The sequence below is a fragment of the Ursus maritimus genome, unplaced genomic scaffold (assembly GCF_017311325.1).
Source record: "Ursus maritimus isolate PB19 unplaced genomic scaffold, ASM1731132v1 scaffold_11, whole genome shotgun sequence".
NCBI lineage: Eukaryota > Metazoa > Chordata > Mammalia > Carnivora > Ursidae > Ursus > Ursus maritimus.
In genome coordinates, this window is record NW_024423453.1 from 72,419,492 (window position 1) to 72,483,918 (window position 64,427).

General features: G+C 41.4%; 1 non-coding gene across 1 annotated transcript; it reads left to right on the forward strand.

The window, feature by feature from the left end:
- Positions 1–20,040: 20,040 nt before the first annotated feature.
- LOC121101922 lies at positions 20,041–20,144 on the forward strand. The gene has a single exon (XR_005833961.1). It is a non-coding gene; the product is annotated as a U6 spliceosomal RNA (small nuclear RNA).
- The last annotated feature ends 44,283 nt before the right edge of the window (positions 20,145–64,427 follow it).

A 64,427-nucleotide genomic window follows, 5' to 3' on the forward strand; every position in this document is an offset into this window, starting at 1 on the left:
TTTTTTTTTTTTTTAATGATTTTTTATTATATTATCTTAGTCACCATACAGTACATCCCCGGTTTCCGATATAAAGTTCGATGATTCATTAGTTGGTATAACACCCAGTGCACCATGCAATACGTGCCCTCCTTACTACCCATCACCAGTCTATCCCATTCCCCCACCCCCTCCCCTCTGAAGCCCTCAGTTTGTTTCTCAGAGTCCATAGTCTCTCATGCTTCATTCCCCCTTCTGATTACCCCCCCTTTCTTTATCCCTTTCTTCCCCTACCGATCTTCCTAGTTCTTATGTTCCATGGATGACAGAAATCATATATTTGTCTTTCTCTGCTTGACTTATTTCACTTAGCATTATCTCCTCCAGTGCCGTCCATGTTGCAGCAAATGTTGAGAATTCGTTCTTTCTGATAGCTGAGTAATATTCCATTGTATATATGGACCACAATTTCTTAATCCAGTTATCTGTTGAAGGGCATCTCGGCTCCTTCCGCGATTTAGCTATTGTGGACAATGCTGCTATGAACATTGGGGTGCATATGGCCCTTCTCTTCACTACGTCTGTATCTTTGGGGTAAATACCCAGTAGTGCAATGGCTGGGTCATAGGGTAGCTCAATTTTTAACTTTTTTAGCCACCTCCACACTGTTTTCCAGAGTGGCTGTACCAACTTGCATTCCCACCGACAATGTAGGAGGCAGGGATCTGGTTTCTAACCTAACTCTTGGGATGTAAGGGATAATCACATATGGGGTGCATCTAAGGCTGTAACAAGTGCCTACACATACTCCAGAGCCAGAATTCAACCCACACCTGCTCTAGGCAGAGAGACAGAAGCAGGAATCTGAAGGCAGAAATAGGAGAGCTTGACAATGTGCCCTTTGGTATGTTTGTGTTTTAATAGCATTCAAAAGCTTTTACTGAATTTGGCCAAATTTCCTGAAAACTAAATCAAAATACACCTTAAATTGTATCTGCGACTCTGTCTTCTGTCTCCAAATAAAAGGTCAGATAATATTACTTTTCATACAGTGACACCTTCCACAATTTGAGTCACTGTCCATGTGAGTGAATAGGTTTGTCAAGGTTTACAAGAAATACTCAAACCAAAATGGAACGCTTGCCTCCAGATGCAAGGCAATTTTACTTGGCCATATAGAAAGGCATTGGCTAGTGGATTTTGTGGCAGTAACTGAGCTACTTTACTGAGCAACAGTATATTCACTTTTATCCATCATGGAATCTCCTTTCTTGATTAAAGTATGGAAAAATTTGGTGTGTTTTACCATCTATCCTTTTGATGTGTGGTATCCATGCAATTTTTGTGTTCACTTCTGTCATAATTTTGGGTGTTCACAGGAAACTTAGTGGCCAATATTTTGGGATGTCCCCTTTCAGATGACATATTCCCAATATTTATTTTTAGATACTATATATCATGACATAATGAGCCCACCTGCACATCTTTAATCATTTTTAATTTTATCAAAGTTTAATCAACATGCAATAAAGTGCACATATTTATTTATTTTTTTAAATAATTTTTTATTATGTTATGTTAGTCACCATACATAAACTGCACATATTTAAAGCATACAGTTTGGTAAGTTTTTACTTATCACTCATGCACCATTACCTCAATTAAGATAATAAAACTATCTATCACCTCCAAAAGCTTCCTTCTTCTGCTTTGTAATCCCTTCCTCACACAACTTCCCATTCCTTATGTCCCCAGGCAGCCACTGACCTACTTTCTTTCACTGTAGATTATTTTTCATTTCTACTACTTTATGTAAAAAAAATCAAATAGTGTATATTTTTGTGTGTCTGGCTTCTTTTACACTGTATATCACTTTGCAATTCATCTAAATTGTAACTTATATCCATACTGTCCTCCTTTTCATTGCTAAATAGTATTCTGTTAAATGAATATACCATAGTTTGTTGCATTCACTCACTCGTTGACGGATAGTTGGACTGTTTTCAGTTTTTAGCTATGACAAAATAAAGCTGCTATGAACATTTATGTACAAATCTTTGTATACACATATGTTTTCATTTCTCTTGAATAAATACCTGGGGTGGAATAGTTGGATCACATGACACATCTATAATTAACTCTTTAAAAAACAGCCAAACTGTTTTCCAAAGTGGTTGTGCTATTTTATATTCCCACCAGCAGAGAGCTCCGGTTCTCCCACATCCTTGCCGATGCTTACTATGGGCAGTCATTTTAATAGATAATATTCTAAAAGATGTGCAAGGCATCTCATTATGCTTTTAATTTGCGGTTTTCTAATGTCTAATGATGTTAAATATATATCTATGTGCTTATTTGCGAACAGTATATTCTTTGGTGAAGTACTGTTTAAATCCAACCTTTTTTAACTGGGTTATTTGCATTTTTATTATTGAGTTTTGAAATTCTCCATAAATTCTGAATATAAGTCCTTCATCAGATTTCTGGTGTGCAAATAAATTCTTCCAGTCCCTAGCTCACTTTTTTATTCTCTTAGCAGTATCTTTCAAAGAGCAGAAATTCTCAATTCCTATTTATCAGATTTGTCTTTTATGGATCATATTTTTTGTATTGTATCTAAGATATCATTCCCTGGGGCACCTGGGTGGCACAGCGGTTAAGCGTCTGCCTTTGGCTCAGGGCGTGATCCTGGCGTTATGGGATCGAGCCCCACATCCGGCTCTTCCGCTATGAGTCTGCTTCTTCCTCTCCCACTCCCCCTGCTTGTGTTCCCTCTTTCGCTGGCTGTCTCTATCTCTGTCGAATAAATAAATAAAATCTTAAAAAAAAAGATATCATTCCCTGGTCTTATATATATATATATATATATATATATTTTGCAAGAAATGAATAGAAGTTTTTTGTTGTTGTTTGGGGTTTTGTTTGCTTTTTGCCTATGGATATCCACTTATTCCAGCACAATTTGTTTAAAAGACTATCTTTTATCCACCAACAAAATTGTCTTTGTTGAAAATCAATTAACCATATATGTGCAGTTTATTTTCGGACTCCATTCTGTTTTACTGATATATTTGTCTATATGTATATCATATTGTCTTAATTAGTATAGCTATGTAAGTCCTAAAGTCAGGTCATGAAAAGTCCTCCAAATTTGCTTTTCTTTTTAAAAGTTGTTTTAGCCATTATAGTTCCTTTGGACTTTTCTACGAATTTATGAATAAACTTATCAATTATCACCAAAAAAAGTCGTCTGGAATTTAATTGGGATTGTGTTGAATCCATTGTTTAATTTGGGGAAAATTAACATCTTAACAATATTGAGTCTTCCTATTCAATGGCAGCGCCTTATCTCTCAATTTATCTAGTCTTTTTAAATATCCCTCAGCTCAGTTTTGTGCTTTTTAGTGCACAGGTCAATTTCCCCAGAATTATCCTTAAGTATTTCATATTTATGATGCTTTTTTAAGTAGTATTTTTTAAAATATTATTTCAAGTTCTTACTCTTTGTTCTAGTATATAAAAATAAGTTGAATTTTGTATACCAATCCTATATTGTGTAATTTTTTTTAGATTTTATTTATTTATTTGAGAGAGTATGAGTGGGGGTAGGGGCAGAGGGAGAGGGAGAGAATCTCAAGCCGACTGCACTGAATGGGGAGCCCAATGCGGGGTTTGATCCCACAACCTTGAGCTGAAACCAGTTTGGAGGCTTAACCGACTGAGTCACCCTGGTGCCCCAATCCTGCTTTTACTTCCTTAGATTTTTAGTAGATTTCATAAAATTTTCTTGGAAGATGATTATGTTGTCTAAGAAATAAGACAGGTTTACTTCTTCCTTTCTGATCTTGGTGCTTTGTATTTCTTTTTCTTGCCTTATTAGCTTGGCTGAATTTTCCAAGTACAATGCTGAATACAAGTGGTAAAAGTGCACCTCCTTGCTTTTTTATTGATCTTAGGAGGAAAGCATTCAGTTATTTGCCATTATATGTGATGTCTGAGGGTAGGTTTTTCATAGATGCCTTTCATCAGGTTGAGGAAATTCCTTGCTATACCTAGTTTGGTGGGGGTTTTTATCAAGATTAGATGCTGGATTTTTACATTTTTTTCTATGTTCAACAAAATGATCATGTGTTTTTCCTCTTTTAGTTAGTCAAATGGGTAGTTACACAGGTTGATTTTCAAATGTTAAACCAACCCTTCTTCTCATTATCAATTTCATTTACCTGTTTCTTTGTTTATCTTATAATTTTGTTTTTATTGGATACAAGACATTATGATATTTACTAAGTTGTTACTGGATATTTTTATATTCCTCTAAAAAATTCTTGAGCTTTGCACTGAAATGCAGTTAATTGGAAAGAATTTGAACCTTTGTATTTTTTGCTTTTAAGTTTTGTTAGATGAGACCACAGTAGCATTAGGTATAGGTTTAATTTTGCCCTACTGCTATATCAAAACTTTCTGACTACTCTACCCAGGGCCCTACGAATTATGAAGTTTTTCACTCTGATGCTGTGAATAACAATTCCCAGAGCTCTTTGCTTTCAGGTATATATTCCTCTAATCCTTTTGGATGGCTCTTTCCTTGTCCTTGATTACTTTTCTCACACTTACACACTGATCAGTACTCAGTAAAGCCTTCAGTGAAACCGTCTGCATATCTCTGGAGTCCTCACTCTGAGCTCTCTCCTCTCTGCACTCTGCTCTGCCTACTCTCTTCTCAGTCTCTTCACAATCCCAGCTCCAACCCCTCAACTCAAGATCTACCTGGATTCTCTTTCCCTGAGCTACCATCTGGCAAATCTCTCAAGCTAGAGCAATCATAGGGCTTACCTTGCTTTTGTCCATCTCTCAGTGATCACTCTCATTTGTTGTCTCATGCTCAATATGTTGTTTCATATATTTTGTCTAGTTTTTAGTTATTTCAGGAGGAAAAGAGTTAATAATAGGGCACTGACCACACAGAAAGTTACTATAGTCAGTTAGTGACACACGGGAAACAGAAATGGACAGAAGAGACAGAGACTATATAAATACTGATGGGGGAACCACAGATCTGACCAAAAAGGAGGAAAATAGCCAACACACTGGGCAATCACATGTATCCTTCTCCTTTTCCCCAACTCAATTCCAGTAAGTAGGTTGAGGGAAGATGGAGAGAATCACAGCTAGTGAGAACAGCAGATGACCCCTTCCACTCCAAATTCTGGAGTCACACCCTACCCACACAAGGAGAAGGGGATGATCTTTGAATCAAAACTTTAGGTATTTAAATAGACAAAACTGAACCTTAGCACCTAAAATGATACTATTTTGAATGACCAAAAATTATGGAATTGGATTCAGATATATTAAGGGAGCCCACTGCCCAGAGGGAAAAAAGGTTTTGGCAAAACACAACTTAGCAATTATTGAAGAAATGTAAGTGTTTTATGATTGAATCTCAACAAGTTAAGATGTCTCTATCAAACTATTTATCCATATGTTCGTTAAAATTCTTCAAAAAATAACATGGCAACCAATATAACAAAAGCTATAAACAAGTTTATACCCTTTTGTGAGTGTGTGTTAGCAAGCCAGCTCTCCAGAAACAAAAATAAAAATACAAAAACACAAAAAAGCCCTGATTTGCAGCCTTTGTCAATTTTTGTGATGCAAATACTCCTACCTAACACAGCTGATTTTAAGAGAGCTCCCTGAATGCAGAGTTGTGAAGAGATTTGCAAAATGTGCTCACACAAGTTGGTGTGACTCAGCTCCAGCACACCATTACCTTTGATCCTTCTCCTAAAAATTAACCCTAAAAAAAATAATTTAAGCAAGAAAAAAAAAGCTATGTATACAAAATTATCATTGAATGGTTGCTTCTGACAGCAAAAAATAATGTAAATAATCTAAGTAGCTTATCCACTTGATGGAATATTATAAAGCTATTAAAAATAGAAAAAGAATAGAATAATATAGAGAAACATTTAATGTAATGTGAAGTGAATAGAGAATAAAGCAAAATTTTATGTTCTCTATGATTACATTGATGTAAAATATGCATGATTATGGCCAAAGTTCCCAGAATACACAAAAACAGAACCTGTTTCATCACAGTCTTGTGATAGAAAGTAATTCTACCACAAGGATTTGCTGTTTGTTACTTTTCTTTCAAAAGGCCTTTAAAGTTGTTATAATAATATTCTTTTTGTATACACAACAAATTAGCAATAGTTTACTTAACCTATCTTTAAAGACATATTGGCACACTGGATTAGGCTAAGAACATCCAGGCAGTTGACTGAAGCACTCTTTTAAAGGGCATTTCTCCTAAGAAGACACACAAATGGCCAACAGACACATGAAAAAATGCTCAACATTACTCAGCATCAGGGAAATACAAATCAAAACCACAATGAGGGGTGCCTGGGTGGTTCAGTCGGTTAAGCATCTGCCTTTGGCTCAGGTCATGATCCCAGGGTCCTGTGATCAAGCTCTGCATCAGAATCCTTGCTCAGCAGGGAGTCTGCTTCTCCCTCTCCCTCCGCCCCTCCCCTCACTTGTGCTCACTCTCTCTCTTTCTCAAAATAAAATAAATAAAATCTTAAAAAAAAAAAAACCACAATGAGATACCACCTCATACAAGTCAGAATGGCTAAAATTAACAAATCAGGAAACAACAGATGTTGGTGAGGTTGCAGAGAAAGGGGAACCCTTTGAACCCTTTTACACTGAAGGTGGGAATGCAAGCTGGTACAGTCACTCTGGAAAACAGTGTGAAGGTTCCTCAAAAAGTTAAAAATAGAGCTACCCTATGACCCAGGAATTGCACTACTGGGTATTTACCCCAAAGATACAGATGCAGTGATCTGAAGGGTCCCTTGCACCCCAGTGTTTATAGCAGCAATGTCCACATAGCCAAACTATGCAAAGAACCCAGATGTCCATAGACAGATGAATGGATAAAGAAGATGTGGTGTATACATATATACGTATACACAATGGAATACTACGCAGCTATCAAAAAATGAAATCTTATCATTTGTAATGATGTGGATGGAACTAGAAGGTATTACACAAAGTGAAATAAGTCGGTCAGAGAAAGACAAATATCATATGATTTCACTCATATGTGGAATTTAAGAATCAAAACAGATGAACATGGGGAAGGGAAGGAAAAATAGAATAAGACAAAATCAGAGAGGGAGACAACCAAAAAAGACTCTTAACTATAGAAAATAAACTGAGAAAAAAAAAAAGAAATGAACTGAGAGTTACTGGAGGGGAGGTGGGTGGGAGAGATGGGGTAACTGGGTGCTGGGCATTAGGAAGGACACATGATGTAACGAGCACTGGGTATTATATGCAATTGATGAATCACAGAAATCTACCTCTGAAACTAATAATACACCAAATATTAATTAATTGAATTTTTGTAAATAAAAAATAAATAAATAAATGGCATTAAAACATCATTGGAAATCCAGTGACAAAAATATTTACCAGAACTCCTATGAAGGGAACCTCCATGTTGAGAACCTTCAAAGGCCAAGCTGAAGTAACAAGGGATTGCTCAAATCCCTCTAAGGTGGTTGAATCTGTTTAACTGGAGGTTTTTTGTTTATGTAAAGGGGTTAGAAAATGGGGGGGGGTTCTTCCTTAGAAGCTCTTTGCTCACTTAGTCTTCAACTTGACTAAATAATTGTTGAGAATATATTTGATAATATTATTTAAAGTAATGACAAATTGTTAGCTTTTCTGGGGCAGCCAGGTATCTCTGGCTGTAAACATAACTCTACCAATTTCTGTCAATTCCATTCAAATCATCAAAAGTTAAGTGAGTCCTCATTTACCACTAGTCCCTGGTTAAACTTTGGGGGCACAGTAAGGGATAAAGACTCAGTCCCTGCCTTTTTGAAGCCTGGTATTATATGCTAGTCACAGAACAAAATAACAGTATGTTGGTAGAAGCACTGCTACATATAGGAAGTTTACTAGTGCCTTTCTGGAACCTCTCCCAAAGAGTCTAGTGAAATAGGTTGAAGGGATCCCCTGGTGCTCATCAGTGAAGACTGCCCCAAGTCTATTAACCTCTCAAGCTTTCTTCTCCATCTGGGCTCCCTTTGCCTTTTGCCAAGATCTGGCCATTTCCTGTACCAACTTGTTCCAAGGCAAATTTAGCCTAAAAGATTACAGCTTGCTCAACCCGGCATCAGGTTGCCAGGTCAGACTGCCAACTGGCCGGGTCTTCCTTGCCCTCCCTCCTCTTATCTGTCTCCTCCAAGCAGAGCAGGTGGCAGGAATCTGGCAATGTGGAAAGCCCACATCATGATCAGACCCAAAGCTTGCCAGAAAGGCCCAGGTGCCTCTTGCCACCAGTGCAATGAGTAGGGAGAGACAGAGCTCCTGGAAGCCAGTGGGGCTCTCCAAATGAAACTTGCGAAAGAGAAGAATACAAGCACTGATTCCTAGTACTGGGGGATGGAGAAAGAAAAGGTACCCAGTGATGCTCTCATTTGAAGGTATTTGGTTTTCTGAGTTGTGAGGCTGAACTTCGACAGTCTTCCTGCCTCATCTGAACAGCCCAGCCTAAGTCATGCAGAAATCTTCCCAGCCCTCCAAGACCCAGAAAATGTAAGTTGAGGAGAGGATTCTTTTTCTGAGAATAGGAAATGATGAATATAATGGCTACCCAACACTAGAAAACTGGAGAGATTGAGTTAAGAGAGTCCCTCTACATTCTTTTCTGAAGAGAGAACAAAGAAAGCAAGAGCTCTGCAGGTACATGGGAGAAACATGGTGTTTGAGTGGATAGCAAGTCAATGCATTGAACAGTGTCATTCAAATGCAATGCAATTAAATGGCCAAATCAAAGTTTCTAAAATGTGCATGTTTCTCTAAGATACATGTGAAGAAATGTGGTCTATGTCACCATCTTGTAACTCCTCTTAGCTACTTCTTAGCTACTGAGGAACTGTGGTTCCTCAGTAAGATAACAGAATATAAGATACTATGAGCTGTATAGAGTGTTTGGTGGAAACTGATCCTTTCAAGACTGAAGAGCAAGTGAACCAAGTAAACGAAGAATCAATCCCAGCAAACTCAAGTGTGTGCTCACTTGACAGAAGCTGGCTGATATTGCAAATCGTAAGTTACCCATGCTTGCACTGAGCTTGGTAAACCGAAGGAAGAACTCATTAGATGGTACTTAAAAGACTTTCAGACTCCGGTAAATGGATTTCAATTAGATGGAAGAGAAAGCAAAACTAGTTCCCATGGAAACCAGCTTTTATCTGTTTAGATTATCTGAAGTCTGGGACACCAATTCTTACAATTTTGAATAGCCCTAAATGGTACTACAAATGTGGATATAGTTAATGTCCTAAACATAAATGGACTTATTTTTACATTTGGGCCATAAAACTAGTATTTTATAGCTGCTTTCAACAACAAGCAAGATGTAGCTGGCAGTATTTCAGATAAATCAAAAGAAGAGCGCTCCTGCTTCCCCACACTCCCTACAACAGTGGGATCACTAATCATTGTACCAATATAAGGTGTGTTCTCTCTTCAAGTGATCATTTATGTTGTTTTGTACATTTTAAGTAGAAAACATTCCATTTCTAGGCCCGGAGCTAAACACTGTAATAATAATACAACATTTATTGAATTCTTGCTATGTACTATCTGCTTTGCATGCATTCTCTCAATTTATCTTCCTAAATACCCCATGAGATAAATTCTATTATTATTCTCCATTTGACGTATAGAAAAACAGAGGTTCAATAATCTGCCCAATGTTTCACAGCTGATAAGCTGTGGAATTGCAAGTTGAACTTAGGATTTTGTGATTCTGTTTCCCTAGAACCCATAGATATTACCCATCTGCCCAAATGATTTCCCATATTTTTTTCACTGTTTCTCTTCAATTCTTACTCCACAGCTCAAAAGGTTGATTTAAGCCTTAATTTTTTTTATTAAACTGCATATTTATTCAACAATAATATGTTAAGTGCTTTCACTTTGCCTGGAACTAATTACATACAGAGAGAAGACATGGTTTGTGCCATTGGTATACTCACAGTTTAATAAGAAGACAATAAATAAAAAGTTTAATCTACTTTTCTTCCTTTGAAAATATTGGGCTACTGAGGTCAATTTACAGATGTCAATCATTTTCTGATGGGTAGCACCATACTATAGGTCAGTAATACTTATCAGTAGCCAAGGTGACGGGCACATATCCACAAGGACCTCTGCCATGGTACCTGAGTGATAGATAATAATGTCCAGAACCACAGATATTAGTCTTCCTGGCTTTCTAATCCTGCTTTCTTACGCCTTCCTTTGGAAATAGGCTGGATCCAAGATTCCCATTATGTAATTATTACTGGTCTCTATCAGTTTTCATTTTAACTTTGACCACCACCCCATCATACCTTACTGCACCAAATTCCCACCCCATGTATTTTGAACCTGCCTTATCACTGTAACCATCTTTCCTTTCATTCAGTCATGTAGTTCTCATTTATTATGGTTCGATTATATGATTAAATTAATGGCCCAGTTCCTACTTTCAAAGAGTAAACATAAGTGAATGCAAAAATAAAAATACCTAATTATGATAGAAAGGATTCAGGTAAGGTGAGTACAAAAACATATTTACCAGTGTTTTGTAGTTTCCAGCGCACAAGTTTTTCACCTCCTTGTTTAAGTTTATTCCTAAATATTGTATTATTTTTGATGCTATTGTAAATGGAATAGTTTTCTTAATTTTCTTTTTGAATAGATTTTTGTTGGTATACAAACATGCAACTGATTTTCTATATGCTTAGTTTTGTATCCTGCAATTTTATTGAATTTGTTTGTTCCTTCTAATAGTTTTTTTGTGTGAAGTCTTTAGGCTTTTCTACATATAAGATTATGTTACTTGACAATAGATTAACTTACCTCTTTCTTTTCTGATTTTGATGCCTTTTATTTCTTTCTCTTGCCTAGTTTCTCTAGATAGGACCTCCAGTACTATATTGAATAAAAGTAGTATTCCTTGCCTTGTTCTGGATCTTATGTTTTTATCACAAATAATAGTAATAACAAATAAGGAGGCTGGAGATGGGGTGGAAAAAACTAAAAATGATAATAAAAAATAAGGAGGGCAGAAGAAAATTTTGGAGGTGATCGATACGTTTATGGCATAGGAGATGATGGTTTCATGGATATACTATTATCTCCAAACTCATCAAGTTGTTCAATATATATTTACAGCTTTTTGAATGTCAGTCATACAGCAATATTTTTTTTAGTTTTTAAATGGCATTTTTTTATTTAAATTCAACTAGCCAACATCATTAGTTTCAGATGTAATGTTCAATAATTCATCAGTTGAGTTTAACACCCAGTGCTCATCACATCACCTGCCCTTCTTAATGTCCATCACCGAGTTATCCCAATAAATTGGCTTAAAAACACACACACTAGCATTTAGGTTTAAGTAACTAAATAGTATTAATTCTGGGAGCATTTGCTTTTTAAAAGAAGACTGTGGAAAGAAAACCATCTTTAACCCAAGAGGAAGAATTATCAGTAGCATAATAACTAGGTGTGGAGCTGTGGACATGATTTGGAAGACCCTTGGAGAGAGCAACCTTCCCAATAATAGCCAGCTTAGACAAGGTAAACGACTACACTCTTTAGCAGTTAGTCTACTCCTAACAATCACAAATATTTCATTCTCTTTCTTCCTCTCCGCCGGCCTGAGAAGTGTTCAACATCCAGTTGAGGAACAAGGGAAGCACTTTTCCCTGGGTCAAATGAAAATGCCTCTTTTGCCCCAAAGACTTTAAGCACCAGCTTCATTGCAGGCTACACTGCAGCATTTCCTCCACACTGGGTTGCTCTCAAACTCACTTCCACCTGGTGCACAACCTCTTTCCCCTGAACCTATTTCCAGGCCCACATGCTTGCTCTTTGGTCATCACAAATGACTTAAACTCAAGAAAGCAGCTTCAAAAATTGGCCTGAACAGAACACCACCTGTGGCCTGTATATTCTTTGGTCTCCATCCTGCATCCCCCCACTTTTCAGGCCTCTCATTTGAAATTGATATCTGAACCACCCCATAACCTGCTGCAAAGCCTAGAATTTGGAGGGGGCAGGGACCACAGGCAACAGTCGGCCCTTTTTCTCGTCTTCCCAGTCATATGCCTCTGCTCCTGCCTTCTTTCCCTGCATTACTTCTGAAACTCCAAATGGGCTCTTGCTCAGCCCATACTCTCCCCACTTGCCAGCCTCACTGCCCTCCCCCACTCTATACTTCTTCCTCATTTATAAGCATTTCCATCTGAAACGGGGAGGGTTTTTTTTTTTCTTTAAAAAAAATCTGAATTGGGAACACTGCCGATTGTAACTATAGTGATGCATCAATCACGTCGCAATAATTGCACAGCACAGGGTTTCCTGTTAGGGCTGAGCTACCTGCCAGAAAATGGCAGCAATCAGGCTATTGGCAGCAGACAATCAGGCATCATTTGTAATTCTTTCTGGCTGCATGTTTCCCAGTCCAGGAGTTGGATGCTAATCAATCAGTTGTCATGGCAACCCAACATCACACAGCTATCAATACAGGAAAAGATGGGAGAAATTATGAGGGCAGTGAGCACCGTAATTCCTGGAAGGGAGTGCCAAGTGACCTTACCAGGTGCCAACCCATGAAAAGCAGTACCAAGAAAAAGCAGGAGACCCCAAGGGTAAATGATCATAGACGGTCCAGGGAGGAGCTGTTGTCTTAGCCACAAGAGTAGAAGCAGGTGGGTGATTTTTGGGTCACTTCATTGTCCTTGGATAGCAGCTGAGCTTCCAGGGTCAAGCAATATAGAAGCAATTTGAGAAAAAAAGACAAACACTAGTGATAGAGGAGAAAGAGAGATCAGTTATTCAATCAGCCAGCAAATGTTTATGGAGTACCCATTACAATTGAGGACCTTCATGTGGCTAATACTCACTGTCTGGTCTGGGCCACCCAACATGGACAGCAAACGCTAATCAGTACTCACAGCAGCATTTGAGGTGACAGAAGAGTGGCACAATCTTTCAGAAACACTTTAGAGGAGATCAAAATGGAAATGACCAGTGTGACCCAGCAAGGTGAAGGTAACGTATCAAAGCTGTATGCCAGGACTGGACCAAACATGCTCACTTACCTCATATTGAATTCTAACCACATGAGAAGTAGGTTTCACTATTTCTATCTTACCACTAGGAAACCTCAACATAGAATGTTGAGTAAGCTGTCCAATGTCACACAGCTGGAAGGGCTAGGACAAGACCAAATGAAAGCTCAGGCCTAGCCTTCACCCAAAACCATATGAACCGTGGCCACTCTGCAGCTGGGAGTCTGGGAAAGTCAGATTCATTCAGACTCTCAGGACCCCTAATGGCCACATGGTCCAAAGACAAGATTTAGTACAAGATAGATGTACAAGTGGCTTTGCTAGCAATTCAGAAACATCCCCCAGACATATCAGTTCATCTAAGTGTGACCCTAGAGAAGTCATTTTATTTCTCATGTCTTCAACTTCCCTTTCTGTAAAATGAAAATAAGAACTCCTATGAAGAATGGTGATATTTAAATGATTAGACAGTGTCATGAATGCTGTTAGGATAGTTCTCAGCCTGAGAAGCTCTTTCATTCCTTTTCTCCTTTCTCAACTCTAGGGTGATAGGTATCCTAAATCTTGTGGCACAGGTAAGCAGTCCCCTTGAGCAGGGTTAAGAGTTTGTTCTAAAAACCTTTCTAGGGACACCTGGGTGGCTCAGTCATTAAGCATCTGCTTTCGGCTTGGGGTGTGATCCCAGAGTCCTGGGATCAAACCCCACATCAGGCTTTTCTGCTGGGAGCCTGCTTCTTCCTCTCCCAGTCCCCCTGCCTGTGTTCCCTCTCTCACTGGCGGTCTCTCTCTGTCAAATAAATAAATAAATAAATAATCTTAAATAAATAAATAAATAAATAAATAAATAAATAAATAAATAATAAAAAGCTTTCTAAGCTTTCCAGAGAGCCACCAGAGCAAGCTGAGAATTTGTTGGCTTCTACATCCTTAGTCCCTGGCCTTGTATTAATTTCAGGGTTCTCCAGAGAAATAGAACCAATGGGAATATATATGAAGAGACTGATGACAAAGAATTAGCTCACACAGTTATGGAGACTGAGAAGTCCCATGATCTGCTATTTGTAAGTTGTAGACCCAGGAAAACCAGTGCTGTGATACAGTCTGAGTCAGAAGGCCTGAGAACCAGAGGGCCTGAGAACAGCATAAGATCAATGTTGCAGCTCAAGCAATCAAGCAGGAACGTAGAATTTCTCCTTCCTCCACCTTTCATTCTAAACCCAGGTCCTCAGCAAATTGGGTGATGCTCACCCACATTGGGGAGGGTGATCCACTTTACTGAATTCATCCATTCAAATGCTAATTTCATCTGGAAACACCCTCACAGGCATACCCAGAAATAACATTCAGACTGATATCCCAGCACCTTTTGATCCAGTCACATAAAGTTAACCATCACAGGCCTCTTCTACCTGCTCTATCTTAATCTTTTGGAAGGCCTGGAAAGAGAAAGTCAGATGGTCCCACACAACATAAGTCCCCCCCTACCCCCGCTGCCCAGGCCCCAGTGCCAACCCCCCCTCATTTCCTTTAGGACAATAATGTTGTGATGGGATTTTGTCTCATCAAATAATTCCTGGCATAACACTGTGGCTTTGCAAAAATGATGCTTAAAACACTCTGAGCACGAATGTAGTTACTAACCAATTAATTTACCAAACTGTTCTTATTAAAGTAATTGCATATTTCAAATGCATTTCTTTAAGCCAGATAATATTGATGCTTATTTTATGATGCACAACTTTCTTACTAACCTTTTTGAACCTTGGTGAAAATGTTTTACAGCCTGACAAGGGGCTTCCATAAGCAGAGTGGCAGAAAATGCTTAGATCTTGGGTTCTAATCCTGTTTCTTCTACTAATTGTTAGCTCTATAACCTTGTACAAATGATTCCCTGTCTCTGAGCCTCTGACCCATTATCTGTGGAGTGCAGAAGCAGCATTTCCAAGATGGCTTCCTCAGACCATTACAACATATTCATATAACATCAGTATATACTTATGTACAGATATAAATAAGTGATTTGGAAAGAATGTTTTCAGCAGTGAAATGGTCAAAAACAAGTTTGGAAACTGGGTGAGACCATGTTTTTCAGGTTTTCTTACTGGATGAGTTCCTAGAGCTTTTTATAAGCTATTGGAAGGGGAGATCTAAAGTGCAGTGCTAGAGTGCCTGGTTGGCTGATTAGTAGAGGGTGTGACTCTTGATCTCAGGGTCATGAGTTTGAGCCCCACACTGGGTGTAAAGGTTACTTTAAAAAATAAAATCTTGAGGGGAGGAGTTAAGACGGTAGATGAATAGGGAGACCAAGGTTTGCCTCATCTCAGGCACACAGCTAGATAGTTACCAAATCATTCTGAACACCCAAGATATCAATCTGAGGATTGAAAGAACAAAACTTCAAGTCTCCAAGTAGAAAAGCCACCACCTTCTGGAAAGTAGGGAGCATAGAGAATTGATTTGGAGGAGTTAAGAACTGTGGGTGCTGTAGAGGGGAGGAAGCCCTGCTTATGGAGGCTACTGTAAGGTATTATAAGCAGTGGAGTGCAAGATTTGAAGTTTTAGAAGTCTGCCACCACTGGGGTTGTGCCTAGCTTAGAGGTTCTCCAGCAGAGAATGAGGGTGGATACAGTGTGGGCAGTGTGCTCTGAGGATACCCTGGGTAGCAAGAACGGGTGGTGCCAGTGTGTTGCACTGTTCCCAGACATGGGAGCAGAGAGTCCAGCTGAGGGCAGCAAGCCTGAGTGCCAGCATTCTGCTTCTCCATGCCATAAACTCTGAACCATGTGCAGTTGAGCAACTGCTTTCCTGGCACCAGCCAGCAAATGGCAAAAGTGTAGATCCTCCCCCCAGAGGATCAGAATAGTCCATACTCCAAAAGTCCCTAAAATTTGAAGTTTTGAAACATTGCTGTGTGCCTGAGATAAAACACCTTGGACACAGGCAGGGTGAAAGCAGGGATCTGATGGAAGCCAGGGGCAGAAAAGGGGCAATTGTTTACTCTTCTGTGGTGGGCTCCAGGGCTAGAGAGTGGCCCAGCCATTTTCACCCTGCCCATCAGCACTGAAAGTCTCCAGGGAGCAAAACAGCAGCACTAATGGAAACCAGAGCCACTTACACCAAGCCCTGCCCCACACCCTGCACCCTGCATGTGCATCTTCAAGAGGTCAAGTCCACCTGAGAATCAGTGCAACAGGCCCCTCCCCCAGAAAACCAGCACATACCCCTTCACAAGCACCAAGTTTCCTGATCATAGAGTGTTGCAAAGCTTCAGCTCTGGGGGAAATAGAAGCTAGCCTCCTTTTTATTCTTATTTTTATTTTTTTATTATTCATATATTTTTATTTTTATACCATTTATTTATTTATTTGTAATTTTATTTTATATAAAAGTTTCTTAGTTTTCTTCTTTTTTATTTTTAGATCTAGCTTCTTTTAACAAGCAGACCAAGACACACCCAAGATCTAGTTTGTTGTTGTTGTTGTTGTTGTTATTTTGTTGTTGTTGTTTGTTGGGTTTCTCTCCAGACAAAATGGCAAGACAGGAATTCACCCCAAAAGAAAGAACAGGAAGTAGAACTAATGGCCAGGAATTTAATCAATACAGATATAAGTAAAATGTCTGAACTAGAATTTGAAATGATAATTATATGGATACTAGCTGGGCTTGATAAAAGGATATAAGGATACTAAGTGGGCCACCATAAAAGTATAGAAGATACAAGAGAATCCATTTCTGCAGAGATAAAAGAACTAAAATCTAGCCAGGCCAAAATTAAAAGTCCTAAAACCAAGATGCAAACCTAAATGGGGGATGTCATAGCAATAAAGATTCACAAAGCAGAGGAACAAGTCAGTGACGCAGAAGATAATATTATAGAAAATAATGAAGATGAAAAGAAGAGGGGAAAAAAGGTAATGGATCATGAAGGGAGACTTAGAGAACTCAGTGACTTATTGAAACGTAATAACATTCATATCATAGCATATCATAGGAGTCCCAGAAGACGAAAAGAAAGGAAAAGGGCAGAAGGTTTATTTAAGCAAATTATAGCTGAAAACTTCCCTAATCAGGGGAAGGACACAGATATCAAAATCCAAGAAGCACAGAGAACTTCCATTAAATTCAGCCAAGTCATATCATAGTCAAATTCACAAAATACACAAACAAGAATTCTGAAAGTGGCAAGGGGAAAAAAATCCTTAACCTACAAGATTTAGGTTCACAACAGATCTGTTCACAGAAACTTGGCAGACCAGAAGAGAGTGGCTTGAATTCCTCAACATGCTGTAAGGGAAAAATATGCAGCCAAGAATACTCTATCCAGCAAGGCTATCATTTAGAATAGAAAGAGAGAGAAAGAATTTCTCAGACAAACAAAAACAAGGAGTTTGAGACCACTAAACCAGTCCTGCAAGAAATATTAAGGGGGAATCTTTGAGTGGGGAAAAGACCAAAAGCAACAAAGACTAGAAAGAAACAGAACTACACCAGAAACACGAACTCTACACTGGCACTAAATTTATATCTTTCAATAATCACTGAGTGTAAATGGACTAAATGCTTCAAACAAAAGACATAAGGTATCAGAATGGATAAACACATACACATACACACACAAGATCCATCTATACACTGCCTATAAGAGACTCATTTTAGACCTAAAGACACCTGCAGATTGAAAGTGAGGGGCTAGAGAACCATCTATCATGCTAATGGACGTCAAAAGACAGCTGAAGTAGCCATACTTCAGACAAACATGAGTTTAAAACAAAGACTGTAACAAATGGGCAGAAGATATGAACAGACACTTTTCCAATGAAGACATACAAATGGCTAACAGACACATGAAAAAATGCTCAAAATCATTAGCCATCAGGGAAATTCAAATCAAAACCACCTTGAGATACCACCTTATGCCAGTTAGAATGGCAAAAATGGACAAGACAAGAAACAACAAATGTTGGAGAGGATGTGGAGAAAGGGGATCCCTCTTACACTGTTGGTGGGAATGCAAGTTGGTACAGCCACTTTGGAAAACAGTGTGGAGGTCCCTTAAAAAGTTAAAAATTGAGTTACCCTGGGGCGCCTGGGTGGCACAGCGGTTAAGCGTCTGCCTCCGGCTCAGGGTGTGATCCCGGCGTTCTGGGATCGAGTCCCACATCAGGCTCCTCTGCTGGGAGCCTGCTTCTTCCTCTCCCACTCCCCTGCTTGTGTTCCCTCTCTTGCTGGCTGTCTCTATCTCTGTTGAATAAATAAATAAAATCTTTAAAAAAACATTGAGCTACCCTATGATCCAGCAATTGCACTACTGGGTATTTACCCCAAAGATACAGATGTAGTGAAGAGAAGAGCCATATGCACCCCAATGTTCATACCAGCATTGTCCATGATAGCTAAATTGTGGAAGGAGCCGAGATGCCCTTCAACAGATGAATGGATTAAGAAGCTGTGGTCCATATATACAATGGAATATTACTCAGCCATCAGAAAGAATGATTACCCAACATTTGCAGCAACATGGACGGGACTGGAGGAGATTATGCTAAGCGAAATAAGTCAAGCACAGAAAGACAATTACCATATGGTTTCACTCATTTATGGAACATAAGAAACAGCAGGAAGATCGGTAGGAGAAGGAAGGGAAGAATGAAGGGGGGTAAACAGAAGTGGGAATGAACCACGAAAGACTATGGACTCTGGGAAACAAACTGAGGGCTTCAGAGGGGAGAGGGTGGGGGATTGGGATAGGCCAGTGTTGATTATTAAGGAGGGCACATATTGCATGGAGCACTGGGTGTTACATGCAAATAATGAATCATGGAACTTTACATCAAAAACTAGGGATGTGCTGTATGGTGACTAACATAACATAATAAAAAATTATTTTAGGGGCGCCTGGGTGGCACAGCGGTTAATCGTCTGCCTTCAGCTCAGGGCATGATCCCGGCGTTCCGGGATCGAGTCCCACATCAGGCTCTTTCGCTATGAGCCTGCTTCTTCCTCTCCCACTCCCCCTGCTAGTGTTCCCTCTCTTGCTGGCTGTCTCTCTCTGTCGAATAAATAAATAAAATCTTTAAAAAAAAATTATTTTAAAAAAAGACTGTAACAAGAGATAAAGTAGGGCATTATACATAATTAAGGGGTCTATCCGTCAAGAAGATCTAACAATAGTAAATTTTTATGCCCACAACTTGGAAGCACCCAAATATATAAATCAATCAATAATAAACATAAAGAAACTAACTGATAATAATACAATAATAATAGGGGACTTTAAGTTGTTAAAGTCCACTTACAACAATGGACAGATCATCTAAGCACAAAATCAACAAGGAAACAAGACTTTGAATAACACACTGGACCAGATAGACTTAAGGGATATATTCAGAACATTTCATCCTAAAGCAGCAGAATATAAGATATCTTGGAATAAAGCTAACCAAAGACATAAAAGATCTATACTCTAGAAACTACAGAATACTGGTGAAAGACATTGAAGAAGACTCAAAAAGATGGAAAAACATTCCATGCTCATGGATCGNNNGGAAGAATGAACATTGTTAAAATGTCTATGCTACCCAGAGCAATCTATACTTTCAACACCATCCCAATCAAAATACCAATGCCATTTTTCAAAGTGCTGGAACAAACAATCCTAAAATCCGTGTGGAACCAGAAAAGACCCCGAGTCGCCAAGGAAATGTTGGCCAAAGGGGGGGGAAAAAAACCAAACCAAACCAAACCAAAAAAAACCCTGACTAAAGCTAGACACAGCAGACTGAAGAAACAAAGTCCAACCAGAAAAGGCAGAACCGAAAATGTGGAGAAGGAAAATTTGTTGAGCTAATTTAGCTAATTCTCAAGTTGATGAAAATTTGGGGGAGAAGCACCAAGGTAAAGAAATAGAGTGTTCATTTCAGCAGCACATAAACTAAAATTAGAATGATACAGAGATTAGCATGACCCCTGCGCACGGATTACACACAAATTTGTGAAGCATTCCATATTTAAAAGAAAGAAAAGAAGAAAAGAAAAGAGAAGAGAAAAAAGAGAAGAGAAGAGAAGAGAAGAGAAGAGAAGAGAAGAAAGAGAAGAGGAGAGGAGAGGAGAGGAGAGGAGAGGAGAGGAGAAGAGAAGAGAAGAGAAGAGAAGAGAAGAGAAGAGAAGAGAAGAGAAGAGAAGAGAAGAGAAGAAGAGAAGAGAAAAGAAGAGAAGAGAAGAAACAGACCAAAATCAAAAATTCAAGACAAATTTGCGCTGATGAAGAAAACTGGTGAGAAGTAGAGTAGCCTTTGGCATCTACTCTACATACCTGGGAGAAATTAACTTCTCAACTAGTTATATATGTTGTAAACTTAGTGGTAACTATGAAGCAGAAGGATAGGGTAGGTGGAGAATGAGCTTTTCTATCTAAGTGAATTGTCCGAAGGATGGAAGGTCTTTTTTCAATGTTAGAACTTCTATGTATTTTTACAACGTTTATGGAAATCTTCATAAAAAGCACTATAAGTTTCCCAGCATTGTTAGACAGAGTATGCTGCACACCATTTAACCTTTTCCTCAACTTTTTTTTTTTTTTTTTTTTTTTAACATTTGAAAAATCCCTTTTCCGAGTTTTTGTACAAAGAAGCCCTTGGAACATTTGGGGTATAATGGTTCTGCCTGTTGTTTTCTGTTCCTTACTTTGTATTCTGTGTAGGTTTGACAAAGCACTGGTAGCTCTGAAGGGATGCGTTCCATTCTGGTACCAGTGAGGAATAAGATGGGGGTGACCCAAAGACAGGGGATTTATGAGGAAGTAGTGTCTCTTTTGACTTTATGTAATTCTGAATCATTCCTTTTCTTTTTCCCCTTTACAACAGGCAAGTTTTTGTCACAATAAACAAGTTTGTTATTTTTGTATCATGCAAACAAGTAATAGAACAAGTAAGTAAAATTGAGAAAATAGCACACCAACCCCGGATCCCTCATTTGATAGGAGTCCAGGGATATTTGGGGTCATTATTATTGCCATTTTACAGGTGAGAAGACTAAGGTCCCAGAGAAGTTTAATAGACTTGTCCGAGGCTGCACAGTGAGTTGGTGGTAGAACCCGAGTGTGAACCTGGATGTTTTGGATCCTAAGCCCTCACACCCTCCACTTGGCAATATAAGCCCCTGTCAAATACAGCCTACCCTGAATACCAACCTCAGTGTGTCCTTCACTGAGAGTCGGTCAATCCATCTGTCTCTCTGTCTATCTTTCTCTCCCACTGTCATTAAACCTGGTCCTAGCAAACTCCACTCCCTTCCAATTTGCTGTTTTTACTGTATCATGGGCTGGAAAGTCAAACATCAACTCTATATGAAGCATGCTGTAGCAAAAGAGGAAATAAGTATCCTTCTGTATGCAGGATTGATAGAGACTTGGGCATAGTCCATGGTCCCTGGGGTGACACTGCCTGCTCAGAAGCCCCTTTCCTTTCTTCCTCATTCCTACCCATGTCCCAGATAGTTAATATAAACCCTACGATACACATTGAGTCTGTCAATCTGTAGACAGGGTACTCCAAAACAAACCTAGATGAGACTATATTGCTTTTGTGATGATCTTAGCCAGTATAAGAGAGAGTAAAGAAAAGGCGAAAAGAAGAAAGGAAGTGAGGAGATGAGATTTGGAGAAATTTTGTTTCCAAGATTAAGCCATAAGAGCAGAGGTGATATTAGTGAGAGACCTAGACAGGTGACATGGGCAGATGGCATGGGGTGGTAGAGGAAACTCCAGTGTTTGCTCCCTGTAATCTTTATCAGCCCCTATGCTACCCCTAACCAGCATACAATTCAAGTACAAATAATGTGCTGCTATAAAACATTATTTCAATGGAAGGCCTCTAGCTCTCTCTTCAAAATATTGTCACCTCTAAGTCCCTTCTGCATAAAAATTCTGGGATCCCCAGCATTCAGGAAATCTGCTGGTCAGTCCTGACTTCCCAGCAACTCTTAGATAGGGTCTTCCCCAAGGATAAGTCAAGACATCATGATGAGTGAAGGCTGCTCAGGGGTTTCCCAATGCTGGAGGGACCTCACTTCTTACCTTGCCCCCCAGAGCACCACCTTGCTGAACCTGAACCCCCAGCAAATAAACACCAGAACCTATGGAAGTCAATCAATCTTCCTTTGTGGTCTGAGTCACAGACATGTATCTGACATCAGCGTGCACACACACACACACACACACACACACACACAAACTTCCACATGCTCTTCACCCCAAGGTCCATGAGAAAGAAAGGCATCTATGCAGCCCAGGGAGCCAATTTCTCCGGGCTGCAGTAATATTCACAAGGGGTGGGACTGATGGGAGATGCTGTGTGCTGTGCAGTTAAAAAGATAAAATGACCTGTAAGGCTGGTAATAACCATTCCTGTGAAGAGAAACGAGTAACACCGAAACCATCATGCTAGGAAAAAGAAATGATTGCTCATATCTTCTTATATTTACTGTCCCCACTGGTCACAGGAATCTTAGACATGTTTGGTGATCCACTTGGGCTCACCTGGGGCAGGTGAGAAAAAGAATGGAGCCAGGCAGAGATGGGTTTATTTCAGTCCAGGCAGGCATCAGGTCAGTGTTAGGCAGTGTGGCACAGTGGTTCCCAAGCTGGTGTGCATCAGATCTACCCAGGGGACTTTCATACGAAGACACGTCCTAGGGCTCTAGTGATACTTGCAGAATCAGAATCAGATGTCTGTGATGTGTTGTAAGGTCCCCAGGTGATCCTGTTGCAATTTGTCCAGGGACTGGCATTTAGAAATCACTGCAGTGGGGGATATATATAAGATACAGTCTGTCCTTATGGAACTTATCATATAAGCAAAGAGGTAAGACTCATTCAAAAGAAAGAGATTTAATTATTCCCTCATCAATGTTCAAGTAGTGCTTTTATACATATCTCTATAGGCTTTTGTTTGCTTAGATTGGAAATGTTTGTTAGTCTCTCTGAGAACTACTTGAAGGCAAAGTTGTGTTTATTCACTGTGGATACATTTATTCACACAATCATCTCTCCACTCATTCAGCCCATTACTTCAACAAATACTGAGTCTCCAGGGTGCCAGGTGCAGTTCTAGGTGCTGGCAACACAGCAGACTGACAAGTCACTAACTTCCAGGAACTTATATTCTGGAGGGGGGGGGTGAGGGTGGGGAGCAAAAAAATAAACCAATAAATGAAATGAGTGCTACAAAGGAGATAAAACAAAGCCATGGGAAAGAGATGAATCAGGAGGCCAGGAGGTAACATTTAGTAATATAGTCATGGGAGGCTTCTCAAGCTAAACCCCAAATGATGACACAGAATTAGTGGCATGAACATCTGGAAAGAGCACCCAAGACAGAAACAGAAAGTGCTAATGCTCAGCAGCTGGAATGAACTGGGGTGCTGCAGAAATGGAAAGCGGGGGAGGGGGGAGGCTGATCCCAGTAACTGGCAGGAGAGAAGCAGGATGTGCTAGAGGAGTGGGCAGAGGACAAACAACAGGAAGCTTTACAAGCCATGGGGGGAAGGGGTTCTATTTTATTTTCTATTTCCGTGCGATTCTAAGTGCAATAGAACACCACTGGATGGTTCTAACCAAGGTAATTAAACAATATGATCTGATTTCCTCCTTTAAAATTCACTTGGTTTTGTGGAAAATGGATTGAATGGGAGCAGGAATGGAAGTGGGAAACCGGTTTCAGAAAAATCCAGGAGACAGTGGGGAAGGCAGAAGGAGTGCAGGTGCGAGGAAGTGGTTGGCACAGCACACACTTTGGAGTGAAGAGAAAGGAATCAGGGATGACTCCTAGATTAATGAATAAGCCCAATGTCTGGAACATAATAATAGGCATTCAATGAATGATTACCGAACAGTTGGATAAATGAGTATAAAACTACTCAAAAGCATCTCAAAGTGCAGGCAAAGTACTCTGGGCCATCAAAAATATGTCAATGTGGATTCAGATTGTCTAGGAAGTGGGATTTTGAAATGCGACTCAAAGATGAGTAGCATTGGGATAGAGAAGCAAACACTGGAGGAAATTCTAGACCAGAAGTTAAAAATAAACCTGATGTGTTTCTTTTGCGGGGAGGGAAGGGGTGTTTCTTATTTTTAGCGCTGGGATTTCTTAAGGGGTGGGAGGTTCAGGAAAGTATAAAGAAAACTGTGTTGGCAAAGCAGAGGATAGAGGTACAGTTGGTTGGATATGAAAACAGGAGAAGAATATGAAGCCTCTTGAAAACCAGGCAGTAGTTTCAATTCAAAAAGCAATAGAGATCCATCGTGGGTTCTTACCTAGGGAAGCAGCCTGGTGGAAGCAGGTGATTTATATCTTGAATTTAGATTTAGATAACCTGGGGCTGGAAGTCGGTGACGTAATACCGTGAGAGAGCAGATCAGATAGAATTACAGTAATCTAAGCACTGGGTTCACCAAACTATCCTCTCTGGAAAACAAAAACAAAAACCAATAAACAAAACCATAATGTTCCAAGCCTGAGCTCCAACTCAGAAGACAAACAGACATATAGAACCAGAGGTCCTTGGGGGGGGGGGGACAAGGCAGGAGAAGAGGTGGGAAGTGGTCAGTGGGAGAAAGTAAGTCAGCTCCAAGCCAATAAAGCAGCCCTCACTCAAGCTTGAAGAGGACACAGGACTTTTTAGCTGCAGGTAGCTGGGTGCCCTGGGCCAATCTGTGTATTTTTCTTCTTCTTCAGATTCCAAATATAAGTAGAATTCTTGGTCCTCCCCAGGGCATTTGCAACTGCCATGAGTGAGCCATGTCTATGGAGAACATTCTCCTTGGTGAGCAGAGATTCAAAGACCAGCCATGACCCAAACCCAGCCTTCCAGCCCATGCAAAGGGTGTAGAGATCACTCAATAGAGAGGAAGAGGGAGAAGTGAGACTTTTTCTTTTCACTTTCAAGATGCTGCTGGAACATGGCCTTTCCCATGATAGATAGATGATAGATAGATGATAGATAGATAGATAGATAGATAGATAGATAGACAGATAGATGTGAGATATATATATATATATATATATATATATATATATATATATATAGACGCATTTCACAAATCTAAGAATTTGAGGACTTCACCCCATGCCGCAACAGGTCAGTGAACTACATCTGGTCACTTGGAAGTGGAGGCCACAGAAAAGGGTGATGGACTATGGAGTCAGGCCTCCTGAATGGAAAGGAAATGACAGAATGATAGAAAATGGCAGCAGCAGCCCATGGTGGAAACTTGTCATCTTATAGCCTGGAAGTTGTCTGGCTTCTCCAACCCAGGAATTCAGGGGAAGCAGGCCCAACATCCAGTTAGGCAGGAATACAAAGTCGGATTCCACTAAAGAGGCTGGAATGGCTCTAAATGATAACCATCTGTTCAGGGTTGCAGGGGAGCCTAGTGGTTGGAAATTATTCATGGTCAGGCCACACTGCGCCACCTGGATGATCCTGCACCAGTCTTCCCTGTGGTTCAGCACAGATGGCAGCCTCCACTCCCCTATTTGTTTTTGAAGGACAGCAACTAGTATCAAGGATGCAGTCTACTGACAGAGCCAGGGACCCAGCATGTTCCTTCCCACCCCTGATTCCTGGCCTGTACTGCCTGTACTGTAAGAATGTCACATGTGTGGGCATGTGCTCGTCAATTGTGCAACAGATATTTCTTTTTTTAAAAAAAATATTTTATTTATTTATTTGAGAGAGAGAGAGAGAGAATGAGCAGGGGAGTGGCAGAGGGAGAAGCAGACTTCCTGCTGAGCAGGTAGCCTGATGTGGGGCTCCATCCCAGGACCCTGGGATCATGACCTGAGCCAAAGGCAGATGCTTAACTGACTAAGCCACGCAGGTGTCCCTCAACAGATATTTCTTGAGCATCTGATACACGTCACGCGTGATGCTAGAACTTGGTACAGAAGACGAATATGGCAGGGTCCCTAACCGCCAGGGGAAGACACCCAGGAGCACAGATCACTATCTGTAGAATACCACAGCATTGTTACAAAGAGAGGAGCCCAACTCAGGCTGGGGTAGTTAGAGAAATGTTATTAAAGACAATACATTTGTGCTGTCTCTCATAGGAAAGGAAGGATGTTCCCCAATCAAAAAAGAGTGAAAAAGAAACTCCCAAAAGAAGAACAAGCATGTAAAACGTGTAACATCTTGAAGGAGTCTGTGGGAAGGTCCAGGGATAACAAGAAGTTTCCTACAGCCAGCAGCAACGGCAGAGAAAATGAAAGTGTCTCAGTTGGCTCTGGACAGATTATGAAAGGCCTTTGCTGAGGGGTCTGGATTCCTGAGCAAGATAGAGACATAATCACCAGTGCATTAGAAGCAAACATAGGCTGACATCTGGTGTCCAAGGACTTAGGAATGCCTAATTGTTCCCAACAGATCACATGTCCTCCCCATGACATTTTCAAAGGCACTTGCAGCAAGTGACAAGATTACTGGTTGTGCAAGCCCTATATTATCCTGATTTAGGACTCATTAGGAGATGTTTCGCTGGAACATGTGGCTTAGGCTCAAAGACCTATGTAGGACCTTCTGTTCTCTCTGGGCCAAACACATGGGTATGTCTGTGAGCACAGAATAAGAGAAAGAAGGGAATTGTGTGACCAGGCCCTGCCTTAACCCTTCATCCTTCTGTTTGCGCCCAAAGAACTGTGGCTAGATTGCCCTCTGGAGGCCGGAGGCAGAAGAGCAGCAAATCTGAGTGCAGAGGACCTCAGTGTGGCGACTGAGGAGATTAAACATTATCCTGAGTACCACAAAGGGTGATATTCTGTCCCCAGTTTTCCCCTGCGATCTGTCCTGTGGTCTCTGAAAGAATCCTAGACAGAAACAAGGCTCTTTCTTCAGCACAGGAGCCTTCCTTCCACACCCCAAATGTAAACTAACCCAACCACAAGTCTTTCAGGTGTTCCACTGTTCCAAATTTCTAAGGGATGTCTAAAAGATGCACAGCAAGACCACAGCACCCCAGCACCCAACCTAGCTTCAAAATGCAGACGATATGAACAAAGCATCCGCATTTCCCAAACAAAGTTAATTCCCACTTTGTTGCTAGTCTGAAATACAGCGGAGTTGTAAATATCTACAAAAGGAGAAAAAAAGAGAATCCTAAACTAATTTGGGGGAAACTTGCCATTGAGCTAACTTGGTCACCACATGCAAATCTTGCAGAAACTCAAAGCTTTAATGGGTCTGCTCAGGTCTGAGACAGGTGGCAGTAGAAGCCATCCAGGGTAGTGACCTTTAGCTCAATGATGTGACCCACTAGCACCCAGGGAATGAAAGGTGGGGTGGGAAGGGACTAAGAAGGTAGACCCTGGCTTATTAGATCAGCAACTCTCCAGAGCATCTGAAAGGCCAAATGAGAATACTTCCCTCAAATTTTCTAGTCCCAGGACGTTGAGCTTCACTTCTCCAGTTGCAGCCCAAATATCTTCTTCCTCACCAGGTTTCTTCCTGTAACAAGGCTTGACTTCTCCAAATAATGATATGACAAATCAAACACTGCTCCTCATGACATCTTCCCTGGTCCTTCTAGCCGTAAATAACCTCTGTTCTCACTTAGAACTCCCCTGGCCCTTATCTTTGCCTTTCTTGTAATTATGTACGTGTATAACTTCTCTTTTCTATCAGAAGATTATAAAATCCTTGAGGACAGAACTAGGAACAATTAAAACTGCGATTTTTTCCCCCTTCTGTATATGAAACAGAGAGACTCCATAGAGCTCTCCCTTGGATCCAGGGTTATTTCTTAGCCCCCACTGCTCTCAAGGTGACTCCAACCAACCTTGGGGGTGAAACACAGCTAGAAGAACTGGTCATACACATGAAGAGCAGGAAATGACTTGGGTGGTATGTTTTGGGGAATGCAAGGCATTTCCCAATTTTGTCCCCAAACCTCTTATCTCCATACCTGAAATTCTACCAATTAGTAATACATTCCTTTCAGCCTTTGAGGTTTTTCTTTTTTGCAGCCCCCTCTTGAATAAACCCTAAATACCCCATAGAAGGAGAACATCACAAGCTCTAGCCATGCAATGACTTAGCAAGGGATTCACTGGCTATTATATGTAAGCAAAGTTGACAGGAGTCTGTGACTATGTGAGTGTTTCAAGGGCCAGGCATTACAGCAGGGATCTGAGAGTATGAAAATCCATGAGGGTAAGACTTGTTTGTTGTGTTTACTTCTGCACCCTTTATGGTGCCAAAACACAGAAAGTGCTCACTGAATGTTGTTGAAAATAATGGATGAATGAGTAAGAATGATGGGGAGAAGTTCAGAAGACAGGTATTCTCCAGGGGAAGGGCAGAAGTCCAGAACACAAATACCTGGGGAAAAGATTGATTCCTTATTCTTCTTGTGTGACTTCATGGTAGCTCGGACAGCATAAGAAGTGTTCAAAGAACTCACTGCAACTGATGTATCTTTGCTCTCTACAGTTTGGCGCGGCACAGGAATAGCCCGCCCTGCCTGTCAAAAATCAGGCTCGCCACCAGGGGGCACTGCAGACCAAATACCAAGGTTTTCTTGTTTAAATCCCTGGTGGCCGACAGCCGGAGGCCCCCAAATGCTATTTGGGACCACCAAACACAGCATCGCCCCTCCCTACATACTCATTAATATCAAAATCTCATCTAAGCAGCTTTGCTTCTCAGACCTGTAACAGAGACAATAGTTAAAAAGTTAAACTGAGGGACACCTGAGCGGCTCAGTCTGTTGAGTGTATGCCTTTGGCTGGGGTCATGATCCCAGAGTCTTGGGATCCAGCCCTACGTGGGGCTCCCTGCTCAGCAGGGACGCTGCTTCTCCCTCTGCCTGCTGCTCCCTCTGCTTGTGTGTGCTCTCGCTCTTTCTCTCTGACAAATAAATAAATAAAAGAAGAAGTCATACTGAAATCCACTCAATCAATAAAAATAGTGGCCTGTATTGGGGGACCTGAAGAAGCAAAAGAAAGTTGGTACTAAGCTCACTGTAAAGAACATTCCCTGCTATATTGTTCTAAGCAACACTAAGGTATTATCCCTATGGGAGCCTAAAGCATCCCACAGATGATTCATATTTAATTGTTAACTAATATGCAGCGAGCACCAGGCAATATCTATGAAAAGCACACAGAACCTTTCTCAGGATTGATGCCAAACACTGCACTATTATCTAGCATTTGGAATCAAACTGGGTCAGGATCTTAGATAGTAGTCTGACCCCTTCATTGTTAAACTGTAAAAAGGTGTTGAGAGTAGGAAAAAGACATGCCCAAGTCAAAGAAAGAAGAAAAAGGAAATATTTATTAACTTAGATATTGTATCCTATTGGACATATATAGTACTATATTTATTTAACCTCTACCAAGCCAACACCCATTTTCTCAAACGAGAAGGCATAGAGAAGGATTGCAACGCTGTGCTTTATTTTCATTCTTCATTCATTTATTGAGCTACTCCTTGGGCCAGGAACTATGTAAGCAATAAGGATACTGAGAATATAAGTCCTAAGGTGAGTGGGACAGATAGCCACAGAAATTGTCACAATGGAGTGTAGAGAGGGTTTAGCCTCAGTTCATCTTTTAAACTGAGGCTACATTTTGCTGCCTTTTAGTACATAGTTAACACCCCTTTCCCAGGGCATGGTCTGTCATGTCCTCTTTGTATTGCCAATATTTAGACTGGTACCTTGTTGTCCTCTGTAAATGAATGGGCCAAATGGTTGGAGATTTAGGTGGATGGATGGATTGGTGGGTGGGCAGATGAACAAATAAATTGATTCTAAAGACCATGAATCAAAAAGGGGAAAGAAATGAAGGAGCGTTCAGTGAGATAGTAAGTAGGCCTTATTCAGAACTATATTCTTATTATCTGCACAGATGTTTGATCTCTTAGTGTGTTGTAAACACCTTTAAAGCAAAGAACTTTCCCTGTATGTTTTCTATCACCCACATAGCCTTGTACAGTGTTTAGGTGCTCAGTAAAATTTTGTGAAATCAAACAGTATCTTTCCATGTTTGACTTCATTCTCTCTCCTGATCCTTTAACAACTTTGGACAAGAGAGTGAGTAGGATTTTTCCACCTTTCATGAAAAGGGGAAGACAAAGCCACCAAAAAGTGAAGTATATAGGGGTCTAAACTCTGGGTCTTAAAAACCCAGCTTCTGGAGCAAATCAATGAGAGAGTATGTAGCCTTTAGAAGAAGCATCCCAGAGGTTTCAGCCCTAAGGACTGAGGAGAACCTCTCAGCTGTGTCTGGAGGAAAGCTCCAAGCCTGAGTCCCTATGAGCTAAAGGTGTTCACAGGCATCCATGCATGTGAGAGGCAGGTGACCCACTGCCAAAGGGGTAGATGTAGGAGTTGGGCTGGTTGCTCTAGAAGAGAGAGGAGAGGAGGAGGTGGGAGTAAGAGCACACGGAGGGGCTTTGGTGGAGCAGCAGGTATAACCTTCCACCGCTACCTTTTCCTCCTCACACCCCTCTAGCCCAGGGCTAAGGGTAGAGGTCAGTCTGAAGGGTCTAGAGAGAGAGAGGGAGAATAACTATAAAAACAACCTCTTCCAGACATACAAATGGGCAACAGATATAAGAAAAAATGCTCAATGTCACTCGGCATCTGGGAAATCCAAATCAAAACCCCAACGAGATCCCACCTCACACCAGTCAGAGTGGCTAAAATGAACAACTCAGGAAACAACAGATGTTGGCAAGGATGTAGAGAAAAGGGAACCCTCTTACACTGTTGGTGGGAATGCAAGCTGGTGCAGCCACTCTGGAAAACAGTATGGACATTCCTCAAAAAGCTAAAAATAGAGCTACCTTGTAACCCAACAATTGCACTACTAGGTTTTTATCCAAAGAATACAAATATAGTGATTCAAAGGGGCATAAGTACCCTAATTTTATAGCAGCAATGTTCCTAATAGCCAAACCATGGAAAGAGCCCAGATGTCCATCAACAGATGAATGGATAAAGAAGAAGTGGTATATATATAAAATCACTAAGGTGTATGTGTGTGTATGTGTATATATGTGTGTGTGTGTGTATATATATACATATATATAAAATCAAAAAATGAAATCTTGCCTTTTGCAATGATGTGGATGGAACTAGAGGGTATTATGCTAAGCGAAATAAGTCAGTCAGAGAAAGACAAATATCAGATGATTTCACTCATATATGGAATATAAGAAACAAAACAGATGAACATAGGGGAAAGAAAGGAAAAATAAAATAAGACAATCAGAGAGGAAGACAAACCATTATAGACTCTTAACTATAGGAAAAAAAACTGAGGGTTGCTGGAGGGGAGGTGGGTGGGGGGATGGACATTAAGGAGGGCATGTGATGTAATGAGCACTGGATGTTACGTGCAACTTATGAATCACTAAATTCTACCTCTGAAATTAATAATACACTGTATGTTAATTAATTGATATTAAATTTTTAAAAAACCTCTCCTGTACCTGTATACAAGTTCCTTTTAATAAGATTTTGCTCCATATACCAAGAAATGTCTCCTTTTCTTGAATCTTAGCTTGTCCTGTGACTTGCTTTGACAACTAGAAAAGGTAGACGTAATATTGTATGACTTCCTAGTTGATGTCTCAGCAGGACTTGCAGGTTCACTCTGGTTCCCTTAGGCTAGAATTCTGCCACTACCACATGACAAGGCTGAGCTAGCCTTCTTGAGAATAAGAGACCATACGGAGAGAGAGGCTTGGATGACAGCTGGCACTGACCACCAGGCATGTGAGTGAGGCCTTCTCAGACCGCCCTAGCCCACCACTTGACTGAAAACATACTAGCACCCTCTGCAGAAAGTGCCAAGCCTGGCACCACCTAGTGGTCTTCCATTTTCTGTCAGGATCTTCTTCCAGAGTTGAGCCAGAACAAGCCATTGATCCGCAGACTTGTGAGGAAATAAAATGGTTGTTGCTTTAAGCCTTACCAAGTTTTGGTATAAAGCAAAGATTATAATATATGTCTATGTGTTTTTACATCTATGTGAATAACTGAATGCTATGTAGATACCAGCATCAGAACTAGTCCATTGAATAAAACTTTAATATACTCTACTTTCAGATTTTGCCTTCTGAATCCAGTAATATAAAATTTGTTTGGTGGAGCTGACTTTTTTCCTCTCTTTTCTTTCAGCAAGAGAAGAGAATAATGGAAGAAATTTACCTAGTACTTAGGAATGTCAAAGAGGTAAAGGAAGAGTCCTATCCTTTGGTTCTTCTTCAACCCAGAAAGCTCTATAGTGTGATGTCAAGGAATTGAACTGGAAACCAGGCAATGGCTGCTTGAGGCCTGGTTTTACCATTCATTGGCTGTATTCTTTTTTTTTTTTTAATATTAGTGTACTATTTGTCAACAGGATTTTTTTTTAATTTATTTATTTATTTTAGAGAGAGAGAGAAAGAGAGGGAAAGAGAGCACGAGCAGGAGGGGCAGAGGGAGAGGGAGAGAGAATCTCGAGCAGACTCCAGGCTGAATACAGATCCCAGCATAGGGCTTGATCCCGTGATCCCATGAGATCACGACCTGAGCCAAAATCAAGAGTTGGAGGCTCAATCAACTGCACCACCCAGGCCCTCCTCATTGGCTGTATTCTTGAACATGATCAGTTTCTTCTCTCTGCACCTCAGTTTCCCCGTGTGCAAGAGGAAGCTTCATTTAATAGCCTCCAGGCCTCCCTCATCAATAACATTCCTTGAGTTGCTGGTGAGAATGTGTTCATTCACCCCATCGCATATTCCTTTGAGCAGTAAATATGGATAGGGAGTGCATCTGTCCTTTTGGGGGTCGGAAAATAGGACTTAGGAAAGGGAGTGGAGACCCCTTAGATTATACTGTAAAGCAGCAGGGGAGTCAGAGATAGAATATATGCACAGCATCTGCACTGTGAAGATTGGCTCAGACATCTGGGTAATGCTGTGGCTCAGATCGGAGAGTCGCATATAACCCGTCTAGCAAATTTATGTTGGAACTCACAGGACATGGTGTTTTATAGGATGATCCTGAGTAGCCCTCAGTAATAGCTGTGGAAAAAGATGACTTTTCATCTTGATATAAGTCTGATTGGAATGTACAAGAATAAATCATGCCTGCTTTCTCTGCCCTCCATCTATTGCCACCATTTCTCTGATGATGGTAATGACCGCTCTCCATGGAAGAAAGTCTATCTTCCTAACCACGTTACATTGACAATGTTATTTCTTTTTAAATGTGAAGAAATTAAAGTTCAGAATGGTGAGGTAAATTGCCCAAAGTCACATAATTAGGAATTTCAAAGCCAGGAAATAAACCCAATTTGTCTGATTCTAAAACTTATTGTCTTTTCTGCCACATTATTCAGTCCCTGGCACCATCTAAGAGTGTTCTACTTCCGGCCATAATCTTCTCCCAGAGCTAAGGCCAAGTGAGGGGAGGGACTCTGTCCAGAAGAACATATACACAACACCTATATCATACAGCTGCCATGAAAACTGAGCCGCTTAGGAACAGGGCTGGAGCACTCCTTGATATGGCTGTTTCAGATCCACCTTGGATAGAACCTGGGTTGGATTGACCTCATCCTAAATTCTAATCCTCTAGAAAATTGAGAAATTATCTAATCCCAGTGAATAAAGAAACATGAATGACTGCAGAAGCTTGGAGCCCCTGTCTGAAGCTTTGTAAGATGTGGCTTCAGTTCCTCCTCCAAAATAAAAAGCAGTCAGAGATCACTACATATTAGGCACATGTGCAAGACTGTGGTCCCCAACCCAAGGGAGCTTAACCTCTGGACAACATAAGAAGACACAAAACTTGTAAATGCTGAGCTTTGTGGAACTAAACTGTGGTGCAACAATGAGAAAATAAAGATCTTTAAGAACCAGAGGGGAAAGAGAAGAATTCATGGAACAATAGAAGTTTGAACTGAGCGTTGAAGGAAAAAATTGGCCAGAAGAAGGAAGAGACCTCTCAACATTGAGAACAGCATGAGAAGAAGCTTGAGTGAGAGGAATGACTAGGCTTATATAGAGGACAGTGAGAAAATAAACCTTTACGAGGCCTGGGTCATAGGAGGAGGAGATGGTAAATGGCCTCATAGTGGGCAGGAAAGCCAGTTGTAAGCAAAAGGGAGAGATTTGGTACCTAGGCCCCATCCTATCTATCTCACTCTCTAGAAGACTGAAGCCATGTCCCTTTACCCACACAAACCAACAGTCAGGCATATGCATGTATGCATGTGCACGCACACACTCACACCCCCTACTTTGTGTCTGTTCCTGTCAGAAACCAGCCGGTGAGATTGTTGTGGATTCCAGAGGAGGGTGGGGAGGGCCAAGATAGCAGATCATTGAGGCTCTAATTACATATCTTTGAGGTGGAAATTTAGTAAAACCACAGACTTGGAACAACATAAAAGTGCATAAAACAGTCTCATCCGTTCATTATGCAAAGGAATTGCTCATTTATGCAGTTTGGATTACAGTAGAGAGCTCATAAAGCAAAACGACGGTGCTTTATGGAATCCCGTAAGTACCAGCACGTTGCTCTTGTCACGAAGAGCACACCTGTTGCATTTAGTCTAACTGATGCTGTGGTAGGTCCCCCACCTACTGAAGAATGGTCCCACAGTGCCATCCACCTGCAGGAGTGATGAGAAAGAACAAGGACCAAGAGAAGCTAGCTGAGAGAACAACTACCTATAACAATTCTGAGATCATAGGGAAAAGGTTCCATCAAAGAACTATTTATTGTGAGAAAAAATACTATAAATAGTACAAATATTGTCATACTTGGGGCAAAGGATTTAGAAAAGTGAGATAAGACTTAGTCACTGCCTTATACCCTAACAGAGTCACCTATTTGTGATTCATGGAGTTCTCTGGAACCTGGATCCCCCACTTAAAAAAAAAAATCTTGGGGCGCCTGGGTGGCACAGTGGTTAAGCGTCTGCCTTCAGCTCAGGGCGTGATCCCGGCGTTATGGGATCGAGCCCCACGTCAGGCTTCTCTGCTATGAGCCTGCTTCTTCCTCTCCCACTCCCCCTGCTTGTGTTCCCTCTCTCGCTGGCTGTCTCTATCTCTGTCGAATGAATAAATAAAATCTTAAAAAAAAATCTTAACTCTAACTCATCTTAGTTTTTCTACATTTTACTATCTATTTTCCTTTTAATTTACATTAAAATTGCTTTGGGGAGGGGCGCCTCGGTGGCTCAGTGGGTTAAGGTCTGCCTTCTGCTCAGGTCATGATTCCAGGCACCTGGGATGGAGCCCCACATCGGGCTCCCTGCTCAGTGGAGAGCCTGCTTCTCCCTCTCCCCTTGCTGATCCCCCTGTTTGCTCTCTCTCTGTGAAATAAATAAATAAAATCTTGAAAAAAATTACTTTGGGAAATGATTGAGTCACTAAAAGAGCATTTCTCAAAGTATGGTCTTGTGGAATACTAGTTTACAGGGGAAAAAAATGTTTGGTGGATAAATACATTTGGGAAATCTCAAATTAAATGCACACTCCGTACCATATCCCTTGGAATATATAGTGAGTGAACATTAACATTAATATGTTAAAGGCTCTAAGAAGCCTCGTAATAATGAAATCAAATCTGTTTAACTTTGTTTAAGTTGCTATTTCTAAAATATAAGTAATCAAGAAACTTGGTTTTGTTTATTTTTGTCTTTATGTACAAAACAACTACAGTTGACCCTTGAACAATACAGGGTTTAGGAGTGCTGGCCACCCCTACCTCTGTGCAGTCGAAAATCAGCAAATAACTTTTGGCTCCCCAAAAACTTAAGTAATAAAAGCCTACTCTTGACCAGAGCCTTAACGATAGCATAAACAGTCGATGACACGTATTTTGTATGTTATATATATGTCATACGCTGTGTTCTTACAATCAGGTCAGCTGGGGAAAAGAAAACTTAATTTAAAAAGCCGCAAGAGAGGGGTGCCTGGGTGGCTCAGTCAGTTGAGAGGCCCGCCTCTTGATTTTGGCTCAGATCATGATCTCAATGCTGTGAGATGGAGTCAGGCTCTAGCTAAGTGTGAAGTCTGCTTGTCCCTCTCCCTCCCGCTCGGATCCTTCCCATCTGCTCCTCCCCCTGCTCACGCCCATGCTTTCTCTCTCTCTCAAATAAATAAGTAACTATTTTAAAAAAAGAAAGAAAGAAAAATGTAAGAGAAAATACATTTACAGTACTGTACTATATTTGTAAAAAAAAAAAAATCTGTGTATAACTGGACCCACACAGTTCAAACCTGTATTATCATCCTGAAGAACAAATGTTTTATTAAGTAAGTTTGGGGAAATAATGACCTTTTTGGCTTTTTCCAGTTTCTGTCTCCAGATATAAATTTGAAAATTGTTCAGTGACTTTTCAATACCTATGGCGTGATCCTTTTGTTTTAGTAGAGCCTGGTAAAGTTCTGTCCTAATCCTCTTATATAGAGTTGTATTACTTACTCATAAAGAGAGATGATTGTCAGGTTTCTGGGTGGAACCAGGGAACTCATAAACTGCAAGTTTTCTGAGACTTAAAAAGTCATGTCCTGGTCCCCAGAGATAAGAACAGAATCAGAGTGCTCTGATCAGGGGCACTTAGCCACACCTGGGTACCAAAAGAAAGACACATTAGAAGTCCTGTGTTTGTATGTTAGAAAGCAACAGTGAAACTATGAACAACCCAAAAACCCATCAATAAGCAAATGGATAAACACATTGTGGGTTACCCATACAAAGGACTGGTGCTACCCATCAAACAAATGGAATAACCTATGATATAGGCACAACATGAATGAAACTCAACATCATTATGCTGAGTGAAAAAAAAGAGTACATACTGTATAATTCATACATATAAGATTCTAAGAAATTCATATAATGTATAGTGACAGAAAGCAGATCAATGGCTGCCTGGGGATGGGAGTAAAGGGAGGGAAGGATTACAAAGGGGCACTAGGACATTTTGGAGAATGGATGATGGAACTGTTTGGTATCTTTTTTTCTATAATTTGTTTATTTATTTGAGAGAGAGAGTATGTGTGCAAGTGGGAGGGAGAGAGAATCTGAAGCAGACTCTGCACTGAGTGCAGAGCCAGATGCGGGGTAAGCTCTCATGACTGTGAGATCATGACCTGAAACAAAAACAAGACTACACCACCCAGTTCCCCAGAAATGTTTGATATCTTAATTGTGGTGATGGTTTATAGGTATATACAAAAGGCAAGACTCATATAAATTGTTTACTTACAGATGTACATTTTATTGCATATAAGCAATATCTCAAAAGGGTTGCAAAAATATATTGAAATAAATAACATAAAATATGTAACAAATTAAAATTTTTTTCTCTAGGGAAAAAAAATTAACATGATGAGAAATTTATGCCTGGCTTGCCTCTGATTAATATTTTTGGTCATCAATGATTTTTAGATAATCAAAGTTGATAAGAAAGTGAATGAATGAGTTCAGGACCCCCATGGGCTTCATTTCTAGACACTGCCTTCTACATTCCTTTATAGGCCACATAGGCAAAAGTAACTCTGTCTTTCATTACTTTCTTCTCAATGGAAGAGGCTTTGAAAGAATTTCATCTGGTTCCTAGAAATTTCAGGGACCCAGAAGAAGGGGCCTATCCATTGGCTCTTCTTTGATCACAAAGTTTCACCAGAGCTAGTGTGATCTAGGGGGATGAACTGAGCTGATGTTTCCGGTCAAGACTTGGCTCATCTTCTTTCGCTGTAGATCTTTGGTGGGGTCATTTTCTCTCTTCGTGACTTTGGAGAATCAGACACTTCAGAGATGTAACAGATTTAAAGGATTAAGAAGACAGCTCACCTTAGGGGATACTAAGGCAGGAAAGGAGTTTCTTGATTCCTAAAATGAAAAGGTGGGAAAGTTCCTTCTTATCTGACATTTTATGATTCTTTGAATTTTTCTCTGCAAGTAGAATGACACTGTGAGCATTCTAAATGCATGGATGAGTTTGGTAAAGAGGAAAAAGAGATGAAAGGGAAAAAAAAGAGGAATTAGTCATATTGAGTGCTAAGAGTCTGGCCTTCATCGTCAGACAGACCTTAGCTTCACCCCTGAAGGGTGACAAGCCATGGTGAGCAATTCACAGCTCTGCGTCTCCTCTGCAATCTAGAGTTATTAGTAACTGTCACACAGTCATTCTCAAAAGTAAATGAAAAAAGAAAAAGTTTGTAAAAATACCCAGTACAATGCATATATAGGGGGAAATGTCAATTTCTTCTCTACCTTCCAGAGACAAATAGCTTAAAAAAAAAAAAAAAAAAAACCTTTTGCTAAGAAGAGGCCTAAAAGTTTGCTGGTGACTGCAGGTTCAAGGTCTCCCAAATCCTCAGAACTGATTCAATGACAAAACCTAAGCCCTCCTCAAACTATGAGGATCCTAGATTTCTATCTTTGTTTAACTGAGCCACTTAAGGCATTTTTTCCCTGGTAACTCATTGCCTCTGGGAGGGAGACCACAACTTAGCAGGACCTTTCCTCCCCAGCCATGAGGCTCTTTTCTTCCATGCCATTTTCCCAGGCTCTAAAGGGCTGCTTCTGGCATTTTAACTTCAGTTGCCCACCACCCCCACTCCATCTTCAACCTTGTTTCCTTTCTTTCTTTCCCCTCTTCACTTTTTAAGGGACTGCCCAGATCTAAGACACTTCCAGAGATCAGGATGGTGAAAACAAGTGGACAGTGTCAATTGAGGGGACAGGGCTTTGTGTGTCCCAACAAGTTAAGTCTATTAGTGCTAGAAGACACTGAAGATGTGTGTCTGTCTCCTCTGCCTGATGTTATAAAGTACACAGACTAAGTACTTTGTTTGTGGTGTTAGAATAACAGGAAAAATTCACAGTTCTGGAGGCCAGAAGTTTGAACTCATGGTGTCAGCAGGGCCTCTCCTCTCTGATGCCTCAGAAGAGGATCCTTCCTTGCCCCTTCCAGCTTCTGGTGGTTGCAGCAATCCTTGGCGTTCCTTGGCTGTAGACACATCACTCTAATCTGTGGCTCTGCCAACACATGGTGCAGCATTCTCTGTATGCAACTCTCAATCCCTGAGTCTCTGTGATCTTTGTTTCTTATAAAGACACCAATTTTATTGGTTTGGGATTAACCTAATCCAGTATGAACTCATCTTAATAACACCTGCAAAGACCCTATTTCCAAATAAATTCACATTCTGGGGTCTGGGTGGGCATTAATTTGGAGGTGACATTATTCAACCCAATATAGATTCCTGGATGTCCAATCCACATGAAGAGACTAAATCCTAGAGACTAAAGTAATTTAGTCTAGATTATATGGCCAATTAATTAATCACAGAAATAAAACTGGAGTTCAGGCCTTTTGCTTCCATATCCAGGGTGATTTCTAAGGCATCAATATATGTCTCCAAGGAGCACCAATTTGGCTCCAAGCTCAGGGTGGGGGAACAAAGATTTAATTTGGGAGGCTTTCTGTGTGAATTAGGCTTATAATAATAATAGCCAGTACATACTAGGCTTTAGAGCCATGGCCTCTAATCTCTATGACAATAGTTAATGTACTCAGAGAGCCTGCTATGGGCCAGCCACTATCCTTAGCACTTAAACATGTATTAATTTATTTACTCTTCCCGACAAGCTGAGGTCTGTCTGAATCCAAAGCCCATGCCCTTCCTCTAGCCCCCAGCTGCTTTAAATGAGAACTTAAAGTGAAAATGGCACTTTAGACAATCCCTTGCCACCCCCAGTGAATGCTCATGAGTAATTTAAAGCTCAGTGGAATTTGAAAATGTCCACCTAGGCTGAGAACGAGGCTACCACAAAGGATAGTTTTTTATCCAAAAGCTAGCAGCAAGCCAATTATCTGGGAACCTCCTAAAGCCAAATCTTTAGATGTGCCTGTAGATTGAGACAAGGAATGGTCAATTAACCCCATTCCAGCTGATTGCTGTGGTTTCTGGCCAGGGCAACTGACAAATGTGCATCAGCAGCCTCTGCCAGTCAGGACGCAGATGTGGAGCAAATCTCTCCGGCATGGTGCCATTCTAAAATAAGTAGAGGCAGAGAAGAGGAGAGCAGCTCAGGTCATCACGGCAAACAGCTCAGATTTTAAGGACTCCTAGTTGATCCCAAAGGCACTGGCTCAGCACTCATTACGTGCTGGGGGACTGTGGGCAGTCCAATGATTATCCAATTAAAACCAAGGAAAGAGCTCAGTAGGATGCACTGGCTCTCAGAGAGAGAGTGCAGAAGAGGGGGAGGCCATCTCTTCCTGGGCATTTGGGGATGGAAAGTGCTTGTGGATACCACAGGGAATTTAAAAAGGGACTGGAATTTTCTTTGCCTCTGCCACTCCCTTTGTAATGATAGTTCTTATTTGAGGGAAAGCATATGTGAAAGATTTCGGCTCTGAAGAGGACTTATTTTAAGATCACACCCTGGGTGCTGAACCAGGTTTTTAGAGGAGTTTGAACATATTCCTACTTGTCTATATTTGGTGCATTAAGAAAACAGAAGTGAGTCTCTCGTTTGTAAGGATACTAAGGAAGCAGCAAAGAGCACCGACCTGGAGCCTTGAGGCCTGTGGCCCTATAACAGCTCTACCACTGTCTTACTATGTGACTCTGCATAAACCCTTTAACCTCACTGCATCTGAGATTCCTCATTTCTCAAGTAAAAATAACAATACATGTTCTTTCCTTCTCTTTGGGCTACTATGAGACTTAAATAGGACAATATACACAGAAACATTTTGAAAAGCACAATTTTGGTAGTGAGGACAGAGAGTACCGACGACTAAGAGCCCAGAGGAGCCACTCAGCCACCAGTGAGCCAGCCATGGGAAACTGGGAAAGTCATCGTAAAACTCTAATTGCCTTGGTTCATGGAGTTTTTTGCAATCTACCCAAAGTGATGAACCTGAGGGCCCAGAAAAATGCCTGAGGGAGCAATGATGTTTTCACAGAACTTCAGAAGCTTCCTGGCCTTTCTAGGACTATCCACGGACCTCTAGCAGGTCACTGAACCCCAGATTTAAAATGTCTGCTCCCAGGAACATGACAATAATAACCCAGATCTGGGTTAATACACCTTGAGAAAGAATGTCACAGTGTCACTGGGGACCATTCCTAGCAGATTGAAGGTGAAGAAATATATTAATTCTTATATTTATCAGGATCATCATGAAAGCAATACTGTGCATGGTCTATTTTTCAAGCAGTATTGAAGGGTAACCTGCCACACTTTCCTAAGCATGTTCTAAGATGTAACTTGTTCTGCAGTTTATCTTTCCATATATTCCCATCTACTTCCCGTCTTTTAGAGATTCATGAAAATTTCTGGGCACAGAGGGCCACCCCTGCTGTTTTCAACACAGTCATGGATTGATTTCCTTTTTATATTTCTGCTGTTATTTCTTTGGGATTTGGGAAGCAGGGAAAACAAACATGTAAGCTCAGGCTTGAGCCAGAAGTTCCTCATTTCTTTTAGATGATATAAATCTCTACCAGTTTCACCCCTGGAAGGACAAATGGGAGGCACTGCCTTGGTTTACTTTTGCAGTGTCATGTCAGGCCATCCACCTAAATTATCCATCCTGAGCCCCTGAATGCCAACATCCATGCAAGGGACCACCACCACCATATTGAGCCAGAATAGGAACAGGAGTACAGCAACAGCAGCCAGATTTCAATTGATATAACTTGAGCATGAATGTCTCAACATCACAGGGGACCATTCCTGGTAGTGTGCATATGTCCCTGTGGCTGAGATCACTGATGCACTCTCCTGAAAGACTATGTGGCCTCTGTTATTTGTGCAGATGTGAGCATTCATTTTATGTCCAGGTATGTGGGTTTGCACCCAAGAGTCAGGACAGCATAGAGGTTAAGAAAGCAGACTACAGAGATAGTCACTAGCTGCATGTTGTACAAATCCCCTAACTTTTTGGTGCCTCAGCACTGTCAACTATAAAACAGGGGCAATATTTACTTCATGTTGCTGCTACGAAAATTGAATGGGTTAATACTTATAAAGCTTAGAAAATGTCTAGTAATCATAGTAAACCTCAATAAATGCAAGTTATTTGAGGATGGGGATAAAGGAGTGTTATAGACTGAATGTTTGTGATCCCCTTTTTAGGGGGGATATGTTGAAGGCTTAACCCCCAATATGATGGGGACTGAGAGATTTGGAGGTGGGGCTTTTGGGAGATAATTAGGTCTGAATTATGTCATGAGGGTGGAGCCCCCATTATGGAATTAGTGTCCATGTAAGGGGAAGAGAGACCAGAGCTCTCTCTTTCCACCAGGTAAGGACACAGTGAAAAGGCAGTCATCTACAAGCCAAGAAAAGAGCCCTTACTGGGACAGAATCTGCAGGAATCTTGACCTTGGACTTCCCAGCCTCCAGCACAGTGAGAAATAAAAGCCTGTTATTTAAGCCACCCATTGCATGACACTTTGTTATAGTAGCCCAAGTTGACTTATACGGAGGTGTAACAGAGTTCTCTGGAGAAATACTAACAGGATATGTGTGTTTATATACAGATATATCTCATTTTATTGTGCTTTGCTTTATTGTACTTGCCAGATAATTGTATTTTTTATGAATTGAAGGTTCAAGACTATAGTGGAAGTAACGGCAGGTGTGGTGGAAATAGCAAAATAATAGAACTGGAAGTGGAGCCTAAAGATGCGACTGAATTGCTGCAATCTCATGATCAAATTTGAAGAGATGAGGAGTTGCTGCTTATGGATGAGCGAAGAAATTTTTTTTTTTTAGAGATGGAATCTACTCCTGGTGAAGATGCTATGAAGATTATTGAAATGACAACAAGAGATTTAGAACATTACATAATTTTATTTGATAAAGCAGCAGCAGAGTTTGAGAGGCTTGACTCCAATTTTGAAAGAATTTCGACTGTGCATAAAATGCTATCAAACATGCTACAGAGAACTCATTCATGAAAAGAAGACTCGATGATTCAATCAGTGTGACAAATTTCATCATGGTCTTTATTTTAAGAAATTTCCGGAGCCACCCCAACTTTCAGCAGCCACCACCCTGATCATCAAGCAGCCATCCGACATCAAGGCAAGACCCTCCAGCACCAAAAGATTATGATTTGCTGAAAGCTCAGATGATGGTTAGCATTTTTTAGCAATAAAGTATTTTTTAATTAAAGTCTATAATTTTTTTTAGACATAATGCTATTGCATACTTAACAGACTACGGTATAGTCTAAACATAACTTTTATATGCACTGGGAAACCAAAGAATTACTTTGACTAGCTTTATTGTGATACTTTATTGTGGTGGTTGGAACTGAACCTGCAATCTGTCTTAAATTACAGATTTGCCTGTATTTAAAAATTGGTGTTTGTAATAGTGGGGGCTGGCAAGTCTAAAATCCATGGGGTAGGACAGTAGGCCAGAGACCCAGGAAAAAGGTGGTGCTGCAGCTCGAGTCCAAAATCAATCTGGAGGCAGAATTCCCTCTTCTTGGGGGGACCTTAGTCTGTTTTTTCTTAAGGCCTTTGACTGATTGAATGAGGGCTTTCACACCATGAAGGGTAATATGTTTTATTCAAAGTCTACTGATTTAAATGTTAATCTCATCTGAAAACTATCTTCACAGTAACATCTAGACTGTTTATTAACCAACTATCTAAGTACTACTGGCCTTGCCAGGTTAACACAAACTAGCACTAGAATTAGCCAGGAGTGACTGAAGATAATGGGGCAGGTGTACATGTGCACATCTGGGTGCACTTCCTCAGTGGCAAACTGGACACATGCCATCTATTTAAAAGCCACAGAAGCCAAGGCTGTCTCTGGATTGGGGGATCCTGTCCCTAGATTTTCTAAAAGTAATTGCAGGGGGCTATGTGGGCCCATGTCATTTGCACACTTGGAGCAGCAGCTCTCAATGGATGCCAGATAGCATTGGTCTGCTTTGGGAGCAAGTGCAGTCTCAGGGCCCTGTACCTTGGACAGTGTCCAGGAGGCTGCCACTTAGACCTCCCAATAATTGTTTTCTGCTTGGTGATTTGCCTACATTATCTCCTTTGGCCTGCATGGCCACCACAGAGGAGGCTGGGTAGGGATTCTCATGCCCATTTCACAAAGGCATGTATAAAACTAGAAGCTACCAACTAAAAAGGACAGAGTCTAAATTAGACCTTCACTTTTCTGGCCCTTACTTCAAGGCTTTTTAACTACATCAAAGGGTCCTCCAAGTCCACAAATGGGCTCAGCCTGTGTTATCAAGGGGAGGGAACCAAAGGAGTTAAGAGGAAGCAGACAATGTTATTATCTCAAGCAAGTCATCTGAGCCTTAGTTTCTTCATATAGAAAACAACACAACTAAGTCATAAATCCCTAAAGGATGGAAATCTTGTCTTTCCCTCCTAATATATCCCTGTCCAGGGTGTTATATAGTAAGCATTCAGTAAATGCTTGTTTAATAAAATGATAGGTAAGAGACTGTATTGTTTTGCTAAGACTGCCATAACAAAGTACCATAGATTGGGTGCCTTAAACAACAGAAATTTATTTTCTCATAGTTCTGGAGCATGGAAGTCCAAGATCAAGATTGGTTTCTTCCGAGGTTTTTCTCCTTGGCTTATAGTTAGCTGTCTTCTCCCTGTTTCCTCACATGGTCTTCCCTTTGTGTGTGTCTGTATCTTAAACCCCTCTTCCTATAAGGACACCAGCCATAATGGATTAGGACCCAGCTTAAAAACCTCATCTTTTAATTACCAAGTTAAATACAGTCACACTCCAAGGTACTGGTAGGGGTTGGGTCTTCAACCTATAAATTGGTGGGGTGGGTGGAGGGACATAAATTAGCTCAAATCAGGGGCTTATTAGTCTCTATAGTCATTCTAACTCTGACACTCAACTTTTCTGATGGTGAATCAGGAAGTTTGGCTAGGCCTCCCTCCCACTGATAAACAGTTTCTGGTAAAAATGACATGTTAAACTCAACAATAAGAGAACAAAAAAACCTGATTTTTTAAATTGGCCAAAGTCCTTAACAGACTTCTCATAAAAGAAAATATACAGATAGCCAAAAAGCATATGAAAATATGCTCAAGGAAATTCAAACTTAAACAACAGTGAGACACTACTACACACCTATTAGAATGGCCAAAATCTGGAAACCTGACAACACCAAATGTTGACAAGGATGTGAAGCAACAGGAACTCTCACTCATTGCTGGTCAGAATACAAAATGGTACAGCCACTTTAGAAGACAGGTTAGGGGTTTCTTACAAACCCAACATACTCAAACAATCTAGCAATTGCACTCCTTGGTATTTACCCAAAGGAGTTATGTCCACACAAAAACTTGCATATGGATGTTTACAGCAGCTTTATTTTATAATTGTCAACCCTTGAATGCAACCAAGATGCCCTTAAGTAGGTAAATCGATAAATGAAATGTGGTACATCCAGACAATGGAGTAGTATTTAGTGCTAAAACATTTCTTTTTAGCTCATTTCTAGCTATCAAGCCATGAAGATATGGAGGAAACTTAAATGCATATGACTAAGTGAAAGAAGCCAATCTGAAAAGGCTACATGCTGTATTTCAACTATATGACATTCTAGAAAAGGCAACACTATAGAGGCAGCAAAAGATGAGTGATTGTCAGGAATTGGGTGGAGAGAGGGCTGAGTAGGTGGAGCACAGAGGATTATTAAGGCAGTGAAAAACTCTGTGTGACATAATAATGATGGATACATGTCATTATACATCTGTACAAACCCGTAGAATGTAAACACCAAGAGTGAACCCCACTGTAAACTATGGACTTTGGGTGATGATGATGTGTCAGCATAGGTTCAGTCATTAACAAACATAACTTTCTGGTAGAGGATGTTGAATAATGGGAGAGGCTATGCATGTGTGGGGGCAAGGAGTGTAAGGAAACTCTCTGTAACTTCCTCTTAATTCTTCTGTAAACCTAAACCTCTGTAAAAATAAATTATTTAATAATTAAAAAAAAAAAGACAACACTCTATTGTTTTTATAATCAGCCTGGCAATGGGCAAAATCTGGGGGGAGAGGAGGGAAGAGGAATGCATAGTCCAGTGATATTTTGCCTCCAGCAAGAAACCATGTCAATCAGTCAAACAAAACCTTCAGTCTTTGAAAAAATAACGAGGGGAAACTGTTCAGAATAATTTATTATTAATTAAGAGAACAACATAATTTAAGGTATTTAAATATTTTAAAATCATGTAAAACAATGTATTTGTAAGCTTATCATTTGTCAAACACAAATTTTTAAAAATGAGCATGTCAGGGCATTGTAGATATGCATTAGTGTCTATTTCTAGACATGGTTGGATTGGGGTCTGGATGCCCTGAATACGTGGTATATCCATGCAGTGGATACCCCTCAAAGATAAAAGGGTATGAATTATCAATAAATGCAACTGCATGAGGTGAATCTGAAAGCAATATGCTGTTTTCAACCAGTAGCAATCATGCAAAGAATAAGGACTGTCCATTTGAGGCAGACACAATTGTACTGGAGATATAAAATTTCTTAACAATCAAATGGATATAGTATTTGCTTTTTTAAATTGTAAATTGTTTTCTAAGACTTAAATAGTTGCATCGTTAAAGTAATATACTGAGTGAGAGGAGGTGACCAAAAAGTATTTGCCGTATGATTCCATTTACATAAAATCTAGAAAATGCAAAAAAAACCTAGAGCAAGGAAAAGCAGATGACTGGTTGTCTGAGCAAGTGTGTATAGACAGAGGTAGGAGGGCAGCTTACCACAGACATGAGGAAGGTTTTGGAGGTGATGGGTATGGTCATTATCTTGAGTTTGGCGATGGTTTCACAGGTATATACATTTGTCAAAACTTATCAAAGAGTACATTATAAACGTGTGTTGTTTACTGTATGTCAATTATACCTCAATAAAGCTGTTAAAAGGAGATGCTGGAGACATGGCAACCAATTTATCTTATAACTTCATTCCTACAAAGAGAAGAATACCAAGAAGATGGGAGACAATTTGCCTGTAGATTCCTGAGAGGTTCCAGGCACCCAGGAAGCCATGGTGAAAGGAGATGGTGAAAACAAGAGGAATGGATGAAAGTCCATACAGAGAGCATGTGGACCCCTAGGTCCTTGCCCCACCCCATGCACTGTGGTGCCTGCTCCTCCAGAATTGAACTAAGGATAATATGACTCAGACTCAAGTTCCTTGACTCAGGTATCTGAACTGAGGGAAATTCATGAGAACTATCTTTAAAGCTGGGTAAAACCAAATTGTCCATCTGGGTAGTCCATCAGGACTTCCTCATCTTTAAGTGGTTTGACAAAACAAGGCCCAGAGGACCACAGTGAAACCTGGCTGAGAGGCTCCACTTCTTGAAGGAGAGCAGCCCCCACTGTCCTGCGAGGAGGGCAGGGCTCTCTCCAAGGCCCTGCCTGGGATACTGGCTGTGCGTCTCCTGGGCCTCCTATCTAATGTCCACTGTCATTTCCTCTGAAACATTGTCAACCAGCTGCTCAAGGCACAAGAGAGGGCAGGAACATGGGCATCTAACCAGCCCTTCTAGTTCAAATACAGATTGCAGCCTTGCCCAAGAGCAAATTTCTTAACTTGTGTGCTCTGTGCCCTCATCTAAAGCAGGGATAATAACTATCTAGCTACAAGGCTTTGGTGGTATCGGCATTTAGAACACTGCCTCTACCCTGGAAGGATCTATAACTATCAGCACTTTTGTCTTATTTGAGGGAGATGTCTTTCATACCCCTATCCTTTTCCTTCTGGCTTAACTACATTTTCTCTTCAGGTCTTCAGACTCTGGGGTTTCTTTACGTCTGTCTCCAGGTCATCACCAGCTTCTGAGTTTCAGTCTGTGCTCATTCCACCTCCTGAACTCCATCAAAACAGCTTCCCAAGAAATCGGCCGTAGATCTTCCAGGAACTTGACTTTCCCTCTCCATTAGTTTCCTTTCCATCCTCCTCCCCCAGCCCTGCCAGGTGTGTGTATCTCCAAAGCTACCACCCATACCTCCAAGCATCATATCTCCTGAGCACACATTTCCCCTCCTAGGTCCCCAGAACCTGCGGGGGAACGGGACTACCTCTTCTGGGCACACTTTTCAGCTTCATATCCTTCATCAAATGACACTAGTACAGCTAGTGTCTGATTATATTTTGATTACTCCTGTTTGTTATTTCAGATGGCTTTTTGTTTAGTTTTAACACACAGGATTTGGGGGAAGGTCTTTGTTTTCATGAAACTATTATCTGTAAACTAGAAACTGTTGCTGTCTAACGTACAGATCTGAACATGTGTACATGATGTTACCTGATACTTTAAAGAGGAACTTGAGAGATGGTTAAGGGGCTGAGGGATTGCCCTTTATGAAGCTGTAAACACCACACCTGTGTCTAGCAAACCCCCCATGGTAGTGTCTGCAACCTTGGATGGGGAGAGGTGTGGGAAGGGAAGAGGAGATGAGGCACTTCACAGATTCTAAGTAAACCTCCCCTCAGCCCTCACCTACCCTCAGTTTTTTCCTTGGTGTGACTGCACAGGGTTGTTTATTATTTGGATGTGAGAGGGATAGGCAGAATAGTACAAGGCAGGTGGGTAGATGCTGGTGTCATATTGCCTGGGTTTGAGCCTGGTTCTGCTGCCTAATGGCTATGGACCCCAGTTAAGGCACTTAGCTTCTCTGGACCTCAGTTTTCTCAACTGCAAAATAGTGCTATTAATCATATCCCTCTCAAAATTGTTTAGAGAACCCATGGGATAATACTCACTCTGTTATACGAGCTGTTTTATCTAGTCCAACTTTTTTTTTTAATTTAGAGACTGAGAAAGGAAAAGAGAGAGATCCCTCACCCAAGATTGAAGGGCTAACTGTAGCAAGGGGACTAAATCCAAACCTCCAGACTCCTTGTTCAAAAACTTCCCTCTAGTAGCACATTAAGGGTCCTGAGCACACTCTATTAAAATGCAAATATTCCCCAGGAGGCCTAACTCCAAGTCATTAGCACCTTAATGCTAGTGATGTGCATTATGTTAACATCTTTTTTTTTTTTTAACTGAACCCCTTCTGGTTAGAAAGGAGTATAGAAAGGGGTGGGGAGGAGCAGACTTCACGCCTGTGATTTTGGCAGCCCCTCTCACACTACATGTTGCCTCAGGGAAAAAAGCTGGCTCCTCTCCCGCCCTCATGGGACAAAGTTGAGATTCAAGGTTTAGGATCAGACCACACAATAGAGAGTGCTCTCCCAAACAGCCTGCATCGGTGGCCTGACTACCTCAGAGAAGGAAACTGGATCAGCTTGTGATCCAAAACTGACTTCTGAGGTGAGCCTGGGTGACCACACAGGCAGGAGAAAGTACAGACCCTTCAAAGACCTTAGCCACCGCCCAGGAGGACAAGGCATGGATTATCCATTCACTCTTTGATTAAGTTGTTCATTCATGTTGTGAGCACCTACTCTGTGCCACAGATGAATGACAGTCCCAGACCACAGGGAATGGACTCTGATAATTGTTTACTGATGTGGGAAACAAAGGCAGAAGAAAAATTATTAAATTTCCTTACTACCTACAAGTCTTTGACAAGGTCTTGAAACAGGCAGAGTGACATTCATCTAGGGACCCAACTGCCTCTATGTTAATGCTTTGCTAAGGGCAAAAGGCAACCTTAGCCTGACCCCCAGGATCCTGTAGGTCTACTTTAACATATAACAATTCTTTTAGAAATGTCCTTTATCTCTAAATCGTCCAAGATACGTGTTGGCAGTCATCCCCCAAGCATATGGGCCACCGATATACATCTGAAGGGTCTCATGACTAAGGTTTTATTAGACAGTAATAAATGACCTTTTCCCAATAGCTAGACCCCTCAAGGTCCTGGAAACCCTGCTTCCAAATTCCTCAGAGACTTATGCCATCCTTAACCCCCTACCAAATTGAAAGTAAACAATGAGCCACTCCTCATGACCCCAGTGCAGCTCTTTCTGCCCACAGGTCCTGTCCCCATGCTTTAATAAAACCACCTTTTTGCACCAAAGATGTCTCAATAATTCTTTCTTGGCCATCAGCTTCAAACCCTAATGTCTTTCCTACATCACTGACCACTGGCAGCATCATGGGCTCCTGATGGTGGTTGGGATGTTTAATCCAGGCCTCAAACACCCAGGACCAGCACTGTCAACGAAGATGCTGAGATGAAGGTGTAAAACCTGCTGATAGGAAAGAATATCCAATGGAAAAAAGACAGTCTCTTCAACAAATAGTGTCGGAAAATTGGACAGCCACATGCAGAACAATGAAAGTGGACCACTTTCTTACTCCATACACAAAAATAAACTCAAAACGGATGAAAGACCTATATATGAAACAGGAATCTATCAAAATGCTGCAGGAGAACACAGGCAGCAACCTCTTTGACCTCAGCCACAGCAACTTCTTACTAGACACGTCTTCAAAGGTAAGGGAAACAAAAGCAAAAATGAATGATTGAGACCTCATCAAAATAAAGAGCTTTTGCACAGCAAATGAAACAGTCAACAAAACTAAAAGGCAATCTATCAAACTCAACACCCCAAAAAACAAAAAATCCAGTCAAAAAATGGGCAGAGAGACATGAACACACATTTCTCCAAAGAAGACATAAAAATGGCCAACAGACACATGAAAAAATGCTTCACATCAGTTGGCATCTGGGAAATCCAAATCAAAACCCCAATGAGATACCACCTCACACCAGTCAGAGTGGCTAAAATGAACAACTCAGGAAACAACAGATGTTGGCAAGGATGTAGAGAAAAGGGAACCCTCTTACACTGTTGGTGGGAATGCAAACTGGTACAGCCACTCTGGAAAAAAGTATGGAGTTTCCTTAAAAAGTTAAAAATAGAGCTACCCTATGACCCAGCAATTGCACTGCTAGGTATTTATCCAAGGGATACAAATATAGTGATTCGAAAGGGCACATGCACCCCAGTGATTATGGTAGCCATGTCCACAATAGCCAAACTGTGGAAAGCACCCAGATGTCCATTGACAAATGAATGGATAAAGAAGATGTGGTGTGTACACACACACACACACACACACACACACACACACACACACAGAGACCATGGAATATTACTCAGCCATCAAAAACAATGAAATCTTGCCATTTGCAATAATGTAGATGGAACTAGAGGGTATTAGGCTAAGTGAAATAAGTCTGTCAGAGAAAGACAAATACCATATGATTTCACTCCTATGTGAAATTTAAGAGACAAAACAGATGAACAAAGGGGAAGGAAAGGAAAAATAAAATAAGAGGAAAACAGAGAAAAGCAAACCATAATAGACACTGAACTCTGGGAAACAAACTGGGGGTTGCTGGAGGGAGGGGGGTGAAGGGATGGGGTAACTGGGTGATGGGCATAAAGGAGGACACTTGATGTAATTGAGCACTGGGTGTTATACGCAACTAATGAATCACTAAATTCTACCCCTGAAACTAGTAATACAGTATATGCTAACTAAACTGAATTTAAGTAAAAAATTAAAAAAAAAAAACCTTGCTGATATTCATACAGTACTCTCCATCAAGGAAGGTAAGCCAAGGGCTGCATAATGGGACTGCTCCCCTCTCCTTCTTCTAGAGAGAAAATGAACATCATAGGTTGTTTTTCTTCTTAATTAAACTCTATAAATTTGGGCCTACTTCTCTGAGCTCCTTATCCAGGGAAAGGTGGACTAGAGAAAATATAAGAAGGAAAATATTCTGGCAAAAAGGGGGTGCTAGGTTTTCATTATTCAACTAACATTTCCAAGAACTTACTGTGGCATTAAAAGCCACACACTTTTAGCTTTAAAAGCTACACACATTTGAAAAGTTTCATAGGAAAACATTACCCATTCACTTTGACTAAAATATTCCCTGTGCTCATGAAATAGAAAATTTATTGAAATAATTCACCTTGAAATCCCCAGCTGAGGACACTACTTTCCATGTCATGATCTCATCTACCTGTTGAACCAGCAGAGAGATCTGGTACTTGGAAGATGCTTTTTGCTTTTCTTTCTTTTCCCTCTGTTTATTACAAGCTAGAATTCTACCCCCCAGCACAGTTAGTGGTTAGCACTAACACCTTCCTGGCCATCACACTCAGTCCCAAACTTATTCTGACCATCTCCTCTTTTCATGACAATAAATAACACAACAGAAGAACATTTTCTAGTACCCAAAAGTTTACACAGCACGTTTATTATATTAACTCGTTTAATACTTGAATCAACCTCAGGTAGGTGTTATCATTGCCATTTTCCTCAAAAACTGGGACTCAGAGAGATTTAAGCAACTTGCTGAAGGTAGTCCTGCTCATGAATGTGAAAGCAAGACTCTGACCCTAGGTTGATCTGTTCTCTCCCTTACAACATACCCCTCCCCACCCACCCACCCTCCCTCACCCTGCCACCTCCTTTACCACCATGGCGACAGGAGCTCCCTGGCTGGCTTCGTGGTGGTACCGTATTCTGGTTGCACAGGTGGAATGCCCACATGTCCGCCTTCACTGCCCACATGGCCTCATTCTCCTCCCGCCACATTTGGCTTCTTAGGTACCATACCAGCATGAACTGACAACCTTGTTGGTAATAGGGACTGTTCTGCTCTCCATTTCCTATCCCAAGAGGCTTCAGGAGACACAGGAGCAGTCTTTGTGAAGAGGGAATGACTGCCTCAGGGAGCAAATGCTCATGGGCACAGCCTCAGAAAAAGAACAGCTGCAAAGGGCATTCTGGACAGCTCAGCCCTTAAGAGGTTTTTCCCTTAGACCATTTGCTATGACTGCTCTACTGAAGCCTTGGGCCAGAACACACAGTCTGAGGAAGTGCTTCTTTTGTTCTCTTTAGACTTGTCTTCCCTTCCAGGACCTCCCTTCCAAACGGCTTCACCTACAGCTGAAAACCTCCCTCTGGTGTCCAAGGGCCCACCTGCACCTCATCTCCACAAAAGTCTCAGCAGCAGAGCTAACAGCCACACTCTGGGGTTAATCTTGAGTGTCCTCTAGGCCCCTCAGGTTAATTGCCATACAAACAGCTGCCTAATAAAGAGGTGTTTCTCCTCCCCTATCCAATACGATGAAGGGTGGAACAGAGTTTTCACCATCAGGCCCACAGGCTGTGGCCCATCTGGTCTTTCACCCTCCCTCTCCTACACTTAACAGTTTCAGGCAGGAGACAGCCAGCTGGGCTGGAGCCTCTGGAGACTCCTCCCCCTAGACTCACCAGAGTGATAACCTACCCCCATTCAAGGGCTGACAAGGGCCATCTGTGCTGGAGCTCCAGGAATTGGGCAGGCAGTGCCCCACACCCCCAGAGCCCTCCAAGCTGTGAGGAAATTTGCCAAGCCCCCAACTCCTCCCCAACAACCCCTGACACCAAATATAACCAGCATATTCCTGCCTTCCCCCACCTGCCTGAACCAGAGAGCCAGTGTCAAGCCAGTCTGATCTCTTACAACCCACCCTGGGGAAATTCAGTTGCTTTAGGGCAGGAAAGAAGCTTTTGGCTACTGATTTTACAGCTCCTGGTACCCAGACAATTCAGGCTGCTGACACAGGAAAGGGAAAAGGAAGAGTAAGGAACAAAAACCAGGAATAAGCCTCCAGTCCCTCCTTGGACAAAAGGAGTATCAGCTAATATTGAGAACATGCAACAAAGAAGAGGAATCCTGCAGTTTTACAGACACAACTTCACCTTTTATAAAATTCAAGAGCAAAAAAATAGATCATATAGTTCCTTTAGTCTAAGCCTTTTATTTTACAGATGAGAGAATGCAGCTCAGAAATGGGTGTGGCATGGTCACAGCTAGCCCATGGCAGAATCAGGACAAGAAGCTATCTCTCCAGACTCCCAGCCCAATGTTCTCCCTCCTCATCTTCTGTTCTCTGGCACTGCATGGCTCCCTCATTATGAGTTCCATACCTTGGGCTCCCTGTGTATAAACATCCTGCTGCATAGAGGAGAAGGGCACATAAAAGACTTGTGTGGGAGACTGTCCTGCAGATGGCTATTCATGGGCTCCCCATCTGTGTGCAGAGGAGCACCCCTAAAGGCCCTCTCTTCCTCCTGCAGCAAGTAAAATTGGAGTCCTGGGGTCTATAAGGCAGTGTGGTATTGTGGAAAGAACTGAAGAGAGCAGTTGGGTCCAAACCTCATTTCTGACATTCACCAGGTCTGCAGGTTCAATATAGCTTTACCCCTTTGATCTCCTGATCCCATATGTAAAATATGTACAGAAAAACCAACTTCAGCATCCTTGTGCACAGTATGGGATATCTATTTTAAAAATACTGCCTTGACAGCTATTCCATGAACCTGTCCTTCGTAGTATGCGTAATGATCTGAGGTTGTTAGGAGTTCTCTACTATCTTACAGACCTAGACACCTGAGCTACCAAACTAAGAGAAGGCTTATAGATTAATGTAAATGATACATAGTCCTTTAGATTGGGGTCATCCTCAGGAAGTAAAGCTGCTTCCTCTGTCTCTCTTCATGAATATATACGATCTGCTCATTCTTACATTGGTGCCTGCCCTTCCCCTTAAATGTTATCCCTTCCACCTGTTCACATATGCCCCATCCATAATTCCCATCTCTGTCTGTAGTAAAGAGCCACCCCCAGAATACTCTAACCCTCCTCGATATTCTCTAAACTCTCACTGTGATTCAGCTTCTCATTTTCTTCCATCTTGTCTTTTAACAAGATTATAAGTTCCTAGAGGGCAGAAATCATATCATGTTTATTCTTAAATCTCTTTCATGGTGGTCTAGTGCAAAGCCAAATATATGGATTAATTGAGGGGTCTCAGTTTGCTTAAGACCATTTCCTCCCTCACTCTAATGCTCCTGTTATGGGTTCTTCTATATGTCAGTAAAATGAAGCTCCAAGAAGATGGGCACAAAGGAGAATTTAACCTGAATATCTGAGGCTTTCTATGTTCATTCATTTCTTCATTCACTAAGGAGATGAGAGTACCTGTATCTGCCAAGTGTAATTCGTGCCGAGTGGACTGTGGCCAGAGATAGGCACAAACCTGGAACATTGCACCAGACCTTGAGATAGAGACTTTATATCAATAATAAGTGCTAGATGCTTTTCATGCATTAATGATTGTATGAGCCCTACCTCTATTTACCCATATAAACCTTATAAGCATCTTTCAAGGCAGGGGCCATCACCATCCCCACTTTGTAGGTAATGAAACTGAGGCATAGAAATGTTAAGTCCTTTGCCCAAAGTCTCATGCTAGAAAGATACAGAGTCAAATCAAAGCCAGCCCATCTGGCTCAGGGCCCATAAGCCTAAGCATTCCACTGTACTGCATGTCAGGTAAGAGTCATGGGGCATCCGAGGGCAGAGGGACACAGGGACGGGGGCATGATGCTGTTGAGAGACTACAGAGCCCTGCTGAGGTAGAGTGATGGAGAGTGCCAGCACCTCAGTCTGAGCCACCCCTCAAACCTCTGTGAACCCTCTCCTTAAAAGGACATCTTGAGCCCCTCCTGTGAGCTGCCACTTGGAGCTCAGCTGATACAGGGTTTCTGAGAGGCAGCCTGGCANGTCTGCCTGAGATTAGCCAGGCCCCCAACACAGGAGTCCTTGATTGCCACAAAACCTGCCCTAATCTGGTAAAATCCCCAAAGGCCATCCCCCAACACACTTTCAGATCACCTAGTAACAACCACAGAAACTTTTTCCTCTCTTCTGTGGGTGTGGTAGCAATGAAAAGGGAGAAGTCTGGCGAGGACATGAAAAATAATCAGAAGATGCTAAAAAGGAGTGGACCCTCATAGTATTTGTTGCTGAGAAAACTGGAGTTACAGGCAAGGGGCCCACCACCTCTTGAGCAGGTAGGGAATGAAAACCCTGGTGGGTTACCAACAGAGAAGAAGGAGAGAAGCTCAGAGCTGTGGCTAAAGTGATGTCTGGAGCAGTTATGGTTGTGCACTGTTACAGAGTGAAGGCCACTGCTAATAATATGCCTGAGTGAATGGCTAGGACATAGGAGCTATAGGACCTCCAAAAAACCTATATACAAGTAGAGATTGCTGACATTGCCCATAAAGATGTTTAAAGCAATAATTCTTGGAGAAACCTTTACCAGTTGTTGGTTCTATAGTCACTCTTGGAAAATCAACCCCCATTTCATGTCAAATCAAGTGTAGGCCCAGAGATAGCATAAGCCCCAGCCAGCTTCATGCCTGACAGTATGAGATTAGCTGACCAGGTAAACAAGCAGAAATGGGCCTGCCTGAGGAAAACCAATGGAAATAAAAGGAGCCAGGGACAATCTCTTCACTCTGTCGTCCCCTTGTGAGCTTTGACAGCTCTAAGTGCAGCTCACCGATGGGAACCACCCAAACTGGTGGGGGTGGGGGGATGAAGATGGATTGTAGTCCATAATACTTACTCTGGTACAGAATGTGGGTATTTTCCTCAGGGGTTTTCATGGCTTATAAGGATCTAGCCCTCCACTACTTCTCTGACTTTCTCCCTTACCAGTCTCTCCTGGGTCGTTTTGCTTCAGCCACATTAGACTCCTTGTTATCCCTTGAACACATCAAGCATGCCTCAGGGCCTTGGCACTTGCCATTCCCTCTGTCTAGAATAGTCTTCCCCTCAGATATCCAAATAACTGCTCTGTCTATTGGTTTTCTGCTCAAATGTCACCTTATCAGAGAGGTGACCTGATCTCCCCATATATAATTCACCCTCCCCTAGCAGCAGCATTCTCATGTACCCTTAGCACTGCTTTATTTTCTCCAGACACCCATTGCTACCTGATGGCTATACGTTTGTCTGTGTGTGTGTATGTGTGTGTGTGTGTCTGTCTGTCTGTTATCTACTTGATCCTGGTAAAGCACAAGCTGTGTTGAATAGACTAAGTTTTGGGCACCTGGGTGGCTCAGTCAGTTTAAGCATCTGCCTTCGGCTCAGGTCATGATCTCAGGGTCCTGGGATGGAGTCCCACATTGGGCTCCCTGCTCAGTGGAGAGCCTGCTTCTCCCTCTCCCTCTGCCCCTCCCCTCTGCTTGTGCTCTCTCTCTTGATCTCTCGCTTGTTCTCAAATAAATAAAATCTTAAAAAAAAAAAAAGAATAGACTAAGTTTTGTTTGTTGCTGTATTTCTGCCCTCAGAACAGTGCCTGACATTTGGAGGCACTCAAAATACTTATAGAATCAAAATGAATTCTCCTTTAGTCCCTTTTGAACTGGGCCTGGTGATTTCCTTGTTTGTTCTTAATGTTCTTTGTTTATTTGTTTTCTGAACCCATCAGTAAAATGTAGAAGATGTTCTTTCCCATAGTTGCAGAGTAATCAAGGCCCTTGAAAACAAAGCTTCACTTCTATTCCTGCCACCCACACCCCCCAGTGTGAACCCTCTGCCCCATCACATACTTTTCTGACTCATTCTTGCCTCTGGGCACCAGCTGGCACTGTGTTCCCCACCAAATATGAACTCCCTTCTGCTTATCTAAATCCTGCTCAAACTTTCAAACTATACTCTGACTTTTTTTCCTTTATCTCTTCACTGATACCTCCATTCTGAGTCCTTATGTCTCTTCCACATTGTTTAGCACTAAAAGTTTAGAATGGAATAATCTCATCTCCCCAATCAAATTGTAGATTTTCGGGGGTAGACAAAATGCCCTCTACATCTTTTGCATCTTTCTGGAATTAACATCGTGCAGGGAGGCAGTGTTTCTGTGTTGACAAATTTGTTTAAAAAAACAATAAAATTATAGGGCATTGTGGAACTACATTTCTCTTTCTTGTTGATGTGGCTTCTGTTACTGCCATGTTGGTGTCTAAAAGCATGGGAAAGGAAAGTCTAAGGCAGAGATCCTACGGCCATTTGGTTGCTTAGTCAATAAACATTAATTAGGGGTTCAGCACTGTGCTAGCCAGTCTGAAGACAAACTCTAGAATTATAGAACACTGAGCTGGAAGGAACCTTGGAGAGCATATCATCCAAACAGTGGAATCAGTTAGGGTACCTAGATGCAAGCAACAGAAACAAACACAAGCTTCATTGGCCAGGAAAGGAATTTGTTAAAAGGATGATAGGAACATTGGGGAACCCCACCTGGAGCTGCGCTTCCAGGAGTAAAGCCCAACATGATGGTCAGGTGAGAAAACAGTTGCCACTGTCATGGGCACTAGACTTTGAAGCTCTAATTCTGGTTGCTGCTGCTTGTTTGCAAAGCTACCACCCCCAAAAGGGTCCTCCACTGTCCTTGCTTCCTTTTGATTCAGACTCTGACCAGTGCACACCTGATTGGGAGAGCTTAGGTCATCAGTTTCCACCCTGGTGCAAAAGAGGGCAGAAAACAAGCATATTTTCACATTCTTTAGTGAGATGTGGGCTCCGCTTCTGACCAAAATTCTTTAGGTGGGAATGCCCCTTAGGAAGGAAGGTATTCAATGGCAAATGTCCATCTATTCCTCATACCACAACAGAGACAATGGTGATCCAGAGAGATGGAGCAAATGCCCCAGGTCTCATCATAAATTGCTAGTAGCTAGGACAAGAATCCAGGTCTCCTGACTCCATGTCTCGAATTCTTTCCACTTATCTAGGTGTAAAAAAAGCAAGTAGTAAAAAGGTTAGATAAAAAGTAGGACAAATAGCAGGGGTCAAATGGTGAGTGACCCATGTCTCTGACATGATAACTGTCTCTTAGATTTGATCCCTGGTCTGTTTTCAACATTTACTCCTCAAAACTGCCTGATCTCAAATGTCACCTTCACTAGGGAACCTCTCCTGAATCACCAAGCTCCTTGGTTCTCTGACTTAACCCCTATGCAGTTCTATTTATGTGGCAATATCTATTTATGTGTCTGCCTCCTCACCAGGCTTTGAGCAATTTGAGGTGCAATATTGACCCAGGAAGTATTATAGGAGAAGCATCATCACGAATGTGCATAGGGAGGACTACAGGACACTCAAATTTATGAATCTATCTCCCACCCCTATATTACTGGCCCCCTTCTTGGGTCAAAACTATACCTGTTGTTCACCTCTTATTGCTAGGATGCCTGAAATCACCTTCTCCAAGTGTCTTATAAAGAATCCTGGTGGCGCGGCACAAACTACAAATGCTGAAGGCTAGCACCTTTGTGGCCTCACAAAGCCTTGATCAGGTTTCTTCCTGGTGGTAGTAGAAAACTAATGGCAGAGCTGGCAAAGCAGGTCTGTGAGCCCAGGATGCTAATGTCTAAGCTGGGCAGCCCCTGATAGGACAAAAAGTGCAGGAAAGTACCTAATTCAGGAATAGGCTCTTGGCAGCTAACACCCTTGGAAACAGCAGGAACAGACCTACAGAGACCCTGAGTCAGCAAGACAGATGTCGCTGGAATGAGGTAAGAGTTCCCTAGAGGGACATGTGGCCTTCTCTTAACCTTGGAATGAAAATATTTTAATATCTGTTTGAAAACCTTTGTAAGTTCACCAAAACATTTCCTAACTCTTTAAGTTCACCCAACCTCCACACTGACCCACACATGACATTTGCATTGTCATCTCTGTGGCTTCCCCATGGCTGTTGCCAAGCTCAAAGAATCATTCTTATGCCCACCCTTTTGAATTCTTGCATCCTGTAAAACCCAGCTCTGGTGCTATGCACAGGAAGCTTCTCTGTCCATACCTAGTTCCCTGATGACATCACAGGGAAATACTTGCTTCTACCACTGGCTTTAACATTTCTTTCCTATTGTAGTCTATACTACATCATTTTCTGAAGATACAACATGTCTCCTAGACTAAATTGTAAGTCTTTCAATGGCTAACCATGTCAGAAATTCCTTTTTCCTCCACAGCATTTTGCACAATGTTATACACATAACAAATATTATAAACAATACCACCCATTGAAATGATATCTTCAAATTCTATATTCTAAATTATTTAGCCTCCATTTTAAAAGACTTAATGGCTTTTACTAACCTCATTTTAAAATTTATTCTAATTATCAAAGTAGTACATGCTGACAGGCATACATATTACATGAAAAATAATACAGACACCAGAATTTGGCTCAACCAAGCATTCCTAGACATTTCTCCCTGGTCTGTCTATAGTTATGAGGCTGCAAAAGCTAAGATACTCAATTTCCCAGCACCCTTTAGAGCTGAAGAGGGCCAAAGAGCACACTTTTCAATTTTGGCCAGTAAGATGGAAGTAGTGGTCTATTGTGTTCCCACTTCCCCCTTTTCCTTTCTTTCTTCCTGGAATGAAGATATTAACACTAGAACTTCAACAGCCATCTTGTGGCTCAGGTGACAAATGTGAGGAAAAAGACATAAGAATATCAAACAAAATGCTCAGTCTATGTGACATTGTCAAGTTACTGAACCAGGACTAAAAGCCATCCATTTTTGAAATCAGAGAAAAGATGGCAGAGGAGTAGGGGACCCGTTTTTCAGCTGGTCCCCTGAGTCAAGTTGGATATCTACCAGACCATCCTAAAAACCCACAGAATCAGCCTGAGATGCAGGAAGATACATGTGGATCTCTACAAACGAATTACTCCACTGCTGAGTATTGAGGTACGAAGTGGAGAGCCATGAATCTGTGCACAAATATCACAAGATAAATGGAAGGGGAAGGGAGCCGTCGCAGTTGGGCAATGGGAAGCGGTAGCCACCTGCACTGGGGAGGCGGCCGGACTCACGGACCAACACTCGCGAGAAAACAGACTGAGACCATGAGCCTGGGAATGCGCATCTGACCAGACTAAAAACTGAGCCCCGGAGCACTCACTGGATCCGGACAAAACCGGGAGCTTGGGAGCGCACACGCTGTCCAAACTGAAAACCGGCGCTCTGGAGCGCGCTAACCACACTGAAACAGGGAGCTCAGGAACGCGCGCATGAACCAGGGTGGCTGGTGGTATTAGAAGCACAAAGGACAGAGACTTGATGGCCCTGGAAGTGAAGGCTGGGAGAGTGGCTGTGGGGCACACAACCCAGGATGCTGTGAGGCTTTTGGCAGCACTGACAGACACAGAGTTAAAGTGGCCAGGAGAGCACAGTGGAGAGCAGACTGCGATCTCTCTGTTCTGAGACAGAGGCTAGGATATGGCCACTGCTGCTCTGACTCTCAGAAGCGTCACAGAAAACCACCAGGGAAAGCCACCAGAAAACAAAAGCCCGAAAATACAAGTTCACATTGTGCCCATCCCCATCCCCCCTCACAGGTGACAGGGTGACTCTACCCAAAAAGGGTTGTCTGAGTATCAGCGAGGCAGGTCCCTCCCCCAGAAGGCAGGCTGAAAAATTAAGAAGCCCACATCCTTAAGGTCACGATAAAACAAGTGCACACTGCCTGGCTCCTGGTCAATAATTTGGGCTCTGTGCATCCCTGCAACCTCTCCTCATCAGAATGACAAGGAGGAGAAACCTTCCGCAAAGAAAGGAGACAGAGACGGTGGCCTCTGCCACAGAAATGATGGATATGGACATAGCCAAATTGTAAGAAGTGGAGTTCAGAGTAACAATGGTCAAGATGATGAGTAGGCTTGAAAAAAATATTAATGAAAATATTAACAAGAATATAGAATCTCTAAGGGCAGAAATGAGAGCAAATCTGGCAGAAATTAAAAATACTATGAATCAATTGCAGTCTAAACTAGATGCTCTGATGGCCAGGGTAAATGAGGCAGAAGAACAAATTAGTGAATTGGAGGATGGGATGGTAGAAGAGAAAGTTAAAACAGAAACTTGGCTCAAAAAAATCCAATCTCAATAATGTAGAATACGGGAGATTACCGACTCAATGAAATGTTCCAATGTCAGAATCACTAGCATCCCTGAGGGGGTGGAGAAAGAGAGAGGTCTAGAAGAGATATTTGAACAAATTGTAGCTGAGAACTTCCCTAATCTGGCAAAGGAAACAAGCATTCAAGTCTAAGAGGCAGAGAGGACCCCTCACAGCAAACTTACACCACATCACATCATAGTGTAATTCGCAAATATTAGATCCAAGGATATAGTATTGAAAGCAGCCAGGGTGAAGAGACTCCTTATATACAGAGGTAAAAATATCAGAATAACGTCAGACCTGTCTACACAGACCTGGCAAGATAGGAAGGGTTGGCGGGGTATTTTCAAAGCTCTATCCAAGAAGAACATGCAGCCAAGGATCCTTTATCCAGCAAGGCTGTTGTTCAGGATTGATGGAGAGATAAGAACCTTCCAGGACCGGCAGAAACTGACCAAATTCGTAACCACCAAACCAGCCCTACAAGAACTATTAAGGGGAGTTCTATAAAAGTAAAAAGGCCCCAAGCGTGATACAGAACAGAAATTTACAATCTATAGAAACAAAGACTCACAGGCAACATGACATCATTAAAATCATATCTCTCAATAATCACTCTCAATGTGAATGACCTAAATGCTCCCATAAATGCCACAGGGTTGCAGATTGGATAAGACATGACCCATCCATTTGCTGTCTACAAAAGACTCATCTTCAAACCTAAAGATACATCCAGACAGAAAGGGAAGGGATGGAAAACAATTTTTCATGCAAGTGGACCTCAAAAGAAAGCTGGGGTAACAATTCTCATATCAGACAGATTGGATTTTAAACTAAAGACTGTAGTTAGAGATACAGAAAGACAATATATTATTCTTAAAGGATGTATCCAACAAGTGGATATGATAATTATAAATATCTATGCCTCCAACAGGGGAGCAGCTAGATACACAAGCCAACTCTTAACCAGAATAAAGAGACATATAGACAAAAATACGTTAATAGTAGGGGAACTCAACACTCCACTATCAGCAACAGACAGATCACCTAAGCAGAAAATCACCAAAGAAACAAGAGCTTTGAATGACATACTAAACCAGATGGACCTCATAGATATATACAGAACACTACACCCCAGAACAACAGAATACTCATTCTTTTCGAATGCACATGGAACTTTCTCCAGAATAGACCATATGCTGCATCACAAAACAGGTCCAACCAATACCAAAAGACTGAAATTATTCCCTGCATATTCTCAGACCACAATGCTTTGAAACTGGAACTCAATCACAAGGAAAAATTTGGAAGAAACTCAAACACTTGGAAACTAAGCACCATCCTGCTCAAGAATGATTGGGTAAACCAGGATATCAAAAATCAAATTAAACAATATATGGAGACCAATGAGAATGAAAACACAATGGTCCAAAACCTATGGGACACTGCAAAGGCAGTCTTAAGGGGAAAATACATACCCATCCAAGCCTCACTCAAAAGAATAGAAAAATATAAAATGCAGTTTTTACATTCTCACCTCAATAAGCTGGAGCTGGAACAGAAGAACAGGCCTAACCCACGCACAAGAAAGCAGTTGATCAAGATTAGAGCAGAGATCAATGAATTAGAAACCAGGAGCACAGTAGAGCAGATCAACAGAACTAGAAGCTGGTTCTTTGAAAGAATAAATAAGATCAATAAGCCACTGGCCAAACTTATTCAAAAGAATAGAGAAAGGACCCAAATTAATAAAATTATGAATGAAAGGGGAGAGATCACGACCGACACCAATGAAATAGGACGGATCATTAGAAACTTTTATCAACAGCTTTATGCCAATAAATTAAACAATCAGGAAGAAATGGATATCTTCCTGGAAACCTATAAACTACCAAGACTGAAACAGAAAGAAATTGATTTTTTAAACAGACCAATGAATTATGAAGAGATTGAAGCAGTGATCAAAAACCTCCCCAAAAACTAGAGACCAGGGCCTGATAGATTCCCCGGGGAATTCTACCAAACATTCAAAGAAGAAATAATACCTATTCTCCTGAAGCTGTTTCAAAAAATAGAAACAGAAGGAAAACTACCAAACTCATTCTATGAGGCCAGTATTACTTTGATCCCCAAGCCAGGCAAAGACCCCTTCAAAAGGGAGAATTACAGACCGATATCCCTGATGAATATGGATGCCAAAATTCTGAACAAGATCCTAGTTAATAGGATCCAGCAGTACATTAAAAGGATTATCCATCAAGACCAAGTGGGATTCATCCCTGGGATGCAAGGGTGGTTCAACATTCACAAATCGATCAGTGTGATACATCATATCAACAAGAAAAGAGTCAAGAACCATATGATCCTCTCAATTGATGCAGAAAAAGCAATGGACAAAATATAGCACCCTTTTCTGATTAAAACCCTTCAGAGTGC